Source organism: Schistocerca serialis, chromosome 4 (assembly GCF_023864345.2).
Source record: "Schistocerca serialis cubense isolate TAMUIC-IGC-003099 chromosome 4, iqSchSeri2.2, whole genome shotgun sequence".
NCBI classification, from domain to species: Eukaryota; Metazoa; Arthropoda; class Insecta; order Orthoptera; family Acrididae; genus Schistocerca; species Schistocerca serialis.
This window is the reverse complement of record NC_064641.1, coordinates 25,240,371-25,312,459: the sequence shown is the minus strand read 5'-3', so window position 1 is coordinate 25,312,459 and position 72,089 is coordinate 25,240,371. Positions and strand designations below refer to the sequence as shown.

Sequence of the window (72,089 nt, the reverse complement as noted above, 5' to 3'; positions counted from 1 at the left end):
ATACACAGTTATATGGTCAGTCCACCATTGGTTAACTTTGATAAGCCTCATTAATAGGTTGCAAGCAGACATCAACATACTGCCACAATAGTTTACTGTTGAATATCTATGAGCAGTAAAAATCGAATCACACAGTTCTTGCAGATTAATATGATATGTATTGAACAGATGCTGTCATTGTTTTAACACACGGCCTAATTGTGTTACACTTATTTCACAGTTAAGTTGATGCACTGTTGGTGATCTAACCAATATGGGTTCCTCTTCTGAATCTTGGACTTGGACTGACTGACTCAGGACCAAAAGTCATGCCCCATGCATCACAATAATAGGCACTGAAGCTACACATTGTTTAAGTTACATAAATTACAATTAAAACAATCCTCCTTCAATTAACTGAATACATGGAAATTTTTTTTCTTTTTGAACAGTTTCTTCTATGACAAGGGTTAAGCCAAATTATTTGTTTAAATGATGAAAGAAACAGATATAGTTATACAAACAATACTTTTGACAAAATTGGTCATTACTTTGGAATTAATTAAGGGCTAGCTTTGCTAACAAGTTTTCAATTAGAGCCAAATAAATACTTAAAGAATGCTATTAAGTGTTCCTCCATTTGTTTATAATTATTATAGAATTTATATTTGTTTATAAGTCAACAATAGAATTTAAGTCACAGAACAATTGCTGACTTCACCCTGTGATGAAATATATTAACTATGAATAGTCAAAATCAAGTAGAAAACTAACATACATAACACTAAACACAGAATTAGATCTGGTGCTATATTCTTTAAAACTAAGGGCCAACCTTTCTATTTTATGAAAATGCAGGTTATACTCACGTATGTCACTAATAATTAGTCAAAAATGAAGAAATGAATTTTAAGGAGGCAGATGGCAAAACAAGAGAGAAAGTAAAAAGATCCCAGCTTGTTTCGTCATACAATGATAGTGGTTTAATCACAGAACATTGTAAGAAGTCACAGCAAGCTGTTTCCAAAGATGAACAAGAAAAGAAGAAAAATGAAATGTTTAAGTTGCTGGAAGTATGGTCACTTCAAGTCCAGCTCTCCAAAGAGGTAAGAATTGTCAAAGAAGAGATTACAAGAGAGTAGACATGTCATTATTTTCTGCACTGAGTGTATCACACTTTAACCAGAACAGTGGATCTTTGTTTCTGGAGCATCACCTCACATGACTTCAAGAAGTGGATGGCTTCAGGTTTTTGTATCAGCAAATTACAAATGAAACATTCTAATGTGTGCTGATAATGTTGAGTGAGGAAGTGAAGGGAAAGGAAATGTTATTGGCCAAGCCTCAGGTATATCTTCAATCAGAAATGTCATTTGTCCCCCTGGCTTAGTCACTAATTGTTTGTCAGTTTGTCCTTTGGTTAAGAAAGGCATAAATCTTGTTTTTCACAAAGGTAGATGTAAGATGTTTAAAAGGGATTAGCTTCTTTGCTATAGATCAGAGTCAAATATCATTTATAAACTAAAAAATGTTGAACTTGTGTCAGATGAGAAAGCTCAAGCTGTTGGAAAAATTAGTAACGTGGAAGACTTATGGCATTGTAGACTTGGTAGTGTTAGTTGACAAGTGTAAATTACGTGTGCTTGTTACAGATCCTATATTTCCATTTCCTAAGGGTGAAGGACGGCATTCAACATGCTAACCCACTGCAGACTGTTAATGAAGGTATGTCCGTGCAGAATAGGCTCCCAGATACGTGACTGGCTCAAAGACTTCTCGAGTAATAGAACGCTGTATGTTGTCCTCCACGGTGAGTGTTCATCGGAGACAGGGGTAACATCAGGAGTACTGCAGGGAAATGTGATAGGAACGTTGCTATTTTCTGTACATAAATGGTATGACAGACAGAGTGGGCACCAATCTGCAATTGCTCACTGATGATGCTGTGGTGTACAGGAAGGTGTCAAAGACAAGTGACTGCAGGTTGACACAAGGTGGCCTGAACAAAATTTCTAGTTGGTGTGATGAATGGGAACTGGCTCTTAATGTAGAAACATGTAAGTTAATGCAGATGAGCCTTAATGTTCAGATACAGTATTAGTAGTGTTCTTCTCAACACAGTCACATCATTTAAATATCTGGGTGTAACATTACTGAGTGATATGAAATGGTATGAGCATGTGAGGAATATGCTAATCATTTTATTGGGAGAATTTTAGGAAAGTGTGATTCATCTGTAAAGGAGACCACATACAGGATGCTAGTGTGGCCTGTTCTTGAGTACTGCTTGAGTGTTTGGGATCCACATCAGGTCAGATTGAAAGAAGATTTCGAAGCAATTCAGAGGCAAGCGCTAGATTTGTTACCGGTAGGTTCAGTCAGCATGCACATGTTATGGATATGCTTTGGGAGCTCAATTGGGAATCCCTGGAGCCAAGAAGACATTCATTTGGATGAACCAGCATTTGAAGCTGACTGCTGCAGAATGATCCTGCTGCCACCACCATAAATTTTGCATAGGAACCACCAAGATAAGATATGAGAAAATAGGGCTCACATGAAGGCTTATAGACAGTCGTTTTTCCCTCATTATTTCTGTGGGTGCAACAGGGGCAGAAATGTCTGGATGTGGTAAAGGGACCCTCCACCACCCAGCGTACGGTGGCTTCTGAAGTATGTATAAAGATGTAGATGTATATGTAGAGAGAGAGATATATCAAGAATGAAGAATCTTTATTCACCTAAATCATTTCACAATGATATGGGTTTCGTCAATTTGATACAAGATAAAGTATATACAATGCACAGTAGTACAATGTGTACCATTAAATATTAGTTCTACAAAGTTTACGCAGTACATAATAATACAATTAAAAGCAACAGTTTTTAAAAGTTAATATGTTGTTGTTGTTGTGGTCTTCAGTCCTGAGACTGGTTTGATGCAGCTCTCTATGCTACTCTATCCTGTGCAAGCTTCTTCATCTCCCAGTACTTACTGCAACCTACATCCTTCTGAATCTGCTTAGTGTATTCATCTCATGGTCTCCCTCTACGATTTTTATCCTCCACGCTGCCCTCCAATACTAAATTGGGACCAAGCGAGGTGGCGCAGTGGTTAGCACACTGGACTCGCATTCGGGAGGATGACGGTTCAATCCCGTCTCCAGCCATCCTGATTTAGGTTTTCCGTGATTTCCCTAAATCGTTTCAGGTAAATGCCGGGATGGTTCCTTGGAAAGGGCACGGCCGATTTCCTTCCCAATCCTTCCCTAACCCAAGTTTGCGCTCCGTCTCTAATGACCTCGTTGTCGACGGGACTGCGCTCCCGTCTCTAATGACCTCGTTGTCGACGGGACGTTAAACACTAACCACCACCACCACCACTACTAAATTGGTGATCCCTTGATGCCTCAGAACATGTCCTACCATCCGATCCCTTTTTCTAGTCCAGTTGTGCCACAAACTTGTCTTCTCCCCAATCCTATTCAATACCTCCTCATTACCTGTCTCGGGCTCTTCAGCTGACGTTCATCTAATGATTTTTCTGACGTTTCGACAGCACGAGTGGCTGGCATTGTCAAAGCTTCACCCTCCATTGCCGGTGGTGAACTGGAGCCGAGCTCGCGACCGCAGACTATATGTACCTGGTGCGCCAACGTCCGAGGGCTTCTCCGCAGTCATTTCCGGTGCGGTTCTCCTCTTGCTACCTGCGACGGTCGTTCGCTGCAGTACGGGAAGCCAGGATCTGTTTACCTTAAGGCTTTCCTCTTTCTTGTTCAAACTGTTTGCATGTTTTTGTATTTCTACAGCTTCTCTGAACAAGCGTGTGTGATAGTGCTTCTCTACAGCCAGAACTTCCATGTCAGCAAATTTTATTATGTGATCGGTCTCATTCAGTGCATGCTCTGCCACGGCCGATTTCTCCACCTGCCCCAACCTGCAATGTCACTTATGCTATGCTTATGCTATGCTGGATGATCAGTTAACATCAGGATCAAAGAGCATAAGCGACATTACAGGTTGGGGGAGGTGGAGAAATTGGCCGTGGCGCAGCACGCACTGAATGAGACCGACCACATAATAAAATTTGACGACACGGAAGTTCTGGCTGTAGAGAAGCACTATCACACGTGCTTGTTCAGAGAAGCTGTAGAAATACAAAAACACGTGAACAGTTTGAACAAGAGAGAGGAAAGCCTTAAGGTAAACAGATCCTGGATTTCCGTACTGCAGCGAACGACCGTCGCAGGTAGCAAGAGGAGAACCACACCGGAAATGACTGCGGAGAAGCCCTTGGACGTTGGCGCGCCAGGTACATATAGTCTGCGGCTGCGAGCTTGGCTCCAGTTCACCACCGGCAATGGAGGGTGAAGCTTTGACAATGCCAGCCACTCATGCTGGTGAAATGTCAGAAAAATCATTGGGTGAACGTCGGCCAAAGAACCCGAGACAGAAGCCAATAGGCAGTTTGTCAACAAGGGGCCACGAAAGCCTTAACAATTTTGTACCTCCTCATTAGTTATGCAATCTACCCATCTAATCTTCAGCATTCTTCTGTAGCACCACATTTCGAAAGCTTCTATTCTCTTCTTATCCAAACTATTTATCATCCATGTTTCACTTCCATACATGGCTACACTCCATACAAATACTTTCAGAAACAACTTCCTGACACTTAAATCAATACTCAATGTTAACAAATTTCTCTTCTTCAGAAACGCTTTCCTTGCCATTGCCAGTCTACTTTTTATATCCTCTCTACTTCGACCATCATCAGTTATTTTGCTCCCCAAATACCAAAACTCCTTTACTACTTTAAGTGTATCATTCCTAATCTAACTCCCTCAGCATCACCCGACTTCATTTAACTACATTCCATTATCCTCGTTTTGCTTTTGTTGATGTTCATCTTATACCCTCCTTTCAAGACACTATCCATTCTGTTCAACTGCTGTTCCAAGTCCTTTGCTGTCTCTGACAGAATTACAATGTCATCGGCAAACCTTAAAGTTTTTATTTCTTCTCCATGGATTTTAATACCTACTCCAAATTTTTCTTTTGTTTCCTTCACTGCTTGCTCAATATACAGATTGAATAACATCGGGGATAGGCTACAACCCTGTCTCACTCCCTTCCCAACCACTGCTTCCCTTTCATGACCCTCAACTCTTATAACTGCCATCTGGTTTCTGTACAAATTGTAAATAGCCTTTTGCTTCCTGTATTTTACCCCTGCCACCTTCAGAATTTGAAAGAGATTATTCCAGTCAACATTGTCAAAAGCTTTCACTAGGTCTACAAATGCTAGAAACGTAGATTTGCCTTTCCTTAATCTAGCTTCTAAGATAAGTTGTAGGGTCAGTATTGCCTCACGTGTTCCAATATTTCTACGGAATCCAAACTGATCTTCCCCGAGGTCGGCTTCTACTAGTTTTTCCATTCACCTGTCAAGAATTTGCGTTGGTATTATGCAGTTGTGACTTATTAAACTGATTGTTCAGTAATTTTCACATCTGTCAACACCTGCTTTCTTTGGGATTGGAATTATTACATTCTTCTTGAAGTGTGAGGGTATTTCGCCTGTTTCATACATCTTGCTCACCAGATGGTAGAGTTTTGTCAGGACTGGCTCTCCCAAGGCTGTCAGTAGTTCTAATGGAATGTTGTCTACTCCCAGGGCCTTGTTTCGAATCAGGTCTTTCAGTGCTCTGTCAAACTCTTCATGCAGTATCATATCTCCCATTTCATCTTCATCTACATCCTCTTCCATTTCCATAATATTGTCCTCAAGTACATCGCCCTTGTATAGACCCCCTATATACTCGTTCAACCTTTCTGCTTTCCCTTCTTTGCTTAGAACTGGGTTTCCATCTGAGCTTTTGATATTCATACAAGTGGTTCTCTTTTCTCCAAAGGTCTCTTTAATTTTCCTGTCGGCTGTATCTATCTTACCCCTAGTGAGATAAGCCTCTACATCCTTACATTTGTCCTCTAGCCATCCCTTGCTTAGCCATTTCGCACTTCCTGTCGATCTCATTTTTGAGACGTTTGTATTTCTTTTTGCCTGCTTCATTTACTGCATTTTTATATTTTCTCCTTTCATCAATTAAATTCAATATTTCTTCTGTTACCCATGGAGTTCTACTGCCTGCATCTTTTTACCTACTTGATACTCTGCTGCCTTCACTACTTCATCCCTCAAAGCTACCCATTCTTCTTCTACTGTATTTCTTTTCCCCATTCCTGACAATTGTTCCCTTATGCTCTCCCTGAAACTCTGTACAACCTCTGGTTCTTTCAGTTTATCCAGGTCCCATCTTGTTAAATTGCCACCTTTTTGCAGTTTTAATCTACAGTTCATAAACAATAGATTGTGGTCAGAGTTCACATTTGCCCCTGGAAATGTCTTACAATTTAAAACCTGGTTCCTAAATCTCTGTCTTACCATTACATAATCTATCTGAAACCTGTCAGTATCTCCAGGCTTTTCCATGTATGCAGCCTTCTTTCATGATTCTTGAACCAAGTGTTAGCTATGATTAAGTTGTGTTCTGTGCAAAATTCTACCAGGCGGCTTCCTCTTTCATTTCTTAGCCCCAATCCAAACTCACCTACTACGTTTCCTTCTCTCCCCTTTCCTACTACCGAATTCCAGTCACCCATGACTTTTAAATTTTCGTCTCCCTTCACTATCTGAATAATTTCTTTGATTTCATCATACATTTCTTCAATTTCTTTGTCATCTGCAGAGCTGGTTGGCGTGGGCTTAGTGTCTATCTTGGCCACAATAATGCGTTCACTATGCTGTTTGTAGTTATTATTATTTTTTTCATTATTAAACCTACTCCTGCATTACCCCTATTTGATTTTGTATTTATAATCCTGTATTCGCCTGACCAAAAGTCTTAATCCTCCTGCCACCAAACTTCACTAATTCCCACTATATCTAACGTTAACCTATCCATTTCCCTTTTTAAATTTTCTAATCTACCTGCCCGATTAAGGGATCTGACATTCCACGCTCCGATCCGTAGGACGCCAGTTTTCTTTCTCCTGATAACGACGTTCTCTTGAGTAGTCCCCACCCAGAGATCCGAATGGGGGATTATTTTACCTCCAGAATATTTTACCCAAGAGGACGCCATCATCATTTAAAGCTGCATGCCCTCGGGAAAAATTACGGCTGTAGTTTCCCCTTGCTTTCAGCCGCTCGCAGTACCAGCACAGCAAGGCCGTTTTGGTTATTGTTACAAGGCCAGATCAGTCAATCATCCAGACTGTTGCCCCTGCAACTACTGAAAAGGCTGCTGCCCCTCTTCAGGAGCCACGCATTTGTCTGGCCTCTCAACAGATACCCCCCCCTCCCCCTCCCCCTGTTGTGGTTGCACCTACGGTACGGCCACCTGTATCGCTGAGGCACGCAAGCCTCTCCACTAACAGCAAGGTCCATGGTTCACGGTTCATGGTTAATATAATGATCTGGTAAATCAAAGTATTCTTTAACATTATAAAAAGAGTGTTCTGTTAACCAGTTGTACCAATTATGTTTAAAACTAATTATATCCATGGTCCAAGCAAAGACTGGTAACTTATTGAAAATTCTGAGTGGGTTTACTTTGTGAGAATTTCCAGTCATCGCTAACGTGTGCCTAGGTATATATCTAACTTCGACTTGGAGAATGTTGACTTTCACTGGTGAATGTCAACATTCACATAGTCGCCTAGTGTATGTCCGAAATATTTGCTAAATACCCTTATTTCTGACTTACACCAGTAAATGTTGACATTCACCATGCACTAATGGTGAATGTTGAACATGTTGGAGATTTATATTTTCTTCTCCGCAATTCAGTCGCTATAAAACATCACAAGGGTGATGTAACTTTTTCGCCTCTCTTTCTGAAAGGAATGACCAAGTATTTAAAATACACAGTACATTCTACATGAGAAAAGAAAATAATAGTTATAAAAAAATTACTTACTTATGTGATTCAAATCTTATTTATTGCAACAACTTAAACTATTATGACACTTTGAATTGCACAAGAGTCCCTTGCTTTTACAGCTGCATTTATTTGTGGAACACTTCCTTTTGCAATGACAGCGTGTATAGCCTTGTCCCCCATTTCTCGAATTAGCTGCAGCTGTTTCTCTCAGCGACATTTCTTGAAAAGTAATCTCATCTATGGAAAGTAACTTTTCTTTACAAATTATGAACTGATTACATGTTTAGAGCTGCTTGAGGGTACCATTTTTATTTGCCAGTTTATAGAAGTCAGAGTCTTCTATTCCAACAACTACCAACACGTTTCGGCTATCTGTATGACCACGGTCGACATCAGGGACTTGTATTCGTACATTATCACCAATTTGAGCAGGAGGAAATTGTTTTTGTGAGGTTCATAACATCTTTGCTGCTTGGAATAGAAGATTTTCTTTCAAGGCTGCTCTTTTTCTAGAAATCAACTCGTGTTTTTCAGACAGAATTTGATGTGAAGACATTGTAGGTAGTAGGTCCTCTTTAATATTTTTCTTTGGAATATGGTTTTCGGTATGACCACAGCTCAAATTTTTTTTATAAGCATTAACAGTTTCTTCAAGCTGTTCTTCGGTTTCGGAAGTATTGGCAATTTCTTCGAGTTGTTCTTCAGTTTCAATATTTGCAATTTGTTCACCAGGCAAAAAAGATGATGCTATGCCTCTTTATGCTTTAACACCAAACATGGCTTCATAAGGACTTTGGCATATTCCTTTGTGGTATGCAGTGTTCTTGGCAAATAGAACCAAGGACAAACCGTCTAACCATTTATTTGTATTGTTATCGTTCATCCATGCAACTAGCATATTCTGTATATCCCGATTGGCCCTTTCAATTGAGCCTTGTGTTTGACTGTGACGAGACTTTTCATGAACTATTTTAAAATCTTTCCACATAGCGCACATTTCGGATATGACTTGATGACTAATTCTCTACCATTATCTGACTGCAATATTGCTGGTGCACCAAATGTTAAAAATATTGAAAGAACGTGAGGTGCTACTTCTTCAGCTCTTTTAGTTTTCAAGGGTTGTAGCTGGACAAACTTAGTTAAATGATCTTGATACACCATTATGAACTTATATTCGCCATCTCTGTTTGACTGCAGATCTATCAGATCAACTTGACATCTTGAGTTTAATTCAGAACTAACAATTGGTTTCACAACAATACCTTTCTTAGGTGCACTGTGTTTCATTTGACACTGTTTGCATAAATTTAAATGCAATATTACAACTTCATATGTAATATTTTTGTATTTAACTTGCAACTATTTAAGCATATGTGTTCTTCCTCTGTGGCCTATTCTGATGTGTTTCATATAGTATACTGTACAATTCTTCATTGGTAACATAATACTGTATGTTCGTTTCCCCTGGTTTTAATGGCACAATTAACTTATCTTCATCATTAATTTTTAAAACATGAAAATGTTTTAATTGTCTGTAATCCAAAGGTGTATTGCATTTAATTTTAGCAGAAACCACTCCAGAAAGTATTTTAGAATACTTTTCTTGAGAAAAATAAAAACAATTGTCTTCTCATTTACATTCAATTAATGCATTCAACTTTTCATGAAAAAGATCACAATTTACTGCAGTATACATTTAGTATAAATTAAGGTATCGGAAAAAAAATTAAGAAAACCTTGCTCACATCATCAAAACTTGCATAAAACTGACAAAGCTGATTGACTCCGAGCAGAACAAAGGATTTGGCAGGAGAGGACTAGTAGCTTGTTATTTGACTCTTCTGTTTTGGACATCCACGAGAGCATATCTGTGATTGTCGACACACACCGGAGAGGGTCCAAAGGTACAACAACGTAATGAAATATTCGATCTTTCACCGACGTATTTGGTATCTATTGACATTCACTGGTGAAAGTCGACAATCTCCAATTTCGGTCATTCACACACACACACACACACACACACACACACACACACACATGCTTGGTGCATATGGATTTATGTGATCATGCTTAGCTATTAACACAGTCAATGGCAGTGATTTTGTGAACCTTAATTTTGATTCATTTTTCAAAAAGAATGGGATTGAGCATCAGATAAATGTGCCTTATAGTCCAGAACACAATGTAATGGATAGGACTAACAGATCAGTTTGCAGATGGCACAGAGTATATTATTTGAATATGGTCTACCTAAGCAGTATTGGACAGAGGTATGCAATTCAGCTATTTACACAAAGATTTGTGTTCCTCACAGAGCACTTAATGGTAATATTCCATAGGAGCTATAGATGGGAAAAGTAACTTCTTTGAACCATTCGAAAGTGTTTGGTTACCGAGCCCTTTTCCCTACGTCAGCTCAAAATACAGTTAAACAAATTGGGATGCCTAGGCTAAGGAACTTGTTTTTGTGGGTTGCAATGAAATTACTAAAGGTTACAGACTGACTAACTGATTCACCGAAGACCAAGAAAATTGTGAAAGGCAGGAGTGTTTTTTCTCTCGAGAATGAGTGCAGAACAGACAGTACCAGGACACCAGCTAAACGTGAAGATAGCTGTATAATTTGCTGAACAAGCAAGGCAGAGGAAGTAGTGAAAGTCAGTCCCAGATGGTCAGTCAGTGGTATGTGTAGAGAAGACAGAAAGGCTGCCAATGGACCCTGTTGCTCTACAAGATAATTAGCCTGTCAGAATGTCAATCCATGTATCCAAACCCAACGAGTACTCAGGGTATGTCAACTATTTGGTAAATGATTTTTTCCGCTTTAGGAGAAGATCCTTTGAATCTGGAGGATTCTATGTAAAGGAGTGACACAGGGAACTGGAGAAAGGCTATGAAAGAGAAAATAGGGAGTTTCCACAACAATTCATTTTGAGACCTTGTGGACTCACCAAAGAATAAAAGCATCATAGGTAATAAGTGGGTACTTAAGTTAAAAAGAAATGTTAATAACACAACAGTCTATCATGCTAGACTTGTTTTTCTAAGGGATTTACCCAAAAGTTTGATACATATTATGTTGTAATTTTGTGAGACACAGTACTCTCAAAGCTGTCATTAGTTCAGCTGTAAATCTTGAACTTGTAATTTATAATTTCAGTATCAGAACCACTTTTCACTCTCTTGAACCAACCAGATGGTTTTATATAAAAATATAATTAAGATAAAGCCTATAAACTACCCAACAACACTTATGGTTTACAACAGTCAGCTAGACAGTGGAATGAAAAGGCAAAAAGTGTACTTTTAGACCTAGGTTATCTTATAAATGCCGATGAAGATTGTATGCTCATTACAAGGTCAGGTAAAAATCTTGTAATTGTTGATTTGTATGTAGATGTTTTTTTTGTCATTTTGTAATAACAATGCGATGAACATCAAGTTGTGTGATGAATTTTCTGAGCATTTTGAAGTTAAAAGATCTAAGAGAAGGAAAGTCTTGTCAATACATGCATATAACTAGGAATTGGAGGAAGGTAATTTAAAACTTGAGCAGAAGGGCTATATTGCAGATATGCTGAAACACTCTACGAAACAGGGATACAACTTCCTCCAATCCTGCCTTGAAATGAGATCCATCCTTCATGAAATCCTCCCCACTCCACCAAGAGTGTCTTTCCGCCATCCACCTAACCTTCGTAACCTCTTAGTTCATCCCTATGAAATCCCCAAACCACCTTCCCTACCCTCTGGCTCCTACCCTTGTAACCACCCCCGGTGTAAAACCTGACCCATGCACCCTCCCACCACCACCTACTCCAGTCCTGTAACCCGGAAGGTGTACACGATCAAAGGCAGAGACACGTGTGAAAGCACCCACGTGATTTATCAACTGACCTGCCTACACTGTGAAGCTTTCTATGTGGGAATGACCAGCAACAAACTGTCCATTCGCGTGAATGGACACAGGCAGACAGTGTTTGTTGGTAATGAGGATCTCCCTGTGGCTAAACATGCCTTGGTGCATGGCCAGCACATCTTGGCATAGTGTTACACCGGCCGGGTTATCTGGATACTTCCAACTAACACCAATCTGTCAGAACTCCGGAGATGGGAACTTGCCCTTCAGTATATCCTCTCTTCTCGTTACCCGCCAGGCCTCAACCTCCGCTAATTTCAAGTTGCCGCTGCTCATACCTCACCTGTCATTCAACAACATCTTTGCCTCTGTACTTCCGCCTCGACTGACATCTCTGCCCAAACTCTTTGCCTTTACAAATGTCTGCTTGTGTCTGTGAGGATGGATATATGTGTGTGTGTGTGTGTGCGCGTGAGTGTATACCTGTCCTTTTTTCCCCCCTAAGGTAAGTCTTTCCGCTCCTAGGATTGGAATGACTCCTTACCCTCTCCCTTAAAACCCACATCCTTTGGTCTTTCCCTCTTTCCTGATAAAGTAACTGTTGGTTGCGAAAGCTTGAATTTTGTGTGTCTATCAACCTGCCAGCACTTTCGTTTGGTAAGTCACATCATCTTTGTTTTTAGATATATTTTTGCCACGTGGAATGTTTCCCTCTAATATATATATCATTGCAGCAGGTAAGCTTTCTCAGTCAAAGTTGCTAAAATTTGCAGCACCAACAATGCAATATAGTGAATCATCATCAAAAAGTCAGATGTTACTATTAATAATGTCTGCAAGGTCATTAATATACAACATGAACAGCAAGAGTTCCAACTCACTTCCCTGGGGCACACCCAAAGTTACTTCTACATCTGATGATGACTCTCCATGCAAGATAACATTCTGTGTCCCCCCTACCAAAAAATACTCAACCCAGTCACATATTTCATGTCATCATAGTTGTGTCAATAAGCATACTTGTGGCACTGAGTCAAATACATTTTCAAAATGAAGAAATACTGCCTTGATCCAAGGCTCCCAGTATGTCATGTGAGAAAAGTTTGAGTTGTGTTCCACTTGATCAATGCTTTTGGAATCCATGATGGTTGGCTTGTAGGAGGTCATTCTGTTTCAGATGCTTCATAACATTTGAGCTCACAATATGTTCTGAAATTGTACAGCAAATCAATATCAAGCACACTGGACAGTAGTTTTATGGATCACTTCTACTATGCTTCTTGTATGTGGGTGAGACCTGTGCTTTCTTCCAACTGCTGGACATGGTTTTTTGTTTGAGGAATCTGCAATAGATTATAGTTAAAAGAGAAGATAACTCAAAATCAAATTCAGTTTAGTATCTGATAGTGGTTCCACCAGGCCCTGGAGCTTTGTTTAATTTCCCACAGTCACAAATATGAGGGTCACTCCAAAAGAAATGCACACCATTTTTTTTTTAAATCCATCTTTTATTCTACATGTCAAAGTTTTACAGCGTGTAGGTACATCCATTAGGAACAATATTTTCATTTCTCCACATAATTTCCATCCCTCTCAACTGCCTTGCGCCATCTCGGAACCAGCGCCTATATACCCGCACGGTAAAACTCTGGACCAACCTGTTGGAGCCACTGTTTGGCAGCATGCACAAGGGAGTCATCATCTTCAAACCTTGTTTCACGAAGAGTGTCTTTCAGTTTCCCAAAGACATGATAGCCATGTGGAGCCAGGTCAGGACTGTAAGGCGGGTGTTTCAGTGTTGTCCATCCGAGCCTTGTGATCGCTTCCATGGTTTTTTTGACTGACATGTGGCCGTGCATTGTCGTGCAACAGCAAAACATCCTGCTTTTGCCAATGTGGTCGAACACGACTCAGTCGAGCTTCAAGTTTCTTCAGTGTCATCACATATTCATCAGAATTTATGTTTTTTAAAATTTTTTTAATCGAAAACAGAGTGGCGTGTTTCGTCACAGGGTTATTTGGTAAGCGTAATAGCATTACAGATATATTTAGCAAACTCAAGTGGCAGACTCTGCAAGAGAGGCACTCTGTATTGCGGTGTAGCTTGCTGTCCAGGTTTCGAAAGGGTGTGTTTCTGGATGAGGTATCGAATATATAGTTTCCCCCTACTTATACCTCCTGAGGAGATCACGAATGTAAAATTAGAGAAATTCGACCGCGCACGGAGGCTTTCCAGCAGTCGTTCTTCCCATGAACCATATGCAACTGGAACAGGAGGGGGAGGTAATGACAGTGGCACATAAAGTGCCCTCTGCCACACACTGTTGGGTGGCTTGCGGAGTTTAAATGTAGATGTAGATCACTATTTACTATGGCGACCAGTTTCGACCACTACTGTGGTCATCATCTGACCAATGAGTTAGAACCTTGGTCTGCTGGAGAATCACTACTAAGTGATAATAGATATTTGTAACACATTGATCACTGTCACTCCCATAATGTATTCAAAAGTAAAGAATTTATGGTGGTTCCATACACAAAACAGAACAAAAAATTTACGTATCCTAGCTTTCGGAACTTTGTTCCTGCGTGAGGGAGGAGAGAGGGGAAGAAGCGAAAGTGGATTCAGTTACTCACAACCCAGGTTATGAAGCAACAGGGGAAAGGTAAACGGAGGGTAGCAAAAATGGAGGCATGGGCGTCAGAGGGAAGCCAAAGATATTCTACTGTAAGTACTGTGCCAGCTTACAACCAAAGAGAATGCATACAGAAATAAAGAGGTATATAGTATGAAGATAAACAAAACTATGTAGGATGAAAAGATGCGTGAATGGCTAAAGACGAAAGGGAAAGAGAAGACTGAAGGGTAAATGGGAGTGAGGTTGGTTAACGTAGGGTCAGTCCAGGGGAATGGCAGGATGAAAGGATGTGTTGGAGTGCAAGTTCCCATCTTCGCAGTTCCAAGGGACTGGTGTTGGGTGGGAGGAGCCAAATGGCATTTACAGTGTAGCAGGTTCCTAGAATTATGCTGGAGGACATGCTTTGCTACTGGGTATTGGACATCTCCTAGGCGGACAGTTCGTCTGTGCCTGTTCATGTGCTCAGCCAGTTCAGTTGTCATACCAATGTAAAAGGCTGTGCAGTGCAGGCATGTCAGCTGATAAATGACATGTTGTTTCACATGTGGCCCTACCATTAATTGTGTATGTTTTACCAGTAGCAGGGCTGGAGTAGGTGGTTGTGGGGGGATGCATGGGGCAGGTTTTGCAGCGGGGTCAGTTACAGGGGGTAGGAACCGCTGGGTAGAGAAGGTGGTCTAGGAATATTGTAGGGCTTGACAAGGATGTTACAGAGGTTAGGGGGGCGACGAAAGGCAACTCTGGGTGGTGTGGGGAGAATATTGTCAAGGGATGATCTCATTTCAGGGCTTGACTTGAGAAAGTCATATCCCTGGTGGAGCAATTTGTTGATGTATTCAAGGCCAGGATAATATTGAGTGACAAGGGGGATGCTTCTGTGTGGTCTCGGGGTAGGAACATTGTTGTTGGACGGGGAGGAAGGTATTGCTCGGTAGATCTGTTTGTGGACAAGGTCTGCAGGATAGTTGCGGGAGAGGAAAGCACTGGTCAGGTTATTGGTGTAATTGTTGAGGGATTCATCACTGGAGCAGATACGTTTGCCATGAATACCTAGGCTTAGAGAAGGGAACGTTTGATGTGGAATGGATGACAGCTATCAAAGTGAAGGTACTGTTGTTTGTTTGTGGGTTTGATATGGACAGAGGTGTGGATGTGAGCTTCAACAAGATGAAGGTCAACATCCAGGAAGGTGGCTTGGATTTTGGAGAAGGACCAGGTGAAATTCAGATTTGAAAAGGAGTTGAGGTTGTGGAGGAAATTAAGGAGTGTTTCTTCACCACGAGTCCAGACCACAAAGATGTCATCTATAAACCTATACCAGGCCAGGGGAAGCAGCTGTTGGGTCTTCAGGAATGCCTCCTCCATGCTGCCCATGAAGACGGAGCCATCCCGGTTCCCATGGCCATTCTCCTGATTTGTTTGTAGGTCTGGCCTTCAAAGGTGAAGTAATTATGGGTTAAGATGAAGTTGGTAAGTGTGATAAGGAACGAGGTTTTTGGAAGATCTTCGGGTGGGCGTTGGGAGAGAGAGTGCTCAAGGGCAGAGAGACCATGGGTATGTGGGATGTTTGTGTAAAGGGATGTAGCATCTATGGTGACAAGAAAGGTTTCAGGTGGGTGGGGAGTGGGAATGGATTTGAGGCGTTCTAAGAAGTGGTTTGTGTCTTTGATGTAGGATGGGAGTGTGCGGGTGATAGGTTGGAGGTGTTGGTCTACCAGAGCTGAGATACGTTCTGTTGGGGCTTTGAAGCCTGCTACAATGGGACGGCCAGGATGGTTCTCTTTGTGGATTTTGGGTAATAGGTAGATGGTAGGGGTACGTGTCAGGTGGAGTGAGTAGGTCTATGGAAGACGTTGTGAGGCCTTGTGAGGGACCTTGGATTTTTAGGATTTTCTGCAGCTTAGTCTGGATGGAGGGAATGGGATCCTGGGTAACAGCTTTGTAGGTTGAGGTGTCGGAGAGTTGACGCAGTCCTTCTGCCACATACTCCACACGGTCAAGTACCACAGTTGTGGAGCCTTTATCCACCGGGAGGATGACAATAGAGCGGTCTGTTTTCAGCTCCTTAATAGCACGGGATTCAGCTGGGGTAATGTTGGGGGTTGTCTGGATGTTCTTCAAGGAGGACTGGGAGGCGACACTGGATTCCTGAAATGTCTGCAAGGGATGGTTTTGGGGGAGGGGAGGAGGATCCCTTTGAGAAGGCGATTGGAACTGTTCTAGACAGGATTCAACACTGTGTCTAGTATTTGGGGGCTGTGTCTGGGTGGTGAAGTGATATTTCCAGTTGAGGTTCTGGGTGAAAGAGATCTTTAACCATGGCAGTGTGGTTGAATTTGGGCGTGGGGCTATAGGTTAAGCCTTTTGATAGAACAGATGTCTCTGGAGGAGAGAGGGATCTGGATGAGAGGTTTAGAACTGAATTGGGACTGGTGATGTGTGGCATTTGACTGTGGTTATAGTTGAGATTTGGTCTGTGGGGGGTATGTGCTGGGATGGGGAGATTGAGTAGGGTGGCTAGGCTAGGTTTATTGGCTATGAGGGGGGTTTGTTGAAGGTTCTGTTGTGGTTGGTGGTTGTGAGGGATAGGGAGAGGGACCCCACTACTTAGGTGTTGCACTAGCACTGTGGATAGTTTTTTCAGGTGGTGTGTGGCATGGAACTCAAGTTTACAGCTGGCTTCTAGGATGATGTTCCTGAGTGTGTTTGCCAAGCAGGGGTTTGAGAGGTGGAGGACTTTGAAGAGAGATAGGAGCTGTTGGGAGTGGTGGTTACACAAAGTAGTGTAGAGATTCAGGACAAGTTGGGTAAGAGCTAAGGATTGAAGGTTCTGGAAATCCAGGAGAGACTGGTGGAAGGAGGGATTGCACCCAGAGATGGGAACTTATAAGGTAAGTCCTTTAGGGGTAATTCTGAAGGTTAAACAGGACCGGAGGAAAAGTATGTAGGATTGCAGTTTGGCTATGGTGAATGCACGTTTCCGGAATGAATAAATAATATGGGATAGAATTAGGGTACATAGTGGGTATGGAAATTAAATAAATAAAGTTAAAATAGTAATAAAAAGAAGGAATAAAACAAGGAGGGAAGGATGAGAAAGAAAATGTGTTGGTAATGTTCAGTACCAAAGGAAGGCCACTAAATAAGAAAAACACTATACGGAAAAAAAAGGAAAAGTACAGATAAAGGTTGACCAGACCAATTGAGTATGTCCAGATCAGGGGAAACGAATACACGTTGCTCAATTTTCTGTTCTGTTTTGTGTATCTATCAGCTGTACTGAGCTGAGGTAAGTACTGGCCAGCCCCTCTTATCTCTTTGTTAGTATTTGTTTCACATCTTTATATGAGATTTTCCATTAATCATTTAGAATTTCTATCACTTGCATGGCAACTGTAAAGCCACATAAATAGAAGTGTATTGTAAACAGGTCTTGATACAGATCTACACAACTATTTTCTTTCAGAAATACCAATGTAATGAAGTAAATATTAAGATATTAACAAAAGATAAGCAGGCACTATCTAATGGATGAAGCAATGTGGTTGCTACATGTCCAAAATTTTACGGTATTGGGCAAACGAGAAAAATTTTTTTCTGCTGCTTATTGAACTCCTTTATAAATAAGACAGCTTTAATAATGGGCAATAAAAGTCGTCTTCTCTCTCTGGTGTGGTAGGTATGGACATCACATCATTCTCAAATTGTGATGGATTATTTGTGATGAATTTCACCGCAGGTAACCAGCACATGTTATTCAAACTGCTTGCTTCTGTACAATTGATACCTTCTTTCTAAGTGACAAGTTGGCCCAGAAAATTATTGAGAGCAAATATGGAAAATATGTTAGGAGATTGATTTGTTTGTTTCCAAGACTAGCAATTATATGAAGAGCAAAAGTAGCTGAACTTAAGTTGTCTGAGAACCTCATTAATGTGTTTCTTATAGTTTTCATCAGTTTAAGTACTACCAAAAATTTGGAGCATTCTACCCTATGTTATATCAATTGTTGCTATGACTATTTGTTGAACAAAATTTAATACAGTGTGTTTTATCCAGATTTAGGGATAGTCCATTTTCAGAGAAAAGCTTAATAATTATTTGGAATTAACTCTCTTCTGTCACTTTCTCTCTCGCATGAGCTATTAATAATATCATCTGAAAAAGGAACTAAATCTGCACGTTGAATTTCAAGTGGAAGGTCGTTCACATACATAAGGAACAGGAGTGGATCCAAAATCAAATGCTGCCGGACTCCCTTTGTCTTTACTCCCCAGTCATTAAAATTTTCTACCTTTGCAAAATTGCTTTATTTATTCAGCACAACTTTCTGCATTCAGTTTATTAAGAATGATTTGAACCAATTGTGTGCAAAGCCATCAATACCATAAAACTTGAGTTTTTTTAAGAAAGTAATGTGATCTACACAATCAAATTCCTTGAACAGTTCACAAAAATACCAACTTGTGATATTTTATTATTTAAGGCCTGTAACATTTGGTGGGTGAATGTATAAAACAGCATTTTCGGTCGAGCAACCCTTCTGAAATTAGAACTCTGATATGGTAAGCACACTGTTCCTACGTAAATATGAGAATAGTCTTGAGTACATTACTTTTCCAAATATTTTGGAAGAACATGTCAAAATTAGACAATAGTTGTTTTCAGTCTTGTCACTTTTCTTATGAAGAGGTTTAACATGTGAATGATGCTGGTACTACTTATGACTGCTTAAAGTTTTGTGAAATGATATTAGTACAGGGCGTACATAAAGTCCCGGAACACTTTCAATTATTTATTGCACAAGAACCAAACATTGTACAGATATCATACATATGTCATTTTGAAGAGAAACCCTGAAAGTTTTTTTTTCTTCATGTACACCACCACACTGTAGTTTGGTAAATTCTTGGCACCTGAACATGGAGCTGCCACATCTATGGATCAGCCATGCTACAGAAGGGGACAACTGTTTCATGAAATGGCCTCCCTGATCACCAGATCTCACTCTGTGTGACTTTTTTCTGTGGGGCACATTAAAGATCTGATGTATGTACCGCCTCTACCACGTGATGTAGCAGAGCTCCAGAAGAGAATACAGGAAGCAACTGCCACAGTCGACAATGCCATGTTGGGACAGGTATGGCAAGAATTTGATTACCATATTTATGTCTGCTGGGTCACTCATGGTTCACATATTGAATGTTGGTAAAAAAAACTTTCAGAGTTTCTCTTCAAAATGCAATATGTATGAAATCTGTACAGTGTTTAGTTCTTGTGCAATAAATAATTGAAAGTGTTCCCAGACTTTATGTAAACCCTGTATATTCCCCTGCTACTTCAACTGAGCCATTTCAGCCTACTTTAGAAAGTAATTAACTTCTGTTTCCTCCCCATTGATTTGCCTACCTTCAGTCTCTATTAATGAACTAATGGCATCAAAAACTTCAAATGTGTTGTACTCTATTATATTAGAATAATACAACTAACTTATTCTACAGCAGCAAAACTGTGAATCTGTTTCAATATTCCAAAGCTGGCCTGTGTCTGCAGCCTCAATTTCCTCAAGGCAGTCTTCACCGCGAGTTAAAACTGGTAAAAAAAATTAATGAAAACTACCTAGCAATCTAAAGCAATTACAAATCATAAAAAATAAACGTGCTTTACATTCACAGGACTTCATAAAACATCACATCTGAAATTTATTTGCCTTTGTCAGCCATCTGGCACAGCACAACAACCACCTATTCAGTTAAGAACATGTATGAAAAGTACACACACAAATATATAATTATATGTATATATATATATACAGACATCTTTTTAGAACACATATTTAATTTCTTTATGGGAAAATACAGCTATGATGGAATGAGTATCAGGCCAATCCAATGAAGAAAAACTTACAAAATGCATTCAATGGAAGGCAAAGTAATTAAATTAAATCTGTCAGTAATGTTATTTTATGATTTATATACAGAAGACACATCTGTGGTTCCCCACATTGCAATGCAAAAAGAACAAAATCAGACAAGAATTTACAAAATAAGTATACCAACAATTTAACAGCAACTCAGTACAGAACATGTGGATGTTCATCAAAGGACATCAAAACTGGAGTAAAAATTGTAACAATCAATGTTTTATCAGCAAAAGAATTAACATTATGTGGAATGAGCCAATGAACACATAACAATATGAATATAATTAAGCCAGACAGGAACAAGTGTTTCTTCTAATTTTCATCAGAATAAAATTCTTTTCCTTCTTCATATTTAAAGCAATATAAAACACTGTAAATGTTTTACCCCCAGAAAGTTTTAATTCAGAGAGCTTTCATTCACTTTGGTAATAAGCATTATATTTCCAATTTATGTAATATAAAATTCTCAAAACCAAGTTAGTAAAACAACTTAAAACACCACATGTGTCACTCTCACTTCTATCACAAGAATCCAGTCTCATTACAATTTGATTAAGATTAATTATGCCACAGGTGTCGAAATATTACCATTAACTGCAATGGAAACTTAAAACACTCAAATTTTGATGAAATTTTGACCAAAGACAAAAGAAGAAAAAAAAATAAGAAAAATAAAACACACACAATTTGACAGTGATATATAATCTGACAAAGCAGAAAATGCAACAGTATCAACAAACAAGACGAAACTTGGAATCAGTATTCATATTTACAACAGTACCTGAACAGCCAACTAGTAACTGTATATTAACACAGTCAGCAGTAATAACCACCTTAAAAATGTATGAATTACATGAACTAAAGAGATAGCTTTTCTACATATTTGTAAAAAAAAAAAAAAAAAAAAAAAATCAACATTCTGCAACAGCTTATAAAGAAAACTGTCATTAAAACTTATTTGAATGGAGTTAATCAGCCTCTTTATCTCTTGACAACAATAAAATTTTAGAATATGTTCTTTTTGGAATAATTAATGAAAATATATTAAATTTTTAATAGATTATACTTTATCAATTTTCCACACCGTAGATCACACATTACCATAAACTCAAATATAACCACTCTAAACAATAAAAATAAGGATATACTAAATCAGTGCTAAATTGGCCTTTCTCCATATATGTAAAGCTGTAAGCTCATAAGAAATATACAAAAGTAAGGCAACCTTAAACGTAAGATAACTGTACTGAAACCCCCTTTCTTCCTGAAAAATCAATGAAGGGGCATGCCCATTCTTGTGGATGTTGAATGACGACAAGACAGTACAGTACAGTACAGTCCAGCACAGAAAGTTGCAGTAGCAAAAGCACATTCATTCATCCTTTGGTTTAGTATCTGTCTGAGCAGCATTTGGCACATCTTCTTCCTCCTCCTCTTCGTAGTTGGTTGGTTGCTCTCCAGGCCTCAACAACCGCCCAACATACTCGTATTTTTCTATTAAAAAAAAAAAAAAAACCACAACATGAAATACTGAATTAGATTATGTGATGTCATATCTATAAAGTTGCACTTCACTCAACAATAATGCTACATAAAGCAGTGTTTGATAACAGCAAAATAATTCTATATCTAAAGGTGGCATAATGTGTCATCTACATCTACATTGTTACTCTGCAATTCACACTTAAGTGCCTGGCAGAGGGTTCATCGAACCATTTTCATACTACTTACCTACCATTCCACTCTCGAATTGCATGTGGGAAAAAGAAACACCTAAATCTTTCCGTTTGAGCTCTGATCTCTCTTATTTTATTACGATGATCATTTCTCCCTATGTAGGTGGGTGTCAACAGAATATTTTCGCATTTAGAAGAGAAAGTTGGTGATTGAAATTTCGTAAATATATCTTGCTGCAAAGAAAGCCGCCTTTGTTTCATTGACTGCCACCCTAACTCTCACCCCTATTGCACAATAACACGAAACAAGCTGCCCTTCTTTGTACTTTTTCGATGTCTTCCGTCAATCCTACCTGGTAAGGATCGCACACCATGGAGCAATATTCCAGCAGAGGATGGACAAGTGTAATGTCGGCTGTCTCTTTAGTGGGTTTGTCGCATCTTCTAAGTGTTCTGCTAACAAAGCGCAGTCTTTGTTTTGCCTTCTCCACAATATTATCTACGTGGTCTTTTCAATTTAAGTTGCTCATAACTGCAATCCCTATGTATTTATGCGATTTGACAGCCCTTAGATTTGTGCAATTTATTGTATACCCAAGATGTATCGAATTTCTCTTAGTACCCATGTGGATGACCACCTCGCACTTTTGTTTTTGGTGCCAATTGCCACTTTTTGCGCCATACAGAAATTCTCTCTAGATCAAGGTATTCGGAATTGATCATCTGATGATTTCTACAAGACGGTAAATTACAGCATCACCTGCAAACAATCTAAGGGAGCTGCTAAGATTATCGCCTAGATCATTTATGTAAATCAGGAACAGCAGAGGGTCTGTAACACTACCTTGCAGGGCTTCTGTTCTACTCGATGATTTACCCTCTATCACTACGAACTGTGACCTCTCCGAGAGGAAATCACGAATCCAGTCTCACAACTGAGACGATACTCCAATGCACGCAATTTGATTAGTAGTCGCTTGTGAGAAACAGTATCAAAAGCCTTCTGGAATCGATCTGTGATCCCTTGTCGACAGCACTCATTACTTCATGGGAATAAAGAGCTACCTGTGTTACGCAAGAACGATATTTTCTGAAACTGTGTTGGTTGTGTATCAATAGGTCATTTTCATCAAGGTGACTGATAATGTTCGAGTGCAGTATATGCTGCAAAATCCTACGGCAAATTGAGGGGTCTGCAATTCAATGGGTTACTCTTATTTCCCATCTTGAATATTGGTGTGACCTGAGCTACTTTCCAGTCTTTAGGAGCAGACCTTTCGTCAAGTGAGCGGTTGTATATGATTGCTAAGAAAGGCACTATTGTGTCTGCATACTCTGAAAGGAACCTGATTGGTATACCATCTGGACCAGAAGACTTGCCTTTCTTAAGTGTTTTGAGTTGTTTCGCAACACCTAAGATATCTACTTTTATGTCACTCATGCTAACAGCTGTTCTGGTTTCGAATCCTGAAATGACTGAGCACTGGAATCGCTTGCTCAAGGTGGCAGTCATGAGTCAGGATTCAGATTAGATGTCAGCACTGCCAAATATATTTCTGGTCCTCTGGATGATATAAATCTGAATTAGACACTTCATTTGCAGAACTTGTTTATGGTGAAACCTTGCACCTACCCGGAGAGTTTGTAAAAGCATAAGCATCACTATCACCCAACACCTGTGACTTTCTACTCTGACAGAGAGAAAATGTACCCGACTTTGCCCCCTCAAGCTTCAAGGCATGGCACCTCCACCACCTAAGTGCATCAAGCCCTACAGACATGCACTTAACGTCATACTCTGCAACCACCGCACACTGGTCCCCACAAGGTTCTGCAGCAAGGGGGACACACCTTTGAGATACTGGTGAATGACCAGCTTACTACAGTCTCTATAGACAGAGTTAAATCGGTGAATGTTCCACACGATGAGCGACCACCCGATGTCCAACACTGACACAAGCACTGGCACTACCTGTTGCAGAACCACCGTAGACATACACAACAGGATCTGGACAGCGAGTACACTTCCCGACATGCTACCTGGATGGCAATCTGCTTCCTCAAGAGGGCCGATGTAGTGACCAAACCGCACTTCTCTCAGCATAGAGTAGTGCAGTGTCAGTTGTGCTGCGTGTGCTAATTATTGTTATGATCCAGCTGTCAAATGGCTTTACTCATGACTTCCAGGAGCACTGGAATCGATGACGTATTACACTGAGCTGTCATGGAGTTTATATATAGAAATGTGTATTCTGCTGTGTGTTCTTTCCTAACTACCATTAAATATGATTCTTCAGTTTCTCCCGGCATATATCTTGCTCGAACAGTCCACGGGTGTACTTCCTTCTGCTTCGGTCTCCATAGTAAATTTGATGTTCAGATGTATGGAGTTCAGGTGCATAAGAAAGTCTAGGAGCTTGTGCCTTCCATGGGGCCAGATCACAAAATATTGTGCCCGTTGGACACTAGGGACTGGCAGTACACCCATGAACTGTTTGAGCAAGTAATACGCAGGGAGAAACTGAAGAATCATATCTACAGGGAGGAGATGTATCGCAGCATCAAGAAATTTGAAAAGCTGTGCCACTGAAGGAGCCGTTTGCTGGGTGCTCTTGCTTTTCTGAAGAGGTGTCGTGCCGATCAGGCTGTGCCAAACTCTGCTAAGATCATGCATCACATCGATTCTGCAGCAGCTAAGAGAATAATGAAGTGTGCTACCCTCGCCTTGGTTTGTGAGAGGGTACACTTTACCAGACACAGCCTTGAGTACAACTCTCAAACTACTTAAACTACATCTACAACTAGCCAATCATTTTAATTCCAGGACCTGGGACTGGATTGATGGTGTTACCTGGGTGACCGCCAATACTGCTCTTAAGAAGGCTTCGGGACATCAGATATCTAAATTCTTTCGTCTCTCCGGCAAACCACCGCTGAAGGCCCCATGCAAGATGGTCATCAATCTTACAGACATTGAGCTGACTGGGGATGCAGTTTCTGTTCTGGAGAAGGGACTTAATTTTGCTCCCACACCTAGGTTCACACCAGAAGTGGACATTGTCAGTGCAGTTGAACAGATTGCTGAGCGACTGTCACCTGAAGCAGCTTAAGAAGTATGCCGGGAAACCTACTGTGCTCCGATGAGAACTAAACCGATCAAGTTGAATACTACCAGCACGGAGAGGGCAGCCATTTGAGACCTGAGACAGAGCCCCGAGATTGTTGTTTTACTGGCTGACTAAGGCCATAAGGACTACATGGAGAAGATGCAAAGCCTGCTAAATGACAAATCTTACAGGAAGATCAATGCTGACCCCACAAAGAAGGTGGAGAACAAGACTCGTGCTCTTCTCAAGGACGTGGATTTACCAGAGGGTGTCGCCAAGAAATTGACACCTCAAGGACCTGTACCACCAAGACTTTATGGACTCCCTAAAGTCCACAAAGAAGTGGTGCCGTTATGCCCAATTGTCAGCAACATTAGGGCACCTACATATTTGCTGGCCAAATACCTGGCAGCATTACTAAGACATTATGTCGGTAAATGCCCTCACTAGGTTCATAATTCTGTGTATTTTGTAAAATGTCTCAACAACTTCAAGCTGAAAGGCTGATATCCTGGTAAGTTTTGACGTCGTTTCATTATTCACCAGGGTGCCTCTTTGAGAGTCAGTTCAGCTTACTGCACAGAAATTTGATGAGAAGATGACCGACCTTTTCAGGAACGTTCTGACCTCCACGTATTTTCTCTTTAAAGGAGAATACTATGAACAAACATAAGGAGTCGCAATGGGGAGCCCACTCTCACCTGTGGTAGCGAACTTCTCTATGGAGTACCTCGAGGAGGAAGCTTTGACATCATTCAAATGGAAACATACTTGTTTTCTCTGTTACGTGGATGACACGTTCATGACCTGGCCCAATGGAAGTGACAAGCTCCTAGACTTCCTTCCACAGCTGAACTCCATACATCTGAACATCATGTTCACTATGGAGACTGAAGCAGAAGGAAGATTACCATTCCTGGACGACATGGTCAAAAGAAGAGCAGATGGCACCCTGGGCCACGGGGCATACATGACAAAAACACACGCTTATCTGTATTTGCATGCAGATAGCTGCCACCACCCTTTGCAGAGGAACAGGGTGCTAAAAACTTTGGTGCACAGGGTGCGCACCATCTCTGATGGAGAGAGTCTGCCCATGAGCTGGAACACCTCAAAACTGTATTCCAGAAAAATTGGTACTTGGAATGGCAGATCAGACGCGCTCTCCACCCCACCTATACAGTGCAGCATGTGGAGACACAAGCAGTCACGGAGGAAGAGATAGCCACTGCCTATATACCGTATACTGTCGCACTATTGGGGAAAATAGGACGAATATTGAGGAAACACCGAGTAGGAACTATCTTTTGCCCACCCAATAAAACACAAGCATTATTAGTAAGTGTCAAAGATGATCTCGGTTTGCGGAAGGCCAGCATATACCAGATGCCATGTTAGTGTGGGAAGACTTATATTGGACAGACAGTGCGCACGATCAAAGATCGTTGCCAAGAAGATCAGAGGCACACTCGACTTAGGTACCACAACAAGTCGGCAGTCGCAGAGCACTGTTTGTCTGGAAATCACAAAATGGACTACCAACATACCAGGGTCTAGGCACAGACATCTAAATACTGGGACAGCATTGTTAGAGAGGCTATCTAAATTCGTACCAGTGATGGACTCATCAACCAAGATTGTGGTTATAACCTCAGCAAGGCATGGGAAACAGCACTAAGTCTAACTAAAAAGACGCTCAGCAAAGAAAATGAACAGGCAACCAGGATGGACGAGGCAATTACACCGACGCCAGCGACTGCTAATGTGCGGCCGCGGACCACGGAGAGAATGCCTCGCAGGGGGAGAGGGTTTAAGACAGCCACCCGCCCTCACGAGCTCAGTTCGTCAGCACACCTGATGATCACGACATGTCTGATTGCTGAAATATTTTGCCCGTTGAACACTATGGACCAGCAGTACACCTGTGGAGTGTTCGTACCATTAAATAGTTTTCAGTTGCAGGATAAATTTTATCTTTTTAGTAGACTGCATATAGCCAAGATATTTACCATAGTTTCTGGCAAGGAATTCCAGTCCTTAAGGAACATACAGAAAAGACACTTCACACTTGTCAATACTCAGTTCCACGCACCTCATGCTAAGTGACAGATCTGTCGATGATTAACTCATTACGACCACAGAGATATCCGATCCCCCCGCCATCAGCCCTATGTACATCACTTGTTTAAAGTTTCTTTAAAATTCTGTCACTGAAAAGCACAGCTGCCCTTTAGCACTAGACACTCTTCTGCACATGCTTCTCCTTTCCTACCATACAACACACATATCAACATAAAGGACAGATCGTGGGAGACATTTCCAAAGGTATGAGGCAGGGAAAAAGAATGTCAGGACAATCTTAAGGATTCAAAAGAATAGTTGACATTCTCCTAAAATAAAAACATACGTATATCACATCGTAATGTTATGTTAATGTTAGTGGTAAATACGGCATACTAAATTTTGCTCTTTTAGGTACTAATTTTACCTTTGAATTGCATTTCCCATTCTCTAACAGATTCCATCTCCATCGTGTTTAGATCACTCAAGTCATCATATTCATCTTTTGCTGAATCAACAGAAAACGTAGCAAGACCACGGGAAGCATCACGTCCTCCAAATGCTGAGTATGGACCACCTAAAATAAAGAAATAAATCTTTTTGTAACTGACTCTTATGTGACCTTTGTCACAATAAACACACATTCTAAATAATATACGTCAACTAAATTCTGTTGCCAGGCAACTGCCAACAGCACACGAAAGATTTTAGGGAGATTAATCTGTTATTGAAACAGAAGCATAGGATTAGAATTTTAGCAACAGCAAGGTAATCAGAGCAATCATTAAAATGTACATCTATGCTCCACAACTTGTCTTATGCTGCATAGTGGACATTACTTCATGTACCACTATCATTCACCCCCCACCCCTTTTCACGTTATGAGTAAGGAACAGAGTGACTGCTGGTAAGCCTCGATAAGCACTGTAATATGTATAATTTTAGCTTAATCTTTTTCTGAGAAATATAGGTAGCAGGAAGCAATGGGTTGGCTCACTCTTCTAGGAACACTAGGGTCTTTATATCTAAAGTACAAGCATGCACACTCATATGAGGATGCAATTGGCAATGGCCTGGCATAAGGAAACACAATGACACAATTGAAATGGCTTGGACAAACTATTGAAAACATATGTAAAGATGCTGTGTGTGGTAACAGTCCAAAATTTCTTATTATGTGCACAGCTTTCGGACTTTTACCAGGAGACATTGGTAAATCTTGGGATTTACCTATACTAACTGATACAACTATTTAATTAAAAAAATCAGCTTAGCAATTTATTGAAATAGTTTGTATTTATTGTAAATATATGTATTTTAAACATTCTTGCAGTCCAATGTAATTATAATGAGCAATATTCCATAGTAATGAAAAATGTTGTAAAAAAGTTACGTTGTGAGGCTGACTATTGCGGCATTTGTAGTTACATAAGATGGAAGACTATTTACACAAGTATTTTTTAGTTGAACACTTTAAGCAATTGCACTTTTTCAACCCTTATCCTCCAAGAAAAGATTGATTGGAAACTACTTCCCATAGACTAATTGCTTCTCTCGCTACTTCTTCAATGCGGGTAAAATTTTCCTTGCTCAATGCAAATTGGTTGATATTGTACAATGACTTCAGTTTACCCGCTTTGGTACCAAGTTGATAAAATTCGTCATCCCAAATATTTATCACAATTGCTATTACAGATTTTGCATCAATTTTTGCCCTATCTACAGCCAGTACTTTAATTCTTACTTTCTGTCCAACTGACGGTTTTGGAATGTTGTTATATGAGTCTGCTTTCATTCTCTTTGCCTGCACTTTAAGACCTTCTTTGGCACCTTATTGCATCCGTTTCACTTTATTAACACTGTTGGAAGTTGCCAGTGTCTCATCACAACCATTAGCTGGTGCTGGTGTCTCATTGTTAACCGTTCTCAAATCCTGTGTATCTGGTGCTGCCTCACCTGCTGCAGCTTTACTTTCTGCCGCCATTCCATCTGTTCCAGTACTTGATCCACAGGCATCAATCCCTTGACCATCATTTTCAATCTCTTGTGAGTCAGTGGAAGTGGTGTTTAACATTGTTTCCAAGTCTTCTTCAGTGACTATATTGTTTATTAAATCACGTGGAACAACTGAGGTCATAATGTCCATTTTCACTGGGACACCCCCCCCCCCCCCCCTTATGGTGAACATCTGATCCCTTCATGATAAGCCCAATTTTTCATTGCTTGCACAAGCCTCACTCTTTAGACTGTTTTGAAGTTTCATTTGTTTCCATGCAAGTTTACAACATATTTTTGATATCTTTATTTGCTCTTTCAACTGATCCCTGAGACTTACTGTGCCTCGGCTTCCTGTAGACCAGGGCTTCCCAACCGTTTCAGCTGGTGGACCCCTTCTTCAGTCGAAAATCCATGGCGGACCCCTAGTCAGTTCCCAATGACCCCCCCCCCCCCCCCTGAAGTATCAATAGTCTTTGTCTTGTGACAGCCAGAGCGAGAGCACCAGCAGCAGCGAGTACTGTTTGTATAAAGCGTTTATTTTGCATTTTGTTTACGACCATCCACTAAGGAAGGGATTCTATTTGTGTTTATCTGCTCTGCATAGTAACTAACAGTTCTTGATAAAACTTTACGTAGTTTTCGTGTTAGATTTCTTAGTGTTTTCTTGATCGTTTAGAACAGAAAGCGCCCTAAAACGGTCTTTTGTTTGTTTTGCGGCCGTTAGCCACTAGTCACTTGAATCAGCAGTTGTCTTGTGACAGCCAGAGCGAGAGCACCAGCAGCAGCGAGTACTGTTTGTATAAAGCGTTTTTGTACTTATTTGCTGCGCTTAGCTTTTAAATAGTTTTTCTGGGAAAACCTAGCGTAGTTTTCGCGTCTCGTATTTCAGTGAGTGTTTCTTGATTATCAGAGTAGCTCATCAGAAGATTATCTTGGGAATTTGTCACCGTATAGAGTAGGGTAAACATAGTCATGTGTAGGGACTGTGGTTGTTGTGAGCGGACGCAAGGAGAATTGGCCACTCTTCGGGGGCAGGTGGAGGCTTTGTCTGTTAGGCTCATCGAGCTCGAGGCGCAGGCGTCGGCTCGTAGTGGCGTTGGGGCAACTGTGGTGAGACCTATGCCTACTTCGGTGGCCTTGGAATCACATGGAACCCCTGATGTCGCTGCGTCTTCCGGCAGTGAGCATCTTACCGGTCAGCCATCACTCCAGGGTGAATGGCGGACAGTGGTGGGCTCGCGCGTGCCTGGCCGAAAGGCAAAGGTGGGATCTGGCCGCGCGGCAGCTGCCTTACCCCTTTCCAACAGGTACGGGGTGCTTCCTAGTGGTGATGACATCGTTTCCGAGCCACCACAGGATGCCTCGCCTGTTGGGCCAGTGGCCGATTCTCCGGCAAGGTCCCGACAGTCACAGAGGGCGGGCCTATTAGTTATAGGGAGCTCCAACGTTAGGCGGGTTATGGAGCCCCTCAGGAAAATAGCGGGTAGGTCGGGGAAGAATGCCAGTGTGCACTCGGTGTGCTTGCCGGGGGGTCTCGTCCGTAATGTGGAGGAGGCCCTTCCGGCAGCTATTGAACGCACTGGGTGTGACCAGCTGCAGATAGTAGCACATGTCGGAACGAATGACGCCTGCCGCTTGGGTTCTGAGGCCATCCTTGGTTCCTTCCGGCGGCTGGCTGATTTGGTGAAGACAACCAGCATCGCACGCGGAGTGCAAGCTGAGCTTAATATCTGCAGCATAGTGCCCAGAGTCGATCGCGGTCCTCTGGTTTGGAGCCGTGTGGAGGGTCTAAACCAGAGGCTCAGACGACTCTGCGACTATAATGGTTACAAATTCATCGACCTCCGTTATTGGGTGGAGAACTGTAGGGCCCCCTAGACAGGTCAGGCGTGCACTACACACCGGAAGCAGCTACTAGGGTAGCAGAGTACGTGTGGCGTGCACACGGGGGTTTTTTAGGTTAGAGGGACCCCCCCTTGGGCGAAACGATAAAATACCTGACGGCTTACCAGAGAGGACATTATCATCGTTGATAAAGAACGTCCGTCCTCAGAGACCAAAAACAGGAAAAGTTAACGTAATATTGGTAAACTGCAGGAGTATCCAGGGCAAGGTTCCTGAATTAGTATCTCTTATTGAAGGAAATAGTGCGCATATAGTATTAGGAACGGAAAGTTGGTTAAAACCGGAAGTGAACAGTAACGAAATCCTAGACACAGAATGGAATATATACCGCAAGGATAGGATAAACGCCAATGGTGGAGTATTTATAGCAGTAAAGAATTCAATAATATCCAGTGAAGTTATTAGCGAATGCGAATGTGAAATAATCTGGGTTAAGTTAAGTATCAAAGGTGGGTCAGATATGATAGTCGGATGCTTCTATAGACCACCTGCATCAGCAACCGTAGTGGTTGAGCGCCTCAGAGAGAACCTGCAGAACGTCGTGAAGAAGTTTCGTGATCATACTATTGTAATAGGGGGAGACTTCAATCTACCAGGTATAGAATGGGATAGTCACACAATCAGAACTGGAGCCAGGGACAGAGACCCTTGTGACATTATCCTGACTGCCTTGTCCGAGAATTACTTCGAGCAGATAGAGAACCAACTCGTGAAGCTAACGTTTTAGACCTCATAGCAACAAATAGACCGGAACTTTTCGACTCCGTGAATGTAGAAGAGGGTATCAGTGATCATAAGTCAGTGGTTGCATCAATGACTACAAGTGTAATAAGAAATGCCAAGAAAGGAAGGAAAATATATTTGCTTAACAAGAGTGATAGGGCACAAATCGCAGAATATCTGAGTGACCACCATCAAACGTTCATTTCTGAGGAAGAGGATGTGGAACAAAAATGGAAAAAATTCAGAAACATCGTCCAGTACGCCTTAGATAAGTTCGTACCGACTAAGGTCCAAAGCGAGGGGAAAGATCCACCGTGGTATAACAATCATGTACGAAAGGTACTACGGAAACAAAGAAAGCTTCATCATAGGTTTAAGAGTAGTCGAATCATAGCTGATAAGGAAAAGCTGAACGAAGCGAAAAAGAGCGTAAAGAGAGCAATGAGAGAAGCATTCAACGAATTCAAACATAAAACATTGGCAAACAATCTAAACAAGAACCCTAAAAAGTTTTGGTCATATGTAAAATCGGTAAGCGGATCTAAATCCCCTATTCAGTCACTCGTTGACCACGATGGCACCAAAACAGAGGACGACCGAAGAAAGGCAGAAATACTGAATTCAGTGTTCCGAAACTGTTTCACTGTGGAAAATCGTAACACGGTCCCTGACTTCAGCCGTCGCACGGGCGCCAAAATGGAAAATATTGAAATAAACGATATCGGAATTGAAAAACAACTGCTATCACTTAGTAGCGGAAAAGCATCCGGACCAGACGAGATACCCTTAAGATTCTACAGTGATTATGCTAAAGAACTTGCCCCCTTTCTATCAGCAATTTATCGTAGATCGCTGGAAGAACGTAAAGTACCTAGCGACTGGAAGAAAGCGCAGGTCGTTCCCATTTTCAAGAAGGGTCATAAATCAGATGCGAATAATTATAGGCCTATTTCGCTTACGTCAATCTGTTGTAGAATAATGGAACATGTTTTGTGTTCTCGTATTATGACGTTCTTAGATAATACAAATCTCCTTCATCATAACCAACATGGATTCCGCAAACAGAGATCATGTGAAACTCAGCTCGCCCTATTTGCCCAAGAAATTCACAGTGCCGTAGACACTGGCGAGCAGATTGATGCCGTATTCCTGGACTTCAGGAAGGCATTTGATACGGTTCCGCACTTACGTTTAGTGAAAAAAATACGAGCTTACGGAATATCGGACCAGGTTTGTGATTGGATTCAGGATTTCCTAGAAGAAAGAACACAACATGTCATTCTTAACGGTTCAAAATCTGCAGATGTAGAGGTAATTTCGGGAGTACCGCAGGGAAGCGTGATAGGACCTTTATTGTTTACAATATACATAAATGACTTAGTTGACAACATCGGTAGCTCCGTGAGGCTATTTGCAGATGACACGGTTGTCTACAAGAAAGTAGCAACATCAGAAGACTCGTACGTACTACAGGTGGACCTGCAGAGGATTAATGCATGGTGCGACAGCTGGCAGCTTTCCCTAAACGTAGATAAATGTAATATAATGCGCATACATAGGGGCAGAAATCCATTCCAGTACGATTATGCCATAGGTGGTAAATCATTGGAAGCGGTAACGACCGTAAAATACTTAGGAGTTACTATCCGGAGCGATCTGAAGTGGAATGATCACATAAAACAAATAGTGGGAAAAGCAGGCGCCAGGTTGAGATTCATAGGAAGAATTCTAAGAAAATGTGACTCATCGACGAAAGAAGTAGCTTACAAAACGCTTGTTCGTCCGATTCTTGAGCATTGCTCATCAGTATGGGACCCTTACCAGGTTGGATTAATAGAAGAGATAGACATGATCCAGCGAAAAGCAGCGCGATTCGTCATGGGGACATTTAGTCAGCGCGAGAGCGTTACGGAGATGCTGAACAAGCTCCAGTGGCGGACACTTCAAGAAAGGCGTTACGCAATACGGAGAGGTTTATTATCGAAATTACGAGAGAGCACATTCCGGGAAGAGATGGGCAACATATTACTACCGCCCACATATATCTCGCGTAATGATCACAACGAAAAGATCCGAGAAATTAGAGCAAATACGGAGACTTACAAACAGTCGTTCTTCCCACGCACAATTCGTGAATGGAACAGGGAAGGGGGGATCAGATAGTGGTACAATAAGTACCCTCCGCCACACACCGTAAGGTGGCTCGCGGAGTATAGATGTAGATGTAGATGTAGAGATGAATGAAAACAACTTGAAGGTCAAAATTCGACTTATGAAATAGGTAGTGCACTGACAAAGCAAGTTTAACATTTAATGATGCCTGGGGCCGCATACGTGCCAGCGAGTGCTGTGATTGGTCGACAAAGCTCGCTCCGCGCATGCGTAAAAGATTTCAGCGCATCTACCGCCGTGAGCCGGCGCACAAATGACCCCCGTATTGTTACGAAACAGTCTATCAGAGAAGCCGCATTCTCCGGCACTAAACTGTGTATGCGTTCTCACTTAGGAACCGCAAAGGCTGGTTGGGAATACGACGAAGTACACATTTTTTTCACACGAAAAAAAAGTGATGAATTTGATGTTCACATTTTTATTCAATAATTTTACTCATTATTTTACACAATTTCGTGAAGGATGGCCACGGACCCCCTAGAAAGGGCCGGCGGACCCCTAAGGGGTCCGCGGACCCCATGTTCGGAAGCCCTGCTGTAGACTATCTTTATATCACTCCACAACCCACATAAACTTTGAATTACTTGGTTACAAAACTCTGTACTATTATCAGAATGATGGGTATTTGGGGCACCAAAGAGGGTAAAAATGTCCAAAAGATGATGTGCTATCCATCAGCCCTTTTCAAAGTTAATGTGAGGAGGATAACAAATTTTGTCAAATGATCTTGGATACAAGTGTGAACTTCACCTTATTGTCTGCGTTTGCCTGCATGTCGATAACGTCAATTTAGCATCATGAATTCATTTCACTGTGTATGAGAGCTTTCACTACAATACCCCTTTTCAATTTTTTTTTTCTTTTGCCGACACAGTTCACATAATCTCAAATAAGTAACAACTGATTAACAGTCACATTCTTGTACTTACAATTCAGTTCCACAATCATCCATGTTTGGCTGCCATGGCCTATAGCAATGTGCGTCTCATGTCATACGTTAAACAGTTCATCAAAACAAATGTAATAACAAATTTCTTCTTTTCTAGCGACACAGGTGCTATGAGTTTCTGTTCACCTGCGCTGTTGAGATCATCATATCGCTTCAAACATCTGTAGTGAACAGATTTCTTATTGAAAACGATTTTTGCATTTGCCACTTCACTTAACAGAATATTATACTGCTCAGCAGTTACATAAAAATTGTTGTCCCCTCCTTATTCACTGATTCACTTCATAAAAGTTTGTAAAATCTTTTATGCATAATGACACTCATTCTTACGCAAAGCTGAAGAAGAAACAACTAAAATAAGTGGCAAAGATGACTGTACACAGGATGCTTGACACTGACACTACGTAGCGGTGGGTGGACTGAAGACTCATACTTGCCAACAAAAAACTTATCTGAACACAAAATCAGCAACAATGAAACTTGTCTGAACCAAAATCTACCAATGTCTCTTGGCAAAAGTTCAAAATCTATGCACATAATGAGAAATTTCAGACTTTTATCACGCCGCGATGGTAAATCTTAGATTTCTCCAGTTAATTCTAGGATTTACCAATCCAATTATCTTAGTTTTACAGTTTTTTTTATATAAATGACAGTACCTTGCAACAAATGGATTATGTAGCTTTATACTGGTAAAGGGTGTTGGCACAACACCCAAAAGCACACTATTAGAGGAAAGAAATGTTATATCACAAGAAGGAAGACAAATCAGATTTGCTTGTGAGATAATAACTGAATTTCATAATAGTTGGAATTAAAGTCTCTAGACATTCTTATAAAAATAGAAGATAATGTACCAGTGAAAAACAAGGACATTTAAGCAACTGCATTATTCAGCTTTGGCACATGATAGTAGACGGTGTAATAAATTCAGCTATGTAAAAGATCTGTCCAATTTGCACATATGACGACTTCCCAATTTTCCTTTACGTGAGAACACTGATTAGAAATTCTAGATTCTAATATTTTACTATTCGTGTTGCTTTCACACAATCTTTCATTGGTTGTGTCAATAATAGGGCGTATTGTGTTATATTGTGAAATTCCGATATCTGCGAGTGCTGAAAATAATTCACACTATTATCCACTGTAGGCCTAATCTTAAATTGTGATTTTTTAGAAGCTTTTTACAACAGTATCCTCAGCCAGCAACAACTGTTCCCTACTTTCATTGTACAATTACACGGCACAGAGGTACATTTCTGGGACTTTTTGGGCACTTACAAAAGTATATTTTTGGAAATTTTCGTAAGTTACGAGTGTAGTGGCTAACTTATTTCACAGTACATCAGAATTTGATATTTACAGTTACTGCCAAAGAATACTTCACCCCTAATTTGAGAATTTTGAAGTTACAATTGTTGTGTAAGCTATTTCAGGTAGTAAATTGACGTTTGCGATTAAATTACAGTAATTCGCATCATGACTGACATAACACATTCCATCTAATTCCTCCACTCCACAACAGTGTATGTTATCAGCATTTACCACAAATTAATGATGGTTTAGAGTTTGTTAATAATTAGTAACTTTTATCCCAGGTTTTTCCGTTGCCTTGATAGAAGCTCGTTATGTGTACTAATTGCTGGTGTTTTTTTGTTGAAGGGAATCAGAATATTTTTAGCCTGATAGATTAAAAGAAGCAGTAGGTTTATTCTAAAGTTATTTGTTTACTATCCTGTAAAACATTACAACAGCCACACTGCAGCCTTAATGTGAATACTGTTCTCGAACATGGGAAGAGTCAGATGACACTCATAAGCAGCAGGAAACTGGCCCGACTACTGTCAAATGATTGGAAGCTGTTACGAATTGGTTTGTTGTGAGAGCTCCCAAGGGTGGTGTACCTCAGATACCAAAGTTAACACAAGTACTACTTACAGGAAGTATGGGATCTATCACTACTCATTCACTGGACTTGAGCGGCATGTTGGTGGTGAGACTAGGAGTCCTGTGCAGATGAAACAAGAACCAACGAGAACACAAGAGTGTTTTACTAACCACCCTAATCAACAAGTTCGATGTGCTAACTTTCACTGAAACTGGGCCAGTGACACTTTACCTCTTGGGAAAGTTGCTGTATCCTATGTGAAGAGGCGGCAAATGAAAAAGGGCAGAGTCTACTAATTCTCAGCAGGTCAAAGGCGGCATTGGTCGATGAGTTGAACCTACTCTGACAGCCACTGAGGAAACAGGGTGCAATCAATAGCAGATCGTGGAGCATATTGGAACAGCCAATACCTGTCGTATGGGTTCCAAGGTCATAGCTGGATCTTTCCAGCGACTGGCAGAGAAAGCTGAGAAAACTAGCCTTGTGCATGAAGCTGTAACAAAGCTCATAATTAGTAACATTGTCCGCAGAACTGACTGAACTCTTAGTGCTGAGTTGAGTGGAAGGACTGAACCAGATACTTCAAACTTTCTGTCATAATATACACTGCGACTTCCTGGATTTGAGCCATAGGGTTGAGAAGTGTAGAACCCCCTTAAATGAGTCAGGTCTGCACCAAAGATCAGACATTGCTATCCAGGTAGCTGACAGAGTGCGTGGGGGATGTAGACACTCCATCCAATCCAGATAACAGCTGTAGGTGATCTGGAAGTGTCAGTTTAGGATTCAAAGAAATGCACCCTACACGGAAGAGTATTAAAATGCTAGCGATTAACTGCCAAAGCATTTACAACAAATGCCAGAGTTTGATGTGCTCCTAAAAAGCTGTGGAACTCTCTCATCATACCAGATACAGAAAGCTGATTAAAATCCTAAATAGCAATGAGATATTAGGGGAAATTTTAAGCGTGTACTGAATGGAGGTGGTGTATTTTACACAGTAGATGAACTGAAATGCACCGAAAGAGAAACTGAAGCTGCGTGTTAGACTGACTGGGGATGACAGTGTGAGGAATGGGCATAAACTTATCAGATCTATCTGCCACCAGACTCGCCTACAGATATAACCAAAAACTTCAGAGAAAACCTCAGTTCACTAGTAAGTAAGTTTCCCAATTACAATGTCACCATCACTGGATGAGATTTTAAACAGCAAACAATCAATTGGGAGAATTACTGTCTTAAGTGGTGGGATTGACAAGTCAAGCTTTGAAACATTATAAAATGTTTTGTCTGAGAACTACCTAGAACAAAATGCTTAAAAGCCCACTTATGATGGAAATATACTGGACCTAATAGCAACAAACAGACCTGACCTCGGAACTTTGTTGTTAGCTTTGATGGAGAAAAGTCTAACTGTAACTCATCTCTGGCTTACTTTTGTGAGTAATTGTTAGCATACAAGTAACACAGAAAATTGTTTTGTCATTATTTGAGAGCGAAGAATACATATGAAAATGAGTCCAACTGGTTCACCATTACTGGCAAAATAATATCCCATTTATTTTCAGAAGAACGAGTGACAACAAATACGGTATCTAACAGAATGATTAGTATTGTTCTCAATTACTTTTCTTGAAATTCAGTGGTATCAAAAGAGAGTTCAAGGATCCATGTCCTGCAATTAACTTTAATCACTTCTCTGTCTGGAAACTCCTAAACAGCATTTTTTCTTAACTTTAACTTTATTTCGTCAATCATTTAACAACGTTTCAATTATAGGCAAGACATAGGGTTCCATTAGAGTGCGCACCAGTTGTTTGTCATTTGCTCCAACCCACTGCAGCTGCCTAAAACTTGACTGCAAAGCAATGTACAGCGAAGTGACAACCAGAGCTCTCTTATTCACAGAATGAGGGAGGCAAGGGACAGCAAGGAAAGAGGGGAGGGGGCACATCTGCTCACCATGTTTTGAAGTCTTGTTTGAGAACACATGTTATACATGAAAAATAGTAAGTAATACTGGTATGTAATATGTCAAACTCTCGCACATGTACACTCAATATTATTTGAACAATGTACTCCCACTGGTACTCTGTATCTATATATATGCCTCAAAATCAAAATTCATAAAACCAAGGAGTCTGAGAATAACTATGAAATGAAGTTAATGATTTTAGATTTAATCATACCAATCACACTGAGGAATATTGCATCTCCTGCAAATGTACTCCACCTTAACAGTGCCAGATATGGTTTGGTTAATTTGGGAGAGGGGACCAAACAGTGAGGGCATATGGGCTTTATTGAAAATAACTGACTTAAGTAGAAAGACCAAGGATACCAATGGACATTTGAATCTTGCACTGTACGTTGTTACAATTTACCTAAAAAATACTGAGGGAAAAAAATAGTGTTTTTGGGCCAATTGTAACATGAAACAGCCCACAAAATTTGAAAATTGCAATAGAGTTCACAGAATAAATGTTTACACATGCTACAAAAATCCACAATTTTATTGATGGATGTACAAGCCACTATAAAAAAAAAAGAACTATACCTAGATCAAGCATTGGAAAATCCCTGGTGGAATGAACAATATTATGAAAATGATAGTTGCTACTCACCATATAACAGAGATGCTGAGTTGCAGATAGGCATAATAAAAAGACTGCAGGAAAGTGGGCTTTCAAACAACAGGGAGGCCCAAGTCATCACACACACACACACACACACACACACACACACACACACACACACACAAAAAAATCTCTCGCTCTTGAAGCACCAGAATGTGTGTGTGTGTGTGTGTGTGTGTGTGTGTGTGTGTGTGCGCGCGCGCGCGTGCGAGGGGTATTTTAGACGAAGTCTTTAATGCGTTTATCTGCGACTCAGCATCTCTGCTATATGGTGTACACCATATGGTATACACCTAGATCAAAATGATAAGGTCAAGTGCTGGATGAGTTATTCTATGCAACCATGAAAAAACAGACAGTACAAAGGAACTAGATAAAAGGCTAGCTAGAAAAGGAAATCTATAAACACCTCTACTCCGCAAATCAAATACCATTTTCGTTAGATTCGTTTCAGTTATATAATGTTAACACCATTAAACTTTAATTTGGAAAAGCCTGTATATTATCCATGTTCAGACCTTGTGGAACATTTTGAAGGCCTCAAAGAACCAGAAGTTTCCACAACTTAATACCATTACATCGTTGGAAGCCAGTTGCATAAGTAACAATGTGGAACCTTCTGTAATTTTAAGGAATAAACTGAAATCTCATGTGATAGAAGAAAATGCCAACCCATATCACTACATAGCTTGTAAATACTGCAATCTATGGTACTTTCAAATTGTCATTGAAATGTATACAACAGAACACGATGTAACTGTTCAATTTATGTATCTTGCAGGTTCATAACCAACACTCCATTGCTCCAAACAATAGGTTATTTGCCCACTGCCAATACCTCTTATTCTTGGTATCTGAACATTCTAAAACTGCAAGTGGAAGAAAATTGAATATTCACTCGGAAAAAAATATTGCTTTTAGTTATTTTCATTTTACAGTGTGCAGTTAAAAACAAAAGTTTTGTTACTGTAATTCCAGCCAGTGAAGATAGTTTAATCCCCTTAATTACTTAAAATTTCAGTTTTGATAGGCATATGTTCCATGACTTATGACGTAGCCCGTTGTCATCTGTTCCTGGGTTTTTAAACAACATGTCTATTACACTAAAAAGGATAACAACTCTGAAACACAAACCAAAAATGTATTTTTACAAATGTCTGAACAACAGATTTTGTAATATGACTGAATGAAAACTGATTTACAGTTTTTAAAATAGCAGGAAAAATACTGTAAAACAACAAAAATCCCAGCACATTTATTTTCCAGGTGGCCGTCTGGGAGGTACCCCTTCCCCTTTATGTGACATTATGTACTGACTACATTTTCCTATCTGTTAGATAAATGTACTTAAAAGTATTAGGTAATTTTGTTTATAAGAATATGTTATATTACACAACCACCACATTTCAGTGAAATGTTACATAATGGACCCCACCTTAAATTTCTTGTCATTTATAAACAATATATAAACATAATACGCAACAAAATACTCATTGGAGGCTTGTCTATAATAAGTTATCTGGTCAAGTGTGTTAAAATATAGCACGAACATAAACTTTAGGCTATGCAACAGGTCAATGCATTACCACAACCTCTATTTGGCATTCACATTCATTGGCTCCGCTAATTCACATCCACATTACCACCATGCAGCCCAACCTAGACCTTGGGCTACACTACAGATCAGTGTCACCGCAACCATGATTTCAATGGGGTAGGTCCAATATCACTAGCTAGCTTTTGTTTCATACATATTAGATGCTAAAAGAAAATATTGTAATTACATTTGAAAATGTTAGCAAGTATCATGTCACATTAAAAACATCAAAACTTCCAAATTTGAAATGCTATAAAATGAAAATGGAGCGAAATAAAACATTAAAATTTGGTATTGTTACTTTTCTCTGTAGGGAGGAGAAATAAGTGAAGTTTCATCCAAATCTAAGATAATGGGTTAGATGGACGGCATGCTGTTCTTTAATTTTTATTTCTCTTTGTTGGTTATGAGGTTTTCTTCTGAAATATACACACATCCTGGTGTACTAAGCAAGTACATAATGATAAAGGAGACGTCGCATATACATAAAACCTACAAGATTTGACAAAATTACATAACAGAGGGCAACAAGTTATTACAATTTCGTAACACACACATGCAAAAGCAAACAAAGAACATTACTGCAATATTGATATACCATAGTTACATATGAGGTAGATAATGAACATTTAAGCCCACTTACACATGTTTTGCATGATTGTTCATCTCTTACAAAATTTCTCCTGCATTTGCTGTTGTCATATTTAAGCTAATGTGAAAAAAAAAACAAGATCAATGTAAAAATAACGATCAAGAATGAAAATTTTCTGATTCACATAAAACAAAGAGAATTATTTTTAATTTGCGTTGACAATTGTATATTTGAATACCGAGATGAAAAGGTCTATTTTTTACAGTTAGAGGCTTCTTTCGTACAAAGATGGAAACTAATTTTATATCTTTGACTTTGAACACAGACATAAAACTGTTTCCTGGATTCACAGGTCACCCCACCCCTCCTCCACTCAATTTATATTCCCACAATGTAGACACAGATAACAGATGGAGGTAAAATGGACAATGGATGAATATCGGAAGGTGAGTGTGTGTGTGTGTGTGTGTGTGTGTGTGTGTGTGTGTGTGTGTGTGTGTGTGTGAGGGGGTGACACTTGCTGTGCTGTCACGGTCCTGGTGTAAGAGGAGCGAATGAGCTATGTGGAGAGTCTATCTACAAACCTGTCAGATTCTATACGGAAATTACAACTCGGCTCTCAAGAACAGTATAGTGTGGATTGTTCAAACAAATTAAACTGCGCATGATCAGAAGAAAGCACATGCAGCCATCTACAAGAAGGGTAGCAGAAGTGATTTACACAACTGCCATCCAGTATCTGTGACATCTATCTGTTGTAGATACTTAGAACATATTCTGAGATCAAATGTATTGAAATTTCTCAACTAGCATGGATTCTGAAAATGTTGGCCCTGCAAAACTCAATGCTCATTTTTCTTACATGATGCCCTGAAATCCAAAAAAGTGAAGCCATCAGTTGCTTGCATATCCCCGCCCTCCTTCGGGGGGAAAAACAAACAACAGCAACAATATTTATTAATGAAAATATGATCATATGGAGTATCAGACTACATTTGTGAGCGGATTCAGTAGTTCTTGATAGAGAGAATCCATCATTTTATCTTGAATTCAGAGTCATCAACAGTAAAGTTGCTCTTCAGTCACATTAGTTACCGTGTAGGCAAAATTAATAGTAACCTCAAAATTTTTGCAGGTGAAGGAAGTAACTGCAGTGAAATTGCTATCTGAAAGAAACTACATTATTCACTCAGAATCGGTTCAAATTTCAAATGATTTGCAATTCTGTCTACTTTAAATCTGCAGAAGCAAAAAACGTGCACATGACAAAACACAAAAAATGTATCATATTTCAGATTAATCAGGATCTATGTCTAAATATCTCTTTTCCAAGATGGGGTGTATTGCAGAACTGTTAGTTCTTACCAGAATATCTATGCCTGTTAGATGAAAGTAGTTGTTCAACACAATTTCAAGCTGAAATTAATCTGCTGTCTCAATTCTGCAGAGGAGTACAACAACTGTCTCTCAATGTACTTTCTAATTTCTTTTTCCTCTTCACTCCTTGATTAGGTTTATCAGTATGTGGATAAGGAAGTAAAACATGTTTTTAAAATATTGTACACTAAACGAACAGGAAATAAAATGGCAAGTTGTAATTTATTAAAGGATGACATTGTGTAAATTTAAGAGACAGAAAAAAAAGAACACAATGTGAAGCCCAGAGAAGGTGCCACATGCATTTAAACACTTCTAGTGAAAGATGACCTTGGGTGTTTTGGAATAATAAAACAAGCCATTTTTTTCTGCTGCGGCTCTCGATCACTATGATATAAGATGTTTTAACCACGCTATAGACCACCTTTGACTGCACAGTCACTTTCAAGTGCTCATGTACATATGCCCAACCATAGCAGTAATAAATATTCCACATTACGGGACAATAAACATAGTTACAAACAAGATGTGGGCATTGATGGAAACAATGTTGCAGACAAACATTTTTTAAATTCAATATAAATGTGGACACACACACACACACACACACACACACACACACACACAACACTTAAGTGCTATGGCAATGGATAAGCTACATAAACTAGTGGAAGCACAGATTCACATTTAAAATTCACTCTAATCACACCGAAAGACTGGTATGTGCACTCACCACAGATAAAGGTGTCCAGAGACACTTCAATAGAACATATTGATCAGAAGTACAGAAACAATAATACAATGAGAAAGAGAGGAGTGAATTAACACTTCATTCATAACAATGAAGCTATTTTTACACTATCATGTTAATCTGTATTATGAACATACCATAGACACATTGTAATTTGGTAGGTCATGCAAGGACTGCTGGAATCTAATGTGAAGAAGTCTACCTGTTCCTGGGATACATTCTAGAGTCCAGTTTCACCTGCCAGCTTTGAGCAATGAGGTCATACCACAGGCATGGATGCTACATAGAGGCAATCTTCGAAAGCATCAGATGGTATTCATAAACAAAGGAATATAGCCTACAATAAAATTACAATCACAATACACACAATTGTTTTCTTAGCTACAAATTATATCAAAATGAATTGAAGATAACTATAGCAAAAGGGAAGTATATGTGTGAAATAAATTAGTTGTAAATTATACGAGTAAAATAAGCACAGAGAACCTTTAAATTTTATTATCATATAGCAATAGATAATAGAAGCTTTCGAAATGTGGTGCTACAGAAGAATGCTGAAGATTAGATGGGTAGATCACATAACTAATGAGGAGGTATTGAATAGAATTGGGGAGAAGAGGAGTTTGTGGCACAACTTGACAAGAAGAAGGGACCGGTTGGTAGGACATGTTCTGAGGCATCAAGGGATCACCAATTTAGTATTGGAGGGCAATGTGGAGGGTAAAAATTGTAGAGGGAGACCAAGAGATGAATACACTAAGCAGATTCAGAAGGATGTAGGTTGCAGTAAGTACTGGGAGATGATGAAGCTTGCACAGGATAGAGTAGCATGGAGAGCTGCATCAAACCAGTCTCAGGACTGAAGACAACAACAACAACAACATCGTGCATGGTGAGGTCATAATATTATAAAATAGCATTAGTATTTATTTACTCATTGGGGCCATCTAAGACCATGTCATGTCTTGTTGCACTTAGCACTGAGCCTGGCTTTTTTCTGATCCCATATTTCCCTCATTCATTGTGAGTGTGCCTGTTAGCAAAAAAATGTCAATAGAATCTTCGGGTTTTGTATGTAGCACCTGGAAGCCTACTTTGGTGTTTTTAAACCATGGCATTGTAGTTTTTGGTTTTGAATCAAAAAAGAGAAATATATTTTTGATTAATCTATTTCAGTCAATCTGTTGGAGATGAACATAAAATCGTCCCAGTCTTCTCTGGATTGTGTCTAATTTTTTATATTTTACTGTAGACTTCCTAGTTGGATCTGTTTTGATGGATGCCATTTTTGTACTTGGATCCTAATATATTTCCAATGATTTTGTGCTCTTTCTTCCAGTTCCCTGAGGAGTCTTTATCAGTGTTTAGGGATAAGGTCTCGGCTGCATACAAAACTACTGGCCTCAAAACTGGTTCATAGTGACGTATCTTAGTGTTCTGGTAAAGGCATTTCTTGCCGTAGATCCTGTTTCTAGTTTGTGTATCCATTCCCTAAGCGCTTCCTTGTCCAGTCCATTTCAGGATGATCTCATCCAGGTACTTGAATTTGTCTACCCGGGCAATGACTCCATATTTCATACAGAGTTTTCGTGGGGCATCTTTAATGTTAGTCATGACTTCTGTTTTCTCAAATGATATATGGAGACCAGTTTGCTCAGAGATTTCTTTTAACAGCTTGATTTGAATGCTAGTGGTGTCCACATCGTTTGACAAATTGGCAATGCCACTGGCAAAAGCCATGCAGTTTACCTCAATCCTCTTCAATTTGGTTACAATCCACAATGGGCTATAGTTGGTTTCCATTAATCTTTTGCACCAGGTCCCGATGATATTTTCAAAAACACAGTTGAAAAGCATTAGTTTATAACAATATAAAGTGTTAATTTATAATAATAATTACTGAATATATCAAGACAATCATGGAAAAGTAGTGGCTTTGGGCAAGGAGAAACTAAAATCTAACAACAATGGGAAAATGAAATAATCAACAACATATATAAAACAGTAGCATAAAATGTGGAATAACCGAGACAAATCCTTAAAAAACCAGCACACAAAGAACAAAAATTCATAAAGTAATTAATATTGTAATCAGTAACTGAAATTGACCTATATACGTTACTTTTAGTACCCGATTCCAATATTAGGTACCTTTTTTTTTTTTTTTTTTTTTTACAGCAGTTCAGAGAGCAATAGCAATTACAGAAATCCTATTTCTTATACATTTCAGTGTAACACACATGCTGCAAAAACGATCTAAATACTGGGCCATGCAATGGTTGGAAATGATAACCATAACTGGCCTCTTAAATAGCTTAATTCTAGTCACCGATTCCAATATTTGTCATTTTTTCACAGTGTTTTAGAGAGCAAATAGAAATGCAAATCATACTACTTTTCAGCTCACACACCTGCCTGAAAAATGATCTTAATAATGAACCATGGAATTGTTTTGAGTCAGTAACTAGACTTGACCTGTACTCGAGGTCAATTCTAGTCACCAATTCCAGCCATTCAATGGTGCTTATTTCGGACATGTGTGCAGTAAGATTCCAATATTTGTTACTTTTTTTTGCAGAACTCAAAGAGCAATTACAGATGTAGAAATCCTATTACATTTCAGTGCACACAACTGCTGGATAAACGATCTACGTAATGAGCCTCAGAATGGTTGGAATCAGAAATCAGAACTGTCCTGCATATCTTAATTCTAGTTTCCAATTCCAATTTTCGTTACCTGTGTAGAGGCTTTTCTTTTACAAGTTTGGAGTTGGTTTTCCCACTTTTCATGTTACTGTTCTTTTTGTGTATAGTATATAATTACTTTCACTTTTCCAGTTTTTGTGCTACATTTTTGTTTCTCCCCAACCAAAACCACCACTTTCCCACAATAGTCCCTTTAGATTCTATAATCATTACTAAAAACTAATGCTATTTCATAATATTACAACTTCACCATGTGCTAGGCTATAATGGATTTAAAAACCGTGTGATTTTGTCACTTTTATGATGAGAATTTCAGACATGTACATTTCTCTTTTCCTATTCTTATTTATTTTTGTTGCCTTCAGTTCTTTCCGATACAATTTGTGGCTAAGTAGTAGTAGTAGTAGTAGTAGTAGTAGTAGTAGTAGTAATTTTATCATATGTTGCATTCAACTGTCTAAGAATGTGATCAGTAGTCTTACAAATGACGTCATTGCTCAAAGCCTGACAGGTGGAATCAGACACTAGAATTTACCCCATTCCTGTGCCCCAGTATTGCCTATTTTAAGTGCCTTGTTACAATATATAAAAACATCCATACCAAAGTTATTGTAACATGTATTGAGGAATCTTAAGCAGGCTAAATATGCTAAAGTAAGTTGCGTGTTGCCCACAATATACACACATTCCCACCATCTGTCTCTATTCATTTGCCATATTTGTAATCTACAAGTGCCAATTATAGCACAGAAGTACTTATATACACGTAACGGCCACAAATAGCAGAGATGAGAGGTTTCATTTAATCGACTGATAAATGTTGGTAACAGACCTAGACAACACCCAGAAGCATATTGCATTTGTACTAGAAAACAACTGCAACTTCTATTTCACGAGTACACATAATACTAGGTTGTAAGTGACCACAAAAAGCAACTGATATTGAAACCACCAGGTATCCAAAAAGCAAGCACTCTGGACATTTAGTAGTAAATTAATTTAAACTGGATGAAGGCTATATATTTTTTTCCATATAATGGGTACCTAAAGAATATATACCAATCTGTTTTCAAGCAACAACACACAAGCAGCCATCAACTTATTGTAAGTTACACATTTCATGGTATTACTGAAGAATGGGATACAACCTGTCGGTTTTGACAAATGATATCAAAAATTACCCAAGATGCTGCATTGCACAGATTTAACAGCAAAGAAAATTGCTGAGACACAATATGTCCTAGTACCATATTCTTCAGCTGACCTATATAGCTCAACTGAAGAATGGGATACTAATGCAAAAAGGAAAGAATAAAACAAGGGGCAGAATTAATGTTACCATGGACTACCTCAGTTGACATACATGGGTTGCATCCTGAACATAAGTTGATATGTACAGATCAATTGCATTACAGGACACAAATTTAATAATGTTGATTTTTTTTCCACCGTCGCTACCACTAGTATCCTATTCTTCAGCTGACCTATGTAGGCAAACTGAAGTATGGGATAGAAAGTTTACAACTGTTGCTTTTTCTGCCTCCGCTACTATTAGAATCCTAGTCTTCAGCTCATACTAGTACTAGCAAAGGCAAAAAAGACCGACATACCTAAAATTTATAGGCTACCCCATACTTCAGTTGACCTATGTAGGTCTACTAATACTAGTGAAGACAAAACAATCTATAAACCTAACATTGGCATCCTGTACCTCAGTTGAACTACACAAAGGTAAAAAAAGAGACATACATAAAATTTGTATCCCATATTTCAATTGACCTTAAGTAGGGGATACAATTTTCTTTTGCATTCAATAGTAATAGTATCGATTGAAAGTATCATAATAGTATTAGTGTGGTGGAGGGGGTGGGGGGAAATGAATCCAATACTTTTGTTGACATATGTAGGTCAACTGAGGAATAGGTTACCGGTGCTGCAGAAGGCGAAAACTTGACATGTGGGTCATTCCATCGCAAATCAACTAACAGTCTGAACCTTGATATCTCAGATTTGGATCCCCCAGGTTCAAAAGAGGCTAGTGTTGGCAAATTTGCAAGAAATATACCAATTATTTAAGGAAAAGAGCCCTGCAAACAAAATTGGGTTTTCCAAGCTTTGCAAATTCACTGACGATATGATTGATGAAGTTACCTAGAAAAAGTGGGTAACTGTAGATAGGTGTTTGATGGAAACTGTAGTAAAAAGTACTGATGACTTTATGGATGAGTTTTTGGTCACACTAATGAAGGTGAAAACTCATTCATTTATAGCTAGTCAGCAGAAAGAATACTACAGCGAAATGAAGTCCAATTTAACTGAAGGCCATGTAGTAGTCAACTGTGATTTTGCAGAAAACTACTCTTTCGTAGTACAAGATGAAATACAATCATTCCACTGGACTACCACCCAAACTACACTGCATCCTTTCATCATATATTACAAATGGGAGGGAAAACAAATATCTGCAGTTTGTCTTCATATTAGATTGCCTGAAACATAATACAGTCACTTTCTATGTATTCCAGAAAAAACTGCTAGAAATCATAAAGAAAACCTTGCCTTTTGCACTTAAAAGATTACTTACTTTTTTGATGGCAGCGCTGCACAATATAAAAATCAGAAAAACTTCCTTAATTTGTGTTTGCACAAAACTGATTTTGAAGTTGCGGCAGAGTGGGAGTTCTTTGCAACATCCCTTGGCAAGAGTGCATGCAATGGCCTTGGCAGAACTGTTAAGCGGCTAGCTGCTAAAACCAGCTTACAAAGGCCATATGACCAACAAATCTTAACACCCAAATCACTTTATGTATTTGCCATGGAAAACAAAAACAATGACTTTGAATATTGCACAACAGAGGACTATGAACTGACCAAAGAATACTTACTTCCTCAGTTTAGTGAATCAAAAGCGATTATGGGAACACAAAAGTTTCACTCATATAAACCCTGGGAAATACGGAAGCGTCCAATCCCGCTCATCTGCTTTGACCCATGACATCACAAATATGGCGGAAATGACCATAAACTACGATTCCAATATGGCGCAAATACAGTCGTTACGTACACATTAAGAGGACGAAAATACATCGAAAAACAAACATACACACGTTCCACAAAAAGCCTAATGACACTAACAGGACAAGCGCAGGAAATAGGGGGTTTTTGGATGAGGACAAACTAAATATAAACAAATTTAGACACCCACCACCATACAAAACCACGCAAAACGACATCCCAAAACTCCCCAAATACAACACAATATCATCTGGAATCTGACACTTCCCTTGACCTAAATAGCTCAAAAACCTCTCCCGATACCAAAATCAACATTCACAGCCACACATTGGGACCGAACACTTCCCTTGACCTGTTATCCTTACATTTCCACATACAGCCGTCCCGGGTCTGAGACGCCGGAACTTTAAGTAAGCCTCATTTCTTGACAGCATACTGAACACTTCACAACTTCGTCCAAAAATCTGAATAGTTGAAGAAATTTTATTAGAGACAACGCACTGTCCCCCATCATAGCCGACAACCGAAAACTTTTGACCCTGTCAGTTATATCCATACCTACCAAAGACAGAAAAAAGCAATTTACCAAAATTCACACACAACGCCACACTCGCAAACTAAACCAAAAACATCATCTAACACACCACCAGAGAGCACCACCAATTGCATCAAAACGACACGTACAAACATGCCACTCTCACAAACTAAATTCCGCGCTATCGTGACGTCACACACCACAACAGCCTTACAGGTGGGATCTGACGCTTCGGTCGATCCAAACCCTGCAAAGAGAGTCAAATTACTGTCAAGCCTTATCATTTTAGTCTGGATGAGTCTCCTGAATACGTGACAACACTGAACAACACCGTCACATGTGGAAAATATTGCTGCTGGTTTTGTGACAGTAGCATATGATGACTCTTAGTGGCTAGGATGCACTGAAGAAAAATACAGACATGTACCGAATAAATTTTTTTTACACCCAAAGGGTCCAAGTCTAGTCTTTTTACTATCCACAACCAAGAGATGTCCCAGGAAATGCTCTTTTACAAACAGCGAATCCAACAACAGCTAGGGGAAGAATCAACACTAAGTGCTTAAGAAATGAAGTTGTCTTCTCTTGCTTTGGAAAAATATCCTAAAAGAAGCACATTTAAATTATGTTACACCTACCCTTACTAAACACTAAGTTGTATAAATACCATGTGTATTAGCTTTGTAAATACCAATTAGTATTACAAATACAGTTCTATCCATGCAAATATCAACAAGTTAATCTTTTTCCCAAGTGAAATTACTTATATGCCAATTTCTAATATAAGGAACTTGTTGTAAATGATTTCAAATGACACTGGAAAAATCGAGAAAAAGATAATGTCTGCCATTTACAACTAAGGATGAAGGTGAGTGGCTTTATTCAAAATTTTAACTTCTAGCACATATATTACCAATTAAAATGTGTTCACTTCCTTCTGATGCGTAGTTAAAAGAATCATGAACATTAAATTAAAAACAACACTATATCATTTAATGAATTAACAAACAATAAGAGGGTAATGTTGCATAAAAAGGCTAACATAATAATATAAGTTTGTTAGACTTACGTAGGCCTAGCTTAGTATTCATAGCCTACAAATAGTCTGCTTTTCACCTCACTAGTGTGTATTGTGGTAGTAAAATATTTTATACAAGAACCCACTGAGATCCCATTTTGAAATTTTGCATGCATGTAGTCGGTTAGACTGGACAACACACACAATTTTTATAAAAAAAAAATCTGAGGGTACATATTTTGGGAATTTCAAAAAAGGTTTTTTGAATAGTTTAAAATTTTCAGATTTAGGTAGCATAGTCATGTTACATATAAAATTGAAGGGAATTTTTACAGGAAAACAATTGTGCAAGTTTGCGCTCTCTAAGTTGTATACTTTTTGAGCTGCAGCATATTAAAACAATCATCGAATGATCAAAAGCAGATTATTTTTATTTTTAAACCCTTGAAACTTCAAAACCAAAGGTCAGAAAAATCTGAAATTTCAAATTTAAACTAGTGTTAGTGGGTACATTACCCGGAGGGCGAGGGGGGGGGGGGGGGGGGGAATCTAAGAGGTCATGGTTCAAATCATGTAGTACAATTGGTTGATTTGACACGGAATGACCCATGTGTAAAATTTGTATCCCATACTGTAGTTGACTTGCAAAGGTCAACTGAAGAACAGGATACTACTGCTAGTGAAGATGAAAAAAAACAAATGTGACACTGGCATCCTACACTCAGTTGAACTGTGAAGGTAGTGTAGCCTACTGTTATTCAGTTGAGCTATATAAGCTGACAGACCAAGATTCTAGTGAAGGAGAAAAATAGTGACATACATAACACCTATATAGGTCAACTGAAGAACATGTTACTACCTTCGTAGTTCAACTGAGGTACAGGATACTGATGTTACGTATGTCACTTTTTTTTTTTGTCTTGGCTAGCACTAATGTCGTATTCTTCAGTGGACCTATATACCTCAACTGAGGTATAAGATAATTTTTAGAATGTCTGTCTTTTCACCTGCGATAATACTAGTACCAACTGAAAAAATGCAAACAAAAAAATTTGTATACCTTACTGCAGTTAATATAGATAAATCCAACCCACATAAGAAGATAAAGTAAAAATTGTCTAGAATGAAAAGCAGTTCTTTCCAAATTATCTCACTAAGAATGAAAATAAGTATTGAATGAACATATGACGTAAATTAATACAAGTGACAAAAATCTTAGAGTGTGTCTAACCCTATCATTTAAGAACACATTCATTTACTTCAATGTACAATGATGATGCCTCACCACTGAAGATAACAGATTTATTATTATCTACGACTTGAAAATAAAGACAATATATATGAGTAAACTATGACGTCACTGGTCAAAGCCTACAGATTGTATCCTAGTCTTCAGTTGACCCCATTTCATGAAATTAAATGCCAAAGCATATTTACTTGTATAAATAATCTGAATGATTTTCTCATTAGCCTAAAGCAAAATATATCTTATTTTGAAGTACATTCAACTTCTTTTAGGCCTATAGGCCCATATATAGTGGTGCATCTACTGTACAGTTTTTATGTTACTGAAATAAGGATAGATTAGCTTGCTACTCCTCTAGCTATACAGAATGCAAAGGAACTCAAAGCACTGTTCATATTTTCTAAATGGAACAGATTAGATATGGTGTGAGCATACTACTTTTGCATGACTCACAATCCTACTACATTTCATTAAACATTCAATAACAAACATGGTAAGTAACTGGTACAATAACTATGTGAATGATAGCCATAGTACAAAATTGATTGCAAAAATAATTTATCAATTTCCTTGAATAATTTTCCCATTCTTTTAATGGTTGAAATCATAATCCCGTACTGAACAGTCCCTCAAAGTTACTTATGACTCCTTGAAAGTGGCAATTATTTAGCTTCAATGAAAAATGTTTTTCTTCAGAAGGTGTGAACATGAGACAAACTACGGTGTTTATAATAAACTAGCTAAGACTTATTCTGATAGCACTAAGGCGAGAATTTGTCATTCGATGCGTGCTATTATACTACATACTGTGCGAAGGCGTAAAAGCAGATATAGATACATTAAAGACTTAAGAAACCTGTCCATCACTTGGAATGCAACCTGGAACCTTCAGAATATACTACGGTTCAACAAGAATTACTACACACCTGGTCCATAAAAACGTTTCCCTTTCGTGACATCGTAGACGTTTCCATTCACAGCAACAAGAATTCTTCCATCTGGGCCAGTTCCATCATACTTCCGTAACTCTTCTACTGTAAAATCTCTTCTTAACTTCGGTAATTCTGGTTCAATGTGCACAGGTTCATGTACCTTTTGCCTGCTTTTTATTATTTTATATACAAGATAACTGATTATTCCTACCAAAGCAATGTTAATTGGACTTTTAAGAATTTCCCATATTAAACTTGAAAGAAACCCGCTCTCTTCCACCACATCCAAGGTATCCGCCATCTTGACAACTTTTACGTTGTCATGCCGGTCACGCCACATTCATAGGGGTGACTTGCAAGGTGCAGTATCTTTGAGGATAAGGACGATGCACATACCTCTTTGGACAATGATATATTCAGGACGTCACGACAGATAATCAACTATGTAAATAACGATATGAAAGCTGGCCTAATCGTACCCATGACTGTTTATTATATTTAATCAGCTTAAATAGTGAAGTAGTAAACAGCACTTGTAATCAAATCCCATTACCAAATGCTGTGGTGGTTGATAAATGACAGAACAAAACTATAAAAGTTGCTGCTAATTAATTTATTGAAAATTAAATAGTTGACAGTGATATCAAAGTATAAAACAAAATTGCGTATTTACGCACATAAAAAATTAACAGTAGTTACAATATCAAGCTTTCCTTCAATGACGACACAAAAAATTTCCAGTAGAACACATTACTTAACAGCAAAATTTACAAGTACTCGATAAAAGAAATTGTGACTGGTTTTCTGGAATACAGATTGTGATAGCCGTAGAAAGAATTGCAGCCGTTAAATTACTTCACAAAACTCCCACGCACTAAACACATTTTGTTAAAATTTAGTACCTTTCCATTTGACAGCTGTTCAGTAAGTAATACCTCTATAAGTCCCATAGTATCCGATTTCAGCAGAAGTTTGTGGTTTAAGATATTTACTCGCACTTGATTCGTACTGTTTAGAATATTGCCTTGCCCCATCGTCAATACCATAGTCACTTAAACTGTCGCTTGGTCTTTTCCGTAGCGCGTAAGTTCGGCCATCAGCTGGATAATAATTACGTTTTTCACTCGAGAAACTGTTTCTATGTTCGGGTTCATCAAGTGTGGAATGTAATTTAGGCTTCAAAACTCCACCATAAAGCTGCTCATGGTTTATATTTGCCCCATGATAGGTTTTTGAATCACCATTCCGTCCAGTAAACAAAGCACGCTCACTGTTTTTAGCTTGCTCCTCTTCAGCATAACCGGCTGCATTATCGAAGAAACGACCCTGACCATAATTTTGTTTATGACCATTAACAGCATCATACGCATTAGAAAGACCATAGTTGCTTTGCCGTCCTTTAATTTGGTCTTTGAAAGCACCATGGTTATAGTTACCTCCATACAGTTCATCCGCTTGATTCATATATGAACCATCTTGGGAACCTAAGAAGAAATGTCCACCAAAATCTGCAGAATCATCGTAGAAAGTTGTATTGTTTCCTGATTCATCTTTATGATAAGAATTATGAAAACCTGATGAGTGATGGCCTTTACGGTGTGAACCATTAGATCCAACTGCAGCAGCTGCCAGCCCTTTTTGTTTTAATTCATGACCACCATTGTACAGACCTCCAAACCGTCTATCAGCATGTGCTCCAGAAATACCATTGTAAAAGTTTCTGTCAGATGAATCATGATGAACTCTTCTCTGAAGGCCATCATAAGCATGTTCAGACATATGCCCAGATGCACCCTGTTTTGCAGAACTTCCAAAAAATCCAAGACGTCCTGTGGCTCTAGCAGCATCATTTTCATTGTAGAAACCACGTGAATCACTAGAAATACCATGACTTTGTTTTCCTGAAGTATCTTCTTGTAAATGTGTGTAATCCAAATCAATACTTGGCCCCAATAACTCTGAACTCGATGGTGTTTGGTCTAGTAGAATTCCATGAAAATTCAAATACCTTTTAAAATTATGAGCATCTTCAGATTCTGAAAGTAAATATGATGGTGAATCCTTAAGTGACTGATGTTTGTTTTCAATAAATTCTATCCCATTAGATGCACTGCACATAAAACTATCCAGCACACATAATAAAATGCACACAAAATAAAAGTAATTGTTTGCTTTCATTGTTGCTCACTCTCACAGAGAAAAGAATAAAGTCTTACTGCCGAGGTCTCTATGCCAGCCCTCCTTATATAAAGGTTCTCCCACCTCTGTGAAAAGGAAGTAAAAGAAACAGGATATTGGATGGCCTTGGATATGACCATGCACTGCATAATAAAGGGCTTCCTTGCAGGGTCATGTGTGAAAATTTGTAATAGTGTTCAGAATGACTGACAGTAATAACAATGTTGACAATACCCCTTTTAACCATATAATACTGAGCTCTGCCTCCTTATTTTGTAATTACTGAAAATTAGTTACAAGTATAAATTACTGGAAGTTCATTCTTTAATACTGACACAATACAGAAAACCAATTTTTTTCTCTTCTTTTTAAACGTTATCATAATAGATATTCACAGAAATCTTTTTGATAAAGTTGTTATGTTGTGTAATGTAGTACTGGAGTTGAGGAAACCAAATTTGTCACACCAGTTTCTTAACATGAGGTTAGTGACACTGCAGACAATAATGATTCAGCTGAGTAGACACGGAGTGCGTCTCCTTTGTGCCTTCAAGGTCTCCTCCATTTCCTGTAGAGCTGGTGCTTTGGTCTGCTATTAAACCGACAGTTGAATATTATGACCAATGGAAGATTTGAATTTTTAATAATTATTCTAAGAATTTCTTGTGTCTGGAAATGTTTTGTGCGTATCTTTATTTATTTATTTTTAAGAATGTCACTAAGAATTAATTTCATACATAGCATAAAACAGTATTCTTCTAGTAAGGCAGTGAAAATTATGAATGAACATCACAGTCCTTCAAGTTACACAAGAAGAGACAGAATATTTGAGAACTAAGTTCACACAGCACAGATATGTGAATTTTTTTGTCTTGTTTCCCCTATGTGACATATTTTAAATAGTAATTGACTCTGAAATCTATTAAGATGACCATAAATTTTATTATGTAACTTATGCATGTGCACTTCTTTCAGTTAACTGCTAAACTGATTAAGATGTGATACATAAAGTGAACTCAATGTATAGCACAAAATTGCTACATTCACTACAAATCAGATACATGATGAACATAATAACGTGGAACAATTCATAATGTTAAGAATGCTACAAGAAACTCCTTGACTAAAACAAGTATTTTCCTGTTCACAGTTGTTCAACAGTGTGTGGTGTTCTTTCATATAGTATATCATATTTATTTGCATAAAACTGTTAGTATTATAAGTCTTGCTACATTGTACAAGGAATAAAATAAACGTAGCCTATGACTATGTTAAAAAGTAATTCTTGCATAAATTGATGAATTACTCCTGTTCATATTAAGTAAAATGAGATATCAACTTACTATGGTACTTTTATAAAGAAACAGAAGGCATGTTCACAGAAAAAATATTTTGATTTTGATTTTGGGCACACAATAGTCATCAAGGCTCTGTTCCACTCTGCAAGACAGATGGGGTGCAACCAATAAAAATACATTTACTTTGAAAAATACCACTCTAATCTAACAAATTTTAAGCTACTTATAGCAGATAAACAGTGACTACATATTAAAGCAGATGAGGCAGCACCTTTTTTCAAAGTAACAGTTTTCATTTTAATTTACGTGACTAAATTTAGACAGCTTAAGTGTGAATAGCACTAAGTAGTATAATGATAGTTAATAGTTAATACAGTAGCCTATACAAATCAAGCTTTTATGATAGTTTTGTCTTTTGTAAAAGTATACCTTTGTGTGTTCTACATCCCTGCAGGTTCTTCTTCTTGATGGGTTTCATGAAAAAAATGAGAGAGGGAAAGTGTTGCAAATGACACATTTTGTTTGAAACATGAGTGCAGTCACTTGCTACAAATACCATCAGGGTTTATATATCCTGACATGTGATTTTCAATATCCTAAATTTTTCTAACAGGTTCATACAGTATTTCAATAATGTAATACATTGGTTGTTATTTCATTTATCTATACATATTATAAAGTCCTTTGCCATGTTTTTCTGTCTATATGTGAAAGTTAATCTCAGTAATTACCGTAGGTATTCTGATACAGTTTTCACCAATACATAGACTAATTCATGAGGAAGGTTTGTGTATATAATTTATAAGTATTATCACCATGCCATACAAGTTGTGTAGCCATAGACACTTAGAGCTGTAGGTGCAAAGCCAAGGTGTGTGACTAGTGTGTTGTTGTTGTCTTCAGTCAGAAGAGTGGTTTCGTGCAGCTCTCCATGCTACTCAGTCCCTTGCAAACCTATCTGTTTGTGGATAAATACTGCAAACCTCTCTATCTGTGGATAAATACTGCAAGCCACATCCATATGAACCTGCTAACTGTACTCATATCTTGGTTTCTCAGCAATGTTTACCCATCTCCCCCCCCCCCTCGCCCCCCCCCCCCCCCCACACACACACACACACTCTTCCCTCCATTCCCTCCTGTACTAAACTACGATTCTCTGATATCTTGAAATGCATTATAAACTGATCCCTTCTTTTAGTCAAGTTATGCCACAAATGTCTTTCCTCCCCACGTCTGTTCAGCATTTCCTCATCAGTTATGTGATTTACTCATCTAATCTTCAGCGTTCTTCAGTAGCACCACCTTTCAAAACCTCAATTAACTTTTTGTCTGATCTGCTTATCATTCATGTTTCACTTCCATACAAGGCTACACTCCAGACTGCCCTCAGAAAAAACTTGCTAACACTTATATTTGCTGTTAACAAATTTATCTCCCTCAGAAACACTTTTCTTGCATTGGCATTCCACATTTAATATCCTTTCTACTTTGGCTATCATATGGTATTTTACTACCAAAATAGCAAAATTCATCTACTTTTAGTGTCTCATTTTCTAATCTAATTCCCTTAGCATCAACCTGTTTATATGACTACAGTCTGTTATCCTTATTTTGTTTTTGTCAATGTTCATATTACACCCTCCTCTCAAGATATTGTTCTCTTCGACTGTTCTTAGCCCTTCACTGTCTGTGACGGGATTGAGGTCACATTGGCAAACTGTGAAGGTCTACTTCTTCTCCTAAATTTCTCCTTGCTTTTCTTCACAGCTTACTCAATGTACAGATTGAATAACTTTGGGAATACACTACAACCCTGCCTCACACCCTTCACAACCATTCCTGCTTTTTTATGTCCTTCAACCTATAACTGTAGTGTGGTTTCTGTACAAACTGTAAATAACCTATTGCTCCCTTCATCTTACCCCTGTTAGCTTCAGAAATTTAGAGAGAGCAACACTGTCAGATACTTTCTCTAAGTCTACAAATGCTATAAACATAGGTCTGCCTTAATTTAACCTATCTTCTAAGATAAGTCATAGGGTTAGTATTGCCTCGCGTGTTACAACATTTGTTCGGAACCTAAACTGATCTTCCCTGAGGTCAGCTTGTACCAGATTTTCCATAATTCTGTACAGTATTTTGCACCTGTGACTTATTAAACTGTTAGTTGAGGAATATTAACATACATCAGGATGTGCTTCCTTTAGAATTGGAATTAGTACATCCTTTTTGAAGTGTGAAGGTATTTCCCCTGTCTCATATGTTGCACAGTAGATGGAATGGAATAGTTTGGTCATGGTTGGCTCTCCCAAGGATATCAGCAGTTCTGAGGGAATTTTGTGTACACCAGGGGCCTTGTTTTGACTCAGATCTTTCAGTGCTCTGTCAAATTCTTCTCACAGTATCATACGTCATATCTCACCTTTATCTGTTTCCTCTTCCCTATCTGTAACATTGCCTGCAAGTTTATTTCCCTTGTGTATTCCCTCTATATAATCCTTCCACCATTCAGCTTTCCTTTCTTTGCTTAGTACAGGTTTTCCATCTGAGCACTTGATTTTCATACAATTGCTTCTCTTTCCTCTAAACACCTCTTTAATTTTCTTATAGGCACTATCTATCTTTCCCCTCATTATAAATGCTTCTGTAGATGTATATTCATCTTCTAACCACTTCTGCTTAGCCCTTTCGCTCTTCCTGTCAGTCTCATTTCTTAGACTATCTAGTCTCTTTCACCTGCTTCATTTGCAACATTATTATATTTTCCGCTTTCATCAATAAAATTGAGTATCTCTTGCCATATCCAAGATTTCTATTACTGGTATGCTTTGTCTTTTTGCCTGTGTGATCCTCTGCTGCCTTCTCTATTTCATCTCTCAAAGTTACCCGTTCATCTTCTACTGTATTCCTGTCTCCCGTTTCAGTCAATGTAGTGTAATGTTGCCTTTGAAACTGTCAATAACTTCTTGTTATTTCACCATATTTGAGTGCCATCTCCTTACTTTCCTACCTTTTTTGCAGTTTTTTCAGTCTTAATGTATACAATTCATAACAAAGAAATTATAGTCTGAGTCCACACCTGCCCCTGAAAATGTTTTACAGTGTAAAATCCTGTTTCGAAATCTCTTTTTCTACCATTATATAATCAACATGAAACCTCCCAGTGTCCCCATGTCTCTTCCACATGGTCTTCTTTTGTGATTCTTAAATCAAGTGTTAGCAATGATTAAATTATGCTCTGCCCCAAATTCTACCAGGCAGCTTCCTCTTTCATTTCTTTCCTCCAGTCCATATTTGCAGACTATTTTTCTTTCTCTTCTTCTTTCTACTACCAAATTCCATCACCCATCACAATTAAGTTTTCCTCTGTCTTAACTATCTAAATAATTTCCTTTATCTCAACATACATTCTTTCAATCTCTGTGAGTAAAGAAATGGCCACCTTTACAGTAATACCGCTGGACCAGGGAAACCTGTAAAGCCTGCTGGTCTGTCTGGCAAAATATTAACAGATAAGCTCCAGCAGGATCAAAATAATCTTCAAACCATTCACTCTGAGCCCAGGAAACTAGATGTATCTGAACATTGTCAAAATGGGGCCTGGCTACCAGCAGTAGACTTACAAACAACTCAAGATATCAGCTGTATAGAAGTGCCCTTAAGAAGACAATCTGAACCCTCATCTTTACTACCCAGGGTTAGCAAAAATGGTCTTCTGTTCTTACATATTAATATACAGTATTTAAGAAAGAAGTTGGAAGCATTGCAGTACTGGTTAGAAACTTCCAACTGTGGTATACTTAGTGTAAATGAGCACTGGCTATATTCATCAGAAATTGACCTCAATATTCCATTTGGCTACTCCTTAGCTAGTAGTTACTGCAGATCAACAATTGGACATGGGGGTGTTGCAATATATATTAAGAATGGACTAAATTTACAATACCTTACTATTGATGTCACAGACCTGTGTATAGACACCACCTTTGAGGCTGCAGCTCCCTCTAGTACCATGGAAGTCATTCCCTCATGTCTTAGCAGATGTCCTATCAGCCTGTCCCTTCTCCTTATCAGTGTTTTCCACATATTCCTTTCCTCTCCGATTCTGCATAGAATCTTGATGAATATAAAGATTGTAATATGGCAGATTTGCTGTTTTAACATAGAGAAAGGTACCTCTGCCTGTAGTAGGAACTAAATTTGGAAAAACAATATCTAACATGTAGGCATAATAGACCTATTTCGAGTGCTCTATATTTGTATCAATAGCTTAGGATAATGACATCATAATATCAACATGTATATGATAATGACATAGTGTCATCAACATGAATACTCCCCACTTAATATAAATCTGTATAATGTTTTCTTTTTTATTGTAAAATTAACAACATATAAAATTCCAAACGTGTGCTATTGTACTACACTAACATTCATATGATTTATATAAACATTGTTATGAGAATATAACCATCTTTATACTGTAATTGAACTTATTGACGAAGCCCATTGTATAAGAAAATACTGAACGTCTAATAAAGATCCTTATTCTTATTCTTCATCATCAGTGCCATTAGTTGGTACCTCACAGTGGTTTGCAGGGAGTAGATGTAGATGTAGATATAATTGTTTTTACATCATTGACCACTAATTTATTTTGCTTTGCAGACCAGTAGTTGAAAGTGCTTTGATCTTGTTTATCTAGTTGTATTTAGTTCAGTAACTTAAAAAAAGTTGTGCATTATACAGAATCACTACATGATTATAAGCATTAATTGTAAGACTATATTACATCCAAATTTGATGTTGGCTTCCTATAGGGGGCTAGACCGTAATTCACAACCATGTAATGACAAAATGCAAAAATTTTGTCTGTATATTATTCTGTAATACAGAAGGAAGTCAAAATATGCAAAATGTGATGATTATTCTATGTACTCATCAGGATAATTGTAACAAATATCTGAGTAAAACATACTAAACTTCATTTCTTGAGGCATAAAGCAATATGCTAATTTATTAACTGAATATCAGTTTAGATGTCTAAGACATTTACATGCAGTTTCTTTGCTTTTCTACCTTTTAATATCAATTCTAGGAAACTAGAAGCTACTATTCACTTTCCAAAACCATGTAAGATGCTTTTGAATTCCTTATGGTAAAATATTTGCTGTGAAACTATTAAATTATTGTTTGGTTGTGTTCTGTGATAATGAGTTGCCTTTCATTAGGATGCTTTTACCCTCAGCAAATGAGAGCTTTTGCCTATTTACTTGTTGGCAATAACAAATAATTAATGTAAACCTCAGAAAGTACAAGCTGTTTGGTTTGCTGAGAATGCATCCAGTCAGTGACTTGTCAGTGCTGAACACCATCTTAAACAGTGTCTGAAAAACTTTACGCATAATAATGTCATAAGCGTAAATATTCCACAATACCATAATCTTCTGAAATGAATATGGGCAAAGCAGGAAGGAGTATGCTGTGCAATAATCAGTTTATCAGAATCTGTAGATATTTCAAAACTGTGAAATTTGTTGATACAAGCACTATAGGATGTAGGTTTCATATGCAATGTGCACTACACCTGAAAGGCTTGGGGAACGATATCTGGTGAATTTGACAATAAAATAAATCAAAATCACCAAAATAGTTTCAATACTAAGCTTTTCATAGCAACTTCACCATCAATCCCAACAGGAAGAACAACAACACTACTAAAAGAGGTCAAACCAGCAGCACTGTCATCAGTGCCAACAAAAAATGTGTTAGTAGCAAAAACTGCAAAAAGGTGACTAATCAAGAGATGGAACCGGGGATAATGAATTGAATAGGAAGAAAACTATACCTTGTCATCATAAAAATGATTTTTTAGTCAAAGACAAGAAAAAACAAGAAGTCTCCAAACAAAACAACATTACCACATTCAGCACAAGCAGTAGCACCACAGAGGCAGTACCAGTACCAACAGCTAAAACATCAAAAATATCACAGCAGAAGCAGTGGCTCCACCAACAGAAGCAGTGCCATGAAACCCATTAGATGCTACACAGTCAGCAGGAACAGGAATAAAGTTAACTAGAAGCAGAATACCCACAACCCTTCCAAATTTTTGGTATCCTGCCTTAACAAGAGCCCAATTTTATCAAAAGTATAATGCAAACTAATCTGTCAACTATTTAAAATTGATCAGTCAATCATTCCTTATTAAAAGTGATAACAGGCAGGAGAAACATCAATTAAAAGTAGTGCAGCCATACAAAGGAATCATAATTCTAAGGTTGCTTCCAAAATCTGAAAGGCACGAGGAACAAAAGATTAGGCTTACAATTAATATTCTTGGAAAGCCACTTAGAAACCATAGATTTGCTTTGTGTTGCTGAGAATTGTCTTAAAGATGATGAAGTTGCCTGCTTTGCTCTTTCAGGCTACCACTGTGTAACTTATTTCTGAAAACTGACAAAAGGAGATGGCTTACTAATTTTTGCCAGAGACAGTGAAGAGTGTAATCCCATAATTTAAGCCAAATGACTGACCTATAAAGAAAGTTTTGAACATGTAGTGGTAGGGAGTAAGTTCTTGAAGCTTTTAATTATATTCTTCTATTGAGCATCTGATGGTACCATACCTCTCTTTTAAATGATGAAAAGTGTGATGTTAATAACTACAAACCTATCTCGATATTATCAAGCATATACAAGGGTCATGGAAAGCAACTGTTTACTGAGGTCTCATCAGTTTGGCTTTCATAAAGGGAGGCCAATAACTGGGGTCCTAAATTCATTTCTAAATGAAGCTTATAGTGCACCCAATGACACAAAAACATATAACAGGAGTGTTCCTTGATCTCATAAAGGCTTGCAATTTATCGACCATGAATTATTTCTGGTTAAACTGCTACATATTAGAATTAATGGAAAATGCAAAGAATCATTTAGATCATATCTCTCAGATAGATTACAAAAAGTTGTAATCACCTCAAAAAATGCTGGAGTCATACCATTAAAGGAGCAAGCTACGTTCCACACTTGGTCCACTTCTGCTTATTATATTTATCAATGATCTGACCTAAATCATTCTTAAAGGTCTACCAGTAATGTTTACTGGTGACACCAATATATTCTATTTAAATCATTGTGTTTGCAGGATTCTTCCAAGCTTGTCTCTATATTGACCTCCATGCAGGGATGCTGCTGGGTTGAGAGAAAGAAGGAGAGAGAATATGTCTTCTTCAGTCTCTCCCATTCATCATTTATTTATTTATTCTCCATGAACAAATACAAGGATTTGTTTTGGATAGTTTACATATTGATCATTTCCCCTTATATAATTGTGGAAAAAATTATATATATATATATATATATATATATATATATATATATATATATATATATATATACAGTTATAATAGAGGGAAACATTCCACGTAGGAAAAATATATCTAAAACCAAAGATGATGTGACTTACCAAATGAAAGTGCTGGCAGGTCGACAGACACACAAACGAACACAAACATACACACAAAATTCTAGCTTTACAGACACACAAACGAACACAAACATACAAAGCTTGAATTTTGTGTGTATGTTTGTGTTCGTTTGTGTGTCTGTCGACCTGCCAGCACTTTCACTTGGTAAGTCACATCATCTTTGTTTTTATATATATATATATAGTTATAATAGAGGGAAACATTCCACGTAGGAAATATATATCTAAAAACAAAGATGATGTGACTTACCAAATGAAAGTGCTGGCAGGTCGACAGACACACAAACAAACACAAACATACACACAAAATTCAAGCTTTCGCAACAAACTGTTGCCTCATCAGGAAAGAGGGAAGGAGAGGGAAAGACGAAAGGAAGTGGGTTTTAAGTGAGAGGGTAAGGAGTCATTCCAATCCCGGGAGCGGAAAGACTTACCTTAGGGGGAAAAAAAAGGACGGGTATACACTCGCACACACACACATATCCATCCACACATATACAGACACAAGCAGACATATTTAAAGACCATATATATATATATATATATATATATGGTCTTTAAATATGTCTGCTTGTGTCTGTATATGTGTGGATGGATATATATATATATATATATATATATATATATATATATATATATATATATATATGGTCTTTAAATATGTCTGCTTGTGTCTGTATATGTGTGGATGGATATGTGTGTGTGTGCGAGTGTATACCCGTCCTTTTTTCCCCTAAGGTAAGTCTTTCCGCTCCCGGGATTGGAATGACTCCTTACCCTCACCCTTAACACCCACTTCCTTCCGTCTTTCTCTCTCCTTCCCTCTTTCCTGATGAGGCAACAGTTTGCTGCGAAAGCTTGAATTTTGTGTGTATGTTTGTGTTTGTTTGTGTGTCTATCGACCTGCCAGCACTTTCGTTCGGTAAGTCACCTCATCTTTGTTTTTATATATAATTTTTCCCACGTGGAATGTTTCCCTCTATTATATTGGTATATATATATATATATATATATATATATATATATATATATATATATATATATATATATATATATATATTGTACATGTAAATACTATTTATACAAATGAAAGTATTCTATTCCTTTGAGAGGAATTCCTTAATACTATAAAAACACTTATTGCTGAGGAACTCCTTCAAGGCAATTTCAAGGCAGCTTCCACTTAAGCTTTTTAATTTTTTTGGAAGTTTGGCAAACCACCATGTGCGCATCCAGTTGTGCCCAAGACACCATGCATCTTCCCTCTTGCTGTGAAAAATCAATATTATTCATGCACATAAATATTAGATCTCTGAAATATAAAGCTGATGAGGTTGGTGTTGTATTGAATGGAAACAACAGAATAGTATTATGTATTAATGAACACTGGTTAAGAGAAGAAGAGATAAAACTGTATGTACCACCATGTTTTAATTTAATTACAAGTTACTGCAGACACAATGAAGGTTATGGGGGTTCTTCAATATATATAAGTGACAACCTAGTGTTAAGATATACTGTACTTGATGTTAGGGACATATGTGTTAAAGGCATTCTTGAAGCAGCTGTCATGCTACTACCAACATTAAAACTCACAGTTATTTCAATATACCATTCTCCTGATAGTGATACCAATCAATTTGTAGAGTGTTTAGATAAACTTATTCACCATACAGAAAAATATACCAAACACAAGACAGTAATTTTAGGAGATTTAAATTTTGATGTAAGGAAAAAAACAAAAACATGCTAAGATCCCATGATCTCTTCTGTGCAAATTATAGTACCACAAGACAACTTTCTTGTCTCAACAATTTTATCACAGATATACATAAAGATGATTTTGAATTGGGACTCCTTAATGTCGACCATCTGACAGATCACAAAGGTATATGGGTAAAACTAACAATTAATGAAACAATGGGGGATTGTGAACCAACCCGGTATGTCAGGTTATTAAATTATAAAAGCATAAATAGCTTCAGGAATAAGCTGAAGGTACTAAACTGGAGTAATATAATATATGCTTCCAACAATGTTGAGGAGGCTTGTAGCAGGTTTGTTAGTACTCTATCTGAAATTTTAAATACCTCCTGTCCATTGGTTACCAAACGAAACAAAACTATGGCAAGAAAGCATGGTAGAACTACTCCACATAGGTGGTTCACACCATATTTACAGAAGCTAAGATTAATGGTTTTGATATGCTATGATAAGGTAAAAAATGGTAGTGTTGACAATGCAACGTATGTTAGCCTCAAGAGACACTATAGATCACAAATCAGATTAGCAAAATGTAGAGCAAATGATAACTTCATTAAAAACTCCAATAATAACTGTAAGGCTGCATGGAGAGTCATTAAAGCAGAATTAGGTACAGGTAGTCATAGTGTAAAAGTTGAAACTGATATTAATGTCACCCCAGATGAATTTAATCTCTTTTTATCAATGCAGCAAACCCTAATCCCTCATCTCCTCGTAAGAAGAGTTCAAAATCAAATTCACAATCTACTTATATAAACAAGTTTTTACAAAACTTTGCTGATACTGTGCCAAATTGTAATTGAGGACATGTGGAAATAAGTGATGTAATTAAATCAGTGGCAAAGTTAAGTGACTCCAGATCGGAAGATATTTATGGCCTCTCAAATTTTGTCATTAAAAAAATAATTGACTTGATATCATTCCCTCTCTGCACACTCATAAACTGGATATTTGACAATGGTATTTTTCCAGAATGTCTAAAGAAGACAGTAGTAATTCCATAACACAAAAAAGGTGATAAAAACTGCACTAATAATTATCGTCCAATTTCTCTGATACCTATTTTTTCAAAAATAATCGAATATTGTATACAAAAGCAAATTAACAAGCATTTGTCAAAAAACAATGTACTGACTAAGTCTCAATATGGTTTTAGGGCCCAGTTATCAACAATTAATGCTGTTGAAAATATTGTTTCTATTGTGCAATCTTCTTTTGAATCCAAATTATCTGCTGAAGCCACACTAGTGGACTTGAGCAAAGCATTTGATTCTGTAAACCACACAACACTACTGGAAAAACTATGGTGTTATGGCATTGGGGATCTGGAACTCTCCCTCATTAAATCATATCTCAGTAACAGAAAGCAAACAGTAAGCTACAACGGTCAAAAGTCACAGTTACTGAATGTCACTAGAGGTGTACCCCAAGGATCAGTGCTTGGGCCATTACTGTTTATAATATTTATAAATGACCTGCCCAGCAATATGCCATGCAAATCTGTGCTCTACACAGATGATACAACTTTCATCAATTCAGGGAAGGACATTAATAAACTGAAGGAGCAAAGTAAAGAGTTTCTCAGATTATCCAATATGTGGTTCGAAGCCAATGAGTTAGCTATTAACTATGAAAAGACTGTAAACATATCCTTCAGCTTATCCAATGCTGATATTGAGTACACTTCTACCAAACATCTTGGCATATACTTAGATACGAAATTGACCTGGCAGAGTCACATAGACAATATATCTCGAAAGCTTTCGCAAGTTATCTGTCTACTGAAAAAATTATGCACCTGTGTTTCTGAAAGCCTGCTGATTAATTCCTATTATGCATTCTTTCACTGCCATGTTAGCTATGGTATTCTTCTATGGGGTAATTCTCCATGGTCCAGGAAAATTTTTATTTGGCAGAAGAAAGCCATCAGGAGCATCTCTGGGATTACCAAAAATAACGTGTCATGTAGGTCATACTTCAAAGAATTACAGATAATGACAGTCCCTTCTCTTTTTATATGCAGCTGCCTTTTGTACATAAAAGAAAACTTTAACAGTTACAACCTTAGGCAGTCCGTTCATAATCATAACACTCGTCAAACATATAAGATAGACATACCAACAACTCGACTCAAGAAAACACAAGACAGTTATGAATATATGGGAATAAGGCTTTTCAACAAATTACCTCTGCAGGCACATTGTGTCTCTCTTAATATTTTTAAAAGTAAGACTAAAAATAGCTGAAAGTCAAAGCTTTTTACAGTGTTAAAGAATTTGAAAACTCTTCAAAAATAGACCTGACTTATGAAACAACTTGCAACTTTGTTTGTACCTCTTCCTAAGCTTTTTTTGTCTTCGTAGTTCCACATTTAACTGTTAAACATGTGGAAAAATCCTTATGTATGAAATGAACTCTTTTATTATGCACATTCTTTAAAAGGCACAATTTAGTTATGTGGGATATCTTTATGTATCAAATATATTCCTTTATTATGTATGTTCTTTTAAAATGTATACTTTAGCTTTGTGTGATACCTCACAATAGTTATATTTCTTAATATGTAAATTGTACATTACTCATGACAACATCGATTGCATGTAAATGCTTAAAGATGGATAAATAAATAAATAAATAAAATTTGCTCCTCATGCAATAGGGGCTCTTGTCTGCACTTTTTGTATTATTTCTTTCCAGGTGATAATCATCATTCCTCCTAGTATTGTACATGTGCACTTCTCTATTTAGATGATTGAACTGCTTGTATTTTAACATCAGCTGAACAGTTTTATAAATATGTAGTGATGGGAGTGTTAGTAGTTTCTTAATTTTGAAAATTGCTTTGCAGGACTCATTATATCTAAGCTTACATGCGATCCTAACTGCCTTTTTTTGAAGGATGAATACCCTATTTACATGCTTGGCAGCAGTACATCCCCATACTTCAATTCCATATATGAGGTATGGATACACTAAAGCATAGTATACTATACTTATTTGCTCATATTTAAGAAATTGTGACATTGTCCACATTGCATAAATTGATTTGCTAAGTTTCTGGCATAAGAAATCAATATGATGCTCCCAAGAGAGATGCTGATTTAACATTAGGCCAAGGAAGGAAATTTTATCGCCACGCAGGATTAGCCGAGCGGTCTAAGGTGCTGCAGTCATGGACTGTGTGGCTGCTCCTGGCAGAGGTTCGAGTCCTCCCTCGGGCATGGGTGTGTGTGTTTGTCCTTAGGATAATTTAGGTTAAGTAGTGTGTAAGCTTAGGGACTGATGACCTTAGCAGTCCCATAAGATTTCACACACATTTGAACATTTTTTATCTTTAAATTTTATTTCTGAACCATCATCAGACACAACACTCCATTGCATTTCATCTTGTTTGTGGTGTATTTGAAATGTCATTAGATTTGTTTTATTGATGTTTAAGCTAAAGTGGTTGTTTTGGAAGTAATTCTTCAATGCAAATAAGACATCAGAACAATTTTGGGCCAAATCGTTCTCGTTTGTTCCCCAGTTAACAACGGTTGTGTCATCCACATAGTTAAATATCTTGCTGTTGTGTTCTGTGGGCAGATCCTTAACATATAGTATAAACAATAAAGGATCCAGAACTGACCCTTGGGGTACACCATACTTTACTATAGCTGGACTGGAGCTATACTTCTTAATAATGTTGCCCACTTTGTGTGTGACTTGTGTGACCTGATATTTGTCTTGTAGGTATGACTGTATGAGACTTTTGGCTATTCCTCTGATACCATAAGTTTCCAGTTTCTCAAGTAGCAGCTCATGAGATACTGTGTTGATGTGATAAATCTAGTGACAAACATGCCATCCTTTCTTTTTCATCTGATTTCATAAGTATTGTATGTACTACATCACATATGGCAGATGATGTTGAATAGCCCTTCCTAAAACCTTGTTGGGTTTCTCGTAGCACTTTTTCTTTGAAAAGAAATTTTTCTAACCTTAGTGAAATAATCTTTTCTAATACTTTGCTTAGGATTGGAATTATGCTAATGGGTTGGTAGTTTTCGACTTTGTCGATACTACCTTTTTTGTGCAATGGCTTGAGTATTGAATATTTTAATTCAGATAGAAACACAACTTTATTCAAACTTTCATTGAAGAGGTGGACCGGAACAGGTATGAGTGAATGTTTGCATCATTTTAATATTATGGAGGAGATTTCATCCCATCCCGTAGAGAATTTGTTTTGCATTTTATTTATGATTACCTCTACGTCAGTTGTATCCGTTTACACATAAACACTGATTTTTGTACCTGGCAAGGAGTTCTGTAGTCATCAGTGTCAGAGGTCACACACGTTACCTAAATTTATAAAGTGAGTATTAAAAATATTGCTGATCATATATGGATCTGAAATATTTACATTATCAGTTGTTAGTTGGATATTGTTGACACTAGGCTTTGGTTTTCTGCTGATTCTCTCATTTACACATTTCTATACTGATTTGCTTATGTTATTTGAGGTAGCAATTTTTTGCTGTATAGTTTCCTTTGTGTATACATTCAGTGCTTGTTTATAGGCTTTTCGACATGTTTGGTACTTGTCTCTAGTTGATGTGTTCAGGTACTCTTTATATATTTTCCAAGTAATAAATATTTTCTTCTTTAGCTGTTTTACTTCTGAAGGTAGTCTTATACGGTTTTGAGTATATTTCTTTTTGAAAGTAACTGGACATGTTGCATTGAAATGGACAAAGGAAGTGTTATAAAAGCTATTCCATTTGTCTGCAACATTTTCTGCGCAATATATGTCATTCCATGTCTCATACTGTGTACCCCAAGTTCTCTACACATTTTTAATTTGTACATCTTATTTCAATCATCTCATATGTACTTTGTGAATCGTACATATTCAGTATTTCCATTGTCTGGCAAAGATGATCAGATAGGTGAAGGTTTATTATGTCAACTCTGCAGTTATCTAAGTTGGTGTAAAATGGATCTATACAGCTAGAGGAGTCTTTAGTTAGTCTTGTTGGCCCATTAACCCTGTCTGACAAATTATAGCTACACAGAATATCATTTACTTTTTCATAATCTTTAGTATACTTTAAGGAATCTGGATTAAAATCACAAACTATAACAATACCTGTGTTCTTATACTTATTACATACAATTTCTATCATTTTTTCCATGTTTTGTAAGAAATTGTCCACAATACTACTAGGAGATCTGTACACACCTATAACAATCAGGGGCACTTTGTTTACCAACAGCTTTATTGCTGAAATTTCAAATGTCATCTCCACACTAAGTTACGTGATAAAATCCAGTTTTGTGACTTGTAGATGGCCTTTACAATATATGGCAACTCCCCCACTTTTATGTTACGTTTGACAGAAATTACTACTCACTGTATAGTTGTCAAATTTAGTCATTGTAATTAAAGTATTAGACAATCTGTGTTCTGTAAGAATAACTACATCTGCATTTTTCTCACTTAGTGCTTACTGTAATTGTATGCACTTTTTGCTTAGGTACTGAATGTTTTGATGTAATACTTTGACACCTGCTTTGTTTTTTGTTTCTTCAGGGCGTTCTTCCTGAAAAACTACCTTTTCACATCTTTGTGACATATTAGGTGCAGAAACATTGACATTTTTCTGTGTAAATAGTTTACTACCCCCATCAGGATATATTAGTTTCCCTCATTTATGATTTTGTAGACATCCATATACATTTTACTTAAAGCTGCAAAGCCTAATCTGTTCAAATGAAAACCATCCCTCCATAGACATTTATCATTTAAAAATTTATTAGGATCAATGAATATTGCTCCAAGCTTGTTGCACTGCTCTCTCACATCACTGTTTATTTTGAAAATGTACTTTTCACTTACCGACCTCCTATTTACATTGCCACTAATTATTATTTTCGAGGATGGATAAGCACTTGGATCATTGTGTATTGCAGCGAGACATCACTAATGTTTGTAATATTGATGCACATTGCTGACTGTGGTGTGGCACCATGATCTTTGGATGATACCACAGTGCTAATGAACTTTGACACCAGTAAATGGAGCTCACATAACCCTGCAGATGACACAAACATTGTAGTGACTGACATAAACC

The 72,089-nt window shown here is 38.2% G+C and overlaps 2 protein-coding genes across 2 annotated transcripts; both read right to left on the bottom strand.

The window, feature by feature from the left end:
* Positions 1-20,107: 20,107 nt before the first annotated feature.
* LOC126473825 (membrane-associated progesterone receptor component 1) lies at positions 20,108-53,572 on the bottom strand. Its single transcript, XM_050101144.1, has 3 exons — positions 53,237-53,572; positions 27,624-27,773; positions 20,108-21,846 (listed from the first exon to the last, which is right to left on the bottom strand). Exons 1-3 carry the CDS (start codon positions 53,541-53,543, stop codon positions 21,725-21,727), a joined length of 579 nt encoding a protein of 192 aa, XP_049957101.1. The 5' UTR covers positions 53,544-53,572; the 3' UTR covers positions 20,108-21,724.
* A 310-nt stretch (positions 53,573-53,882) lies between these two features.
* On the bottom strand, positions 53,883-55,477 carry LOC126473815 (uncharacterized). Its single transcript, XM_050101124.1, has one exon. The coding sequence runs from the start codon at positions 55,418-55,420 to the stop codon at positions 54,164-54,166; it is 1,257 nt and encodes a 418-aa protein (XP_049957081.1). The 5' UTR covers positions 55,421-55,477; the 3' UTR covers positions 53,883-54,163.
* Positions 55,478-72,089: the final 16,612 nt, after the last annotated feature.

Excerpts from the sequence above, each read along its gene's own strand:
- LOC126473815 (XM_050101124.1), bottom strand. The coding sequence starts at position 55,420 with ATGAAAGCAAACAATTACTTTTATTTTGTGTGCATTTTATTATGTGTG.
- LOC126473825 (XM_050101144.1), bottom strand. The coding sequence starts at position 53,543 with ATGGCGGATACCTTGGATGTGGTGGAAGAGAGCGGGTTTCTTTCAAGT. Across the intron at positions 27,774-53,236 it reads GAAACGTTTTTATGGACCAG|GTGGTCCATACTCAGCATTT; the intron begins GTGTGTAGTAAT and ends TCTTTATTTTAG. Across the intron at positions 21,847-27,623 it reads ATGGGAAATGCAATTCAAAG|AAAAATACGAGTATGTTGGG; the intron begins GTAAAATTAGTA and ends TTTTTTTAATAG.